The sequence below is a fragment of the Zychaea mexicana genome (genome assembly GCF_025766255.1).
Source record: "Zychaea mexicana strain RSA 1403 chromosome Unknown BDB00scaffold_25, whole genome shotgun sequence".
In the NCBI taxonomy this organism is placed as follows: Eukaryota; Fungi; Mucoromycota; class Mucoromycetes; order Mucorales; family Lichtheimiaceae; genus Zychaea; species Zychaea mexicana.
In genome coordinates, this window is record NW_026516688.1 from 3096 (window position 1) to 63234 (window position 60139).

Sequence of the window (60139 nt, forward strand, 5' to 3'; positions counted from 1 at the left end):
TTCTCCTCGTTTTGAATTGAAATAAAAAAATGTATATAGAATAATTTAAGCTTTCATGAGTGAAGAAGCAAGTCTAGCACACGCGAACGTTCTGTACATTTTATGATAACACTTAGGTTGAAATCTGGTAGACGATGTAGCTTTTTTCATACCTACATCTTATGCTTTTTCTCAGGAACTAGCTCCCTTTTTTTCATACATAGTTTTTTTTAGGCAGAAAATTCAAGTCTTGCCTATAATGTAAGAAGTATAATTAAAACATGAAAGATTGAAGAAAGTTTTAGCAGTTGCTATTCTAAAAGATAAAAATTATATTATAATATTTATAATGATTTTTTATAAACAATTTAAAATTTATAGTTATATAATTTTTATAATGAGCATGAACAGTGTCTATTCTACTATTTAAATATTAATCAATGATTAATAACTAGACTGAAAGAAAAATAATTTGTTTTCTCTCTAATTCTAAAATTCAGTAAAAAAGAGTACAATGATACTTTTTTTGATTGAAATAATATAAAAATAAAATATTTTTATTTTATCACTTTATTATTACAAAATGAACAAGATGAATTCTATCTTTTCAATGTTGTTCATAATTCTATTTTCTGTCTAGTAAATATATTGTGAGATATATTTAATTAATAAGTAAAATGTCAAAAATGTTCTTTTAGTAAACTACTTTTTAAGAAAAATATTTAAAATTTATTAATGTTTTGATTCTTTTTATATAATAATAATAATTATGTTTAATAATTATGCTATAAATAGCTCCACTATTTTAGATATAATAAATTAACCATAAATATAAATTATTCTTCTATGATTAAAGTATAGGTTACGAATTACAGTCTTTATAAAATTTTCCTCTGTATAACATAGCTTATTTAAATGTAGCTTACCTTCAATCAGTAGGCCCAATACAGCGATATTCGAATCGTCCATGCCATCTTCAACCATCTTATCCAATGAGTCCTTCATCTCATTGGCAAGTTTGATGAGGTCAGGTCTACTTCCGTTGCATACCTTGATTAGCGGTTTTATCTCGACAAGCAAGAGGCCCTGTGTTGGCATTACGCCATACTCGAAGTTCATTGACATTGACAAATCGGTGAACTATAGGCGTTTAGTACTATTAGGTAGGGCTCTCACTGCAAAAAATAAGGGGTATCAGTAAGGTATCAAATTTTAATAACTCAGATATCATAATGGATCTCAACATGGTATTAATAAGATATCAACATTTTTTGATACTCCTACTATCATTAGGGTATAATTACATGATATCTACTCAATTCTTTTCTATATAGTCAGCTTACAAGTAAGAGACAAAACACTCAGTAGTGCAAAAAAAGCAATCTCTCTAATGGTCAGAGAGGTGTACTCTCAAACCTTCAGAGCTCTTTTCAAAATCGACGAGCAACATCAACACTTTATATATGATAATCTATCTGAATCAACTACAAATCGCCACTAGTTTTTTAGTAGTAAAACGTACAGCAAAAGTATTTTTAAGCATTATTCTATCTCAAAATAATGTAAAGCGCTTTTCAAGAAAAAGTAAAAAGAAATAGTAATTTTCATCAAAAATAATGACACATGAAGAGGCTGCATCTGGCAATGTCGTCTGCTCAGATCTTCTCTTCCTGATCCATAAGAATGTATATATACTACCATCGTAAATACAGTTTTTGTATACGTTAATGGTCATGATGTTGACATTTGAGGTATCATAATGTTATTGCTGGTGCCGAATTAGTAAAACAAATAATTGGGACCTGGTTCATCACATTATTTAGATCTGAGGACGATGAGCGATCAAACACTCTTTCTTTCCGTTTTTATGTTTCTTTCTGATTCTACTTCCCGCTTGTATTTACTCTTGGTTCGCGGCCGCCATTGTTCAAAAGGAAGAGCAATTCAATGTAGTGTGTGCTTATAAGTGATATACTATCAATGCCTTTGTCCATGACCTCATTGACTCACTCTTATATGCACGTTTTTCTAAACAGTGTCAAACTAACTTGAATTTTTACGTTCGATACTTGTGGGCACCTCTCTCAGTTCGTATCAAGTATCTATATGCTCTGGTAAGCCATTTCCTTTCATAACAGTTTGCTGTTTTAAAAGCTGATTTTGTTGCTAAAAACTACTTGAAGCGCCCATCATGTTGCTAACTCCCATGCTCGGCTTCTTCCTTCCGTAGAGTTGTATAACATAGATAGAGATTACGCGTCTTTCGGTGCAAGGTATCCCTTGCTTACTACTTCCATACCACCACTGCTTGACTGTCTGCCGGTAATCCCAATTCAATTGGTAAGCGTGATTGTCTCGTCTTGCTCTATCGTACTATAATATGCTAATTTCTGACTGTCACTTAATTACTGAATGCTTCGATAGTTATTAAGATCTGTTACCACTAACGACCACAAACCGTAAGATGGCCTTTCATTTATGCTCTTCTTTTTCCACTATATATAACTGATTGTCATTATTTTGTAGTATCGCTTTTCACAATTGCCCGTCATCTGTCTAGCTCCATTTGAATCTTGCTGTCTAGTATTCTAACCATTATATTTTTATCTCCAGTTGTAATATTAATATGGCGGTAAGTAAAACATGAGAAGTGGTGTATTCTAGATCGCATGGAATCATATGTTCCCAAAAGATAGCGACACAAATTTCTATGCTCGTTTTCTTTCGATGACAGACCTTATTGTTTCTATTGAGTCTCTGTTTCTATGAATGCGTCGTGTGTGGCGTATGTCATTGCTGAATATTGCAATAGCAATAGTAGCGGTGATATTATGAGATAGCTATAATATTCTATTTCTGGGCCGTGAGCGATTGGATCGCATCAAGAGTTAATGGAAAAAGTATATATAGTCGAATTTCAGAACAATCTTGGTATAATCTGTTCATATGTCAATTTTGAGCTGGAGAGAGAGGTTTGTATATGACTGTGGCGAGATCAGAAAGAAAAAAAAGGACGCTTCCATCTCATCTTAGCTGCTATTTATCGCCATCACTAACAGTACCCGCCAAACCGATCAGCTTTGTGATGACCAAAGGGGATCTTATTGCGTGAGTGGCCGATATTTCCCTACTAACCAAACATGTGATCTGTTTATGAAGCATCGGTTTATCGAGCGGGTACGGTATTATCGTGCAAGTAATCTTAAAGTGTCATATCCTTAAAAGACAGAATACCAACAAGTCGATATAAGTCCAAAGACATACTACAGAAATTCATGATTGAAACTGCGTTAGCATATGCCCCCTATAATCCTGCGTGATTCTCTCCTTGCTACGCTACTGTATAAAATGTACACGTTCAATAAAACGACATTTCTACCACAAAACTTTTCTATGTTCGAAATAGTACTATGTATCGGCATTCTGATAATTGCATAAAGTATGCTTTTTTCTGATGACGAAATACTTTGTGCTTATGCAGGAATGGGAGGAGGGACTCATAACTCTGTTTGTCATCACCAGCAACCCCGAACGCACTGATGCTTTTTGCTTTGCGGCTATCACAAAATACATACTAGCCAACCATATCCATTATGTCATAGCTAGAATACTCTTCCTGTAGTCATCTAAGTAAACATGATAAGATATATATATATGCAGTCCACGTTTCTAATTTGTGATATGATAACATCCGGCAGCTATTATATGTAAAATAGAAAATATCGTGCCCCTGATACCTCCACCAAATTTTAATCTCGGTAACAGCTGTGAACTCATAGACGATCACTAGCTGAAACCAGAAGAACAGATTTGCTCACGTCACTTTGATGAATATATACTAGAAACGCTGGATCTGAATATTCTTTAAGAAAAAAAAAGGGATGCGTACCTACTAGAAAGGAAGTAATTTTTGTGAATGGCGACTATATCTACGACTTCCGATACATCGACATCTAGTATCTAACAAGAAAGAAAGAAAGAAAAAGGGATCAGCATCTCGTCATACATATATTACTGCTACTTAGAATGCTCGGTGTTACTTTTGTGCGAATGTATGACAATAGGTTTATTAGAAAATTGCGTAACAGACCACAAACATGAAGCATATTCTTCGCAATGTTTAGCAATGTTTTGGTTTCCGTTTTAGTTGCCAACGAGCAATATACTTGTCCCCATTTTCTCACAATACTGTATCTTATATAGGACCCCAACTGTCCCCTTCAAATACACACACAGAGAATTTCTGTACAAAGTACTCGTCAGAGCAACACATCCCCCGGTCACTCTTCATTACACACAGACAACTTGAAATCCACGTATTGCATGTATGTACGTATAAGAGTACATACCAACTTTACTATGTACGTTTCTTCGTCTCATTACGTGTCATAATATATAAAAAGTTAGCGCCTGAATATATTGCCAATAACGTGTACCTCTATTAGATGAATCATCCTCCGCCAATTCCTTGTCGTTAAGAAATATCAAAATAGTGATGGTAAAATAAAATCGGAAAAGACAGAGAAAGTTTAGGCAAATAGTTGGACCATTACAAGAAATTGGTGACCGGAAGAAATACACTCCGGCTTGGCTTCTGTGTTTCGCGTATGTTTTGTAGAACGCGCGTCCCCGCCTAATCATTTGCTTTACTGTAGCAAACCACGGATGAAGGTGTTCTCTCTCTCTCTCTTTAATAAATCACTGACTGATAGTCTAAATGTTCGTTGTTGAAGCACATGAGTACGAGTTCTTTTTTTTTTCTTTTTTACAGAAGCTACATGAGTAGGCAGCATAATCGTCGTGTCTGCCGCTGTTATGTACACAAAAAAAATAATGTGATGAACGGCAAACAAGAGATGGGACGTACGCATGACCATTCCCTTGGGTCTTTATCCAACAAGCCAGCGTACCAGTAGTAAGGTGCTATATAGCTCATATCATTCGGCGGCCCGTCACCAAGCCCTGGATGGTACCGTGATATATACTAACATATACTGCTGCTACGTGTATGTACCAATATGCGTGTAACTTTGGTAGTTTGCATGAATTGAACATTCCAAACAACCGTATATAGTTGTCATGAGTAAAAACAAAAGGAAGCACAACAACTCTATCACACGCTCTCTCTATGATACAACGTATACCATTCATGCTTACAACCACCAGCAGCAGCAGCAGCATATTATTTTGCTTATCACGTTTTGTCTCCCCCTCCCGAGAAATGATCGTCGTTTGAGGGAACACCGTGACTACCTCCCCCTCCCCACCACCACCATTACACCCTTTGGCCAACCGTCCGTCGTTTTGCCCATGTGACCTTTTCGTAAAGTGAGTGTATAGTAGATAAGCTGGTAGACACAAAGTAGTAAGCCGGAGGAGAGGTGCTCATCTTGTACCTTGATAACCAGCAGATTCCTTCTGTTGCTGTATCCTGTTACCGCTAACTTTTTATATCTTCTTTTTGTGTATGTGTGCGTGTAACAGCAGTCCGCCTCTTGGCCTTTTGAATGCAGTAGTCATGGCAATAGAAATGTGCAATTTGTTGATGCTGTTGCGTCATGTTATTTGTCCAAAGATGATACATGTTTTTCTTCCTGGCGTTCAACGTGCGTGAACATATTTCTGGCATTAGGTGCAAAAGTCAGTCGACTACTTCTTTTGCTAACACGTCACTACACTTGCTCTTGCTGCTGCTATCAATTAAACTAGACTACGTACACTCTTTCAACTTGAAAAGGTTCACGGGCGCAACATGATCGAATAAGACGGTTTAGTGACTTTAACATAGCCAAATCCAAAAGTGGTAAACAGAAACGCCACACAAACAATTGGCCAATCATACACACATTACTGCGTATGACACATCATCATCATCTACATACCATCGCTTGTAAAAAAAGAGAGAGAGCGAATGTGTGTGTGTGCTATGTGCTATGTGAGCACGGTCCAGTCCGGCCGAAGGGATAATCAACTATCATCATTCGTGATTCTATATCCATACACAATTTAAGATTTTGTGCCTGAGTAAAGGTCGTTGTGCTATCATATGCAACGTTAATCTTTTATACTCTCTGCTCGTTTCTTTCTGGGGGGATGGGCGCACACCACTGCTAATACCACATAGCACACTGCTTGTCCCAAAAGAGTAGTTGTGATGGATGGAACGGCGCCAATTCTATTGCTGGAAATAAGACCGTGGACACGTTTCGATTAATAGGAACTGTAACACGAATGTATAAAAAAAAAAAAAGAGGACTGGTCTTCCTATTCCCCCACATTACACAAGTTCTCTCTTTCTCTCTCTCTCTTTTTTTTTCTAGTAGCATCTTTGTCATTTTGTACTGTCCCCCAATCAAAAGATTGCTACTGTGAGCATCGTTTTTTTTTATTTGCAACTATTCTGAAAGTGCTTCATATTAGCAGAAGAAGATTGACAATGTCGAGCAGTATAGAGCCCCCCGGGGTACTTCAACGAGTGCATGCAACAGAAGTGGGACAAGATCTTCTTCTTCTTTCAATGATTCCAAAAGCAGGAGATGTTGTAGCAAGCGCCAAAAAAAAGAAAGAAAAGAAAATGCGGGGAATAGTTTGGGGGGGGGGTGGGTGGGTGGATACCAATACTGGCGTTGACACTTTTTGCCCTTCTGATTACCAAGTGAGAAGGGGACCGTTGTTAGAGCGGGCACAGAGATGCGTCATGACGCAAGTCTGAGGTTACACAAACGATGGCTCGGTACGGTTCAAAACTCAAAAATGCTAAAATGTGGGGTAAAAAAAAGAAAGGTCACACTTTGTTTCCGCTTGGGTGGCGGCGGCGGCGATGGTGTCGTGTGTCGGTAATTAGTTCGCCGTGTGTGTGTGTGTGTACCACGTGTATTCTAAAATAAGCAGGCCCTCTCTCTCTCTCTCTCCCCTCTCCCCCAGTCACATCACATTATAGGATACATGGAGTATTATGTGCACTAAAGAGAGAGGGGGGGGTATCTATATCGTTTTATTCAATTATCTAAGCAAGAATCCCTTTTTTTTTTTGGGGGGGGGGGTTTCGCCCTACTACTTTGTTGGCTTATTCCATGCGTGAAAGGTCAGCAATAACCGATGTGCCTCGAAGCGATCTGACCATGCTTGCCATAAAGTCCAGCGTAGTGGGCTCACGCTGTGGTACCTGTCGTTCGAGATAGATCACCACGAGCACCACATGCTCGTCCACTTGGGCAAGATAGTACGTGCTTCCGATTTTGCTGTCGTAAAAGTACACCGGGTCGGATTTCGGATCGCTTAGTTTGTTGCGACTGCCTTGGATGATGGAGATAATGTTGGGCATGTGCTCCTTGGGTGCTTGCTACAGTTGTTGTTGGTGTGTCAGATATTACATTCTCATCTCATGCAAGAGAAAAGGTCGCCTGACCGCCCCCCCCCACCCCTTCGCCTCCTTACATTCGGTTGACAGTAGATAAAAGGAAAGGAATGAATGCCCTGAGGCGCTTCGTACGGAGTGTCTGCAAGGACATAGCCTTGTGGATGGAATGGCACCGCAGAGGTCACCTCGTAAATGAGACCCACACAATGCGCGCCAAAACGCTTCCGAAATGTGCATATCCTAGCATATTGTCCATGAGTGAGTGTGTGTCGTACATATGCCAAAAGGAAGGTTCTCCCGCCTAAAACAGAAAGAGGATGCATTACTGGTCGTGGTAGTCAATCTTGATGCCCTTCCACAATGACTTTGCCGGATCGTCATCCGTCAACAACTGTTCCTTGTCCAGCAAGATGTTGTTGAAATAGAGCGTCATCTTTGCATACAGATTGTCCAGGTATTTACCAAACCAACGGATGGTATTCGGCCATGATGCGTCACCGTGCTACATATATATATATATAATTCCTTGTTGATTAAGGGCTCTTTTGGATTGTTTTCTACCCTAGTAGGCAATTTACATCAGATGTACTGCTGCTGCTGCTGCTGCTGCTGTTGCTGCTGTTACCGCTGGTGATGCTGCTCATGCCACCAAACAGCATCGTTTTCCAGGTCGGTTCACGGATCTCTTGCCGAGCTGTTGTTGTTGTTGTTGTTGTTGTTGCTGCCGGCGCAGTATTGGATTTCTTACAGAATTACAAACATAAATTTAGTCAATGCATCACGATGTTGATATGCAGGAGAGATCTGAAAATAACTTCTCTCTCACTTGAGCATAATAGTGTTCTTGACATGCCACTTTCCACGCTTGCCAATCTTGCTTGCAAGCAAACAGCGCAATGCATGCATCTTGAAAGGCATAATCAATGATGGCTTGTCGTGCCCTTAGCAACGCTTGCAGAATGCGCATTTCCTTGGCAACACCCACACCCAACAGTCCGAGTCGGTTGTTGCTGCAAAATGTTTGAACTTGGGTCTCCAGTCTTTCTAGCTCTTGGAAAACCAATTGGAAAGGATCATTGTGGTTGCTATTGCTGCTGCTGCTGCTGCTGCTGCTGCTGTGACTTTTACTTAGCAGCGCTTGGTATCTAAAACATTTGACAACCGGAATTTCTGTATAAGCAACGTGGCATGTGTGGGTTATTTTTGGGATTTTCCGGCTTACAAGTGAATAAACGTTTGACGCACGCGACACAGATCCACCAGCGCATGCAGGATTTCCAAGAGTGGAGTCGTGTCGGCAAGGCCAACGACGGTCGTCGGATGGCTTTCCAAAACGGCAATTTCTTTGGTTGTCTCTTCCGCCAAGTAATGGTACAGCAAGTTTAACTACTTGTGACAAACTGTTTTCATTAGCCAGGGCTTTTGGATTGACGAAGCTCTTTTTTCTTTTCGAGGGGGTGTTGTTTACTTGCAGGATCTTTTCGCATATAATACCATTTCGGCTTCAAGAACGAGAGTTGTGTATAGAGATTCTCGCAATTGCAAAGTTTGACAAGCAGGTTACTAAAGGGCTGATATACCTATATCCGGCCAAAGCACCGAGTAAAAAAAAAAAATAAAGTCAGCTTTATTGTTGCTATCATATTGTGGAGCGAAAGAAGAAAAAGTTTGAAATGGTGGGCAGGGATTTACTCGTAAGAAGCGTGTAGCCAACTTGCTAGCAGCAGCATAATCAAATGCGCCTAATGCATTCCATGTGGATGTGTACAATTCTTGTTGATCCATCGCGCGTCTTTTTTGTGTGAATTGCTGCTGCGGGTTATGCAAGGTATAATATATCGTTTTTAGGAGGTGGGTGCGTTGGTATCGAGCTAATTCGCAGCGTATATGCTAGAGAGTGAGTGGGGGGGGGGATATGCCCCAGTAAGAATCGGGGTATTACAATGGTTACGTTCAAGCCATCCTTTTTGACCGTATTTGGAACAATATGTGGCTGCTGTCCTCTTTTTTTTTGTGGAGGCGCTTGTAAAACTTTGGGGGGGGGTGTATTAAGCTGGGTCATGGAGATACGTAGAGAAAGATGTAGATCTTCAACAACTGCTGTTGGCTTCCGATGATGCTCTAGCAGTCAACCAGAAGTCAAGGACATGTAGCACATCTATCAATACACACTTTTTTTTTATTAACCTGACAAAATGTGTCAACATTGGGTTCTATTACGTCGGAGATTTGGCCATCCAATCGTCATTGACAAAAGGGTTGGAAATCTAAAAGCCGAAGAGCTATATTTCTTGAATTCTATTTTGCTTTTTATATTGGGTTTCATTGGATACTATCGCATTGGCATTGGGCTTGAGAAGAAGAGGACTTACTGAGGTAGAAGGAGGTGGGGGGACTTGTTATTTGACAAACAGACGACAAGGAGGAGGAGGAGGAGGAGGAGGGGTGGTGTTTCCCATTTCAGGAACCACTTGCTTCTCTACGTATACAGGACCCATCGATGCAGGAACTTGTAAGAGCGAGACAGTAACAAACAAGATGAGACAGTAAACCGTCAAGTTGCGACATCTGATCATAACAAAGCAGTGGACTGTTGCTGTTGCTGTTGCTGTTGCTGTTGCTGTTGCTGTTGCTGCTGCTTGTATTGTGGCGGATAAACAGGTTATTAAATACAACAGGTTGGGTGTGGGGGTACAGTAGCAGAAGCAAGGAAGGCGGGAAGGCAGCACAAAAGGAATGGGTCTCGTCGATCGAAGAAAATAATCGAGTTTATAGCAAAGGAGGTGTTGCCCTTGTTGTTGTTGTTGTTGTACATTCGTTCTGTTTCACCATCGTACATACACACAGTTGTGCTTATGGTGTTACCCACTATCACTATCACCACCACCACTACCAAGGCATCCCGCAGGAAGTGTTTATGAGCAGCAGCAGCACATTATCTTTTGGAGCGAAGAGACCGTCCGTTTCGGCCTAAGCTTTTTGTTGTTGCGCACATCAGCTGGCATACACAACCCCCCCCCCCAACAACCTTGTCATGTGGACTCTCTCCTCTCTCGGTCTCTCTCTGTCTCTCTGTCTCTCTCTCGGTCTCCTGTCTCTTTGAACCCCACTCCAACGCTTGGTTCATCGGCACAACACATCCTTAAAAAAGCTTTGCCCGCGCTTTTTTTCCTCACTTTTTGCTGCTGCTGCTGCTGCTGCTGCTGCTGGCCCCCCCTCTTTATTCAGCGCCCGCGTGCCATGTGCGTGCGTTCATACGTTGGCTTGTAGCGTTACGTATAGCTAAATTCACCAAGATAGGGGTGCATTCAAAGCTTTCCTCTCTGCTCTCTCTATTCCTGCCTTGCTGCCATTGAAATGTGGGGGAGGGAGGGAGGGAGGGAGCAGCAACAAAAAAGAGGCCCAAAAGATCCAAGAGGAGTCACAAAAGGAAGAAAGGTTACCCATTTCCACTGTTTCAGGCAAAAAAGGGTCAGCTAGAACCAATCTCATTGGTTTGTGAAATGTGGGGTTCGCCCTCTCTCTCTTCTTCTGATAACCAGTACTAAACTCTCTTGCGTCGGCCTTTGAAAGGACCGCAAGAGACGAGTAGCGCCCATTTTGGTGTAACCCTTTCAGAACCCGTTTATAAAGGGCCACTGTCTTGTTACCCCGCTTTTTTTTTTTCTGACTCTTTCCCACTTCTTTTATTTCTCCTTTTCTCCACACACTAAAAAAACCCTTCTTCCAACCTTCAAACAACAACAACAACAAACACACACACTCTTGAATTGACTTTCTGATATACATCGCTGGCGATACTTACTTACTACTACTACTACTACTACTACTACCTTATAACTATTTTACCACTGGAAAAAAGAAATAAGAGACATGCTTGACACATTATCCACCGAAGCTCCTACCACCACCAGCAGTAATAACAATACTAATTCGGCAAAGCCGCTCTCGCGCAAACGGAAGCAAGACTTTGGAGGAACAGCAGACAATAAGAATGTGTGGTCAGATTATGTCTACTCGTCCCCGAGCTCGCCCTCAACCACCCTTCCATCATCCACCGCCGATGCCTTGATGCTGGATCATGCCTATGACCTGAACCTGGACTCGATATTCTCGCACAACACGAGCACAGGCATCAACCCTACCGCGGCCAGCAATCCCTTTGATTTTGACGGCGGCCTTCATCATCTCCAACATCACAACACCCTCGACAACAACGGCTCCTCCTCAAGGCGCCATTCAGTCGCCGTGGGCGAATTGGACTATCATTCGTTTGACTCGATCAAGCAGGACTTGGACATGCGACGCTTCGATGCCGACTTGCAGCAGTTGCTGGGCTTGCCTTCATCATGGTCCTCCTCCTCCAACAGCTCTTCTTCGACCGGTGGCGCCGGCGGTGTGAGCAGCCTCACGGACCACCACCACCACGTGGAACCCATACAGCATAAGCGGACCATGTCGTTGCGACTGGAAACGTCATTGCCAATGCAGCAGCAGCAGCAATCACAACAATCAGCCTCGCCTACCACCCCAGCTTTCTTTTCCCCAAGCTTTTTGGATGCTTTGAATGCCGAAGAAGACAGAGATGCACCACTTATGTTTCCTACGGGTCCTACCTCCTTCCATACTGCATTGCCTCTGACCGATCCTACTTCTGACTTTGGCGACCAGCAGTTGCTTCATCATCATCAACAACAACAACAACAACAACAGCAAGGTTCCGAACCCACCACCACCACCACCACCACCACCGCTGCCACTACACAGACCGTTGCGCCGAATGACATGTGGTTTAATGGCATCGATCACCTTCAGCAACAGCAACAACAGCAACAACAACCAAAGGCAACAACCAAGCGACGAGCGAGCAAGTCGTCTCATCGCATGTCACCGCCCACATCGCCATCCAACACCATCACCTCATCCATGTCTTCGTCATCACCTTCTCCCCCTATCACGCCCATGCAACCCACAACGAGCTATGACCAGCTTTCCTACAAGCATCATCCTGCCATTCCCGAAGAAGACGAGGAAATGACGACCCCGTTCCATGAGAGCGGCAACAACAACAACAACAACAACACTGCACACCATCAACAAGCTCAAGCGGCGTTGGCGGCAGCAGCAGTAGCGGCAGCAAATAACCGGCTGCGGACTTCCAAGAGCAGCTTGGTGACGGCCCGGATGCTTCAGGGAGCCAACACAGCAACTGCACTCAAGCCGCATGTTCAACAATACCTGATGAGCAACGATCCTGCTGGCTCGGGCGAACGTACGGTCATGATCTTGACGAGCAAAGTGGCACAAAAGAGTTATGGCACCGAAAAGAGGTATAAATAATTACCCTATCAGTAGTGATTCTCCCTATTATAGATGAGCCCGTACTAACTTCTCTCTCTCTCTCTCTGATATCTACACAAGATTCTTGTGCCCGCCTCCTACCACTGTCCTCTCCGGATCTTGCTGGTGGACTAATGACAGCACAGGAGCAACACCAAGCGGCGGTCAAGATGCGGCGTCACACAACAAGAGTAGCAACAACAACAACAACAACTTTGGTGCGGGTAGTGTTGGATTTGCAAATGGCCTTGTCTCCACCACAACAACAACAACAAATGGTAGTAATGGCAACAACAACAACAACAACAGCAGCAGTACTACTACTGCTACTAGTTCCGGTGTATTGACCCCACCCAAGTTGACGATCCATATCTCGGGCGAAGCAACAAGCCAGACGGGTGTTTTGGAATGGTATGCACCCAATGGCACCGTCTTGGATGGTTCTTCGAGCGCTGCAGCAGCAAGCAACGCAGCTGCGTCAGGTGATTCCACCATGTCTGCAAAGTGCGTGTCCAAGCATCTGCACATCAATGATGCGGACGAAAAGCGCAAGCGCGTGGAGGTGCTGGTCAAGATGCAGCTCGGCAATGGCTTACAGCTGGGCACATTGGCCAGTAAAGGCATCAAAGTCATTTCCAAACCAAGCAAAAAGCGACAGAGTGTCAAGAACATGGAATGTAAGTTTGGTTTTTTACACAACTGCGCGCGCAGTGGTTAGTGTGTGTGTGTGTGTGTGGGGGGGGAGGTGAACTACTGGGTTTGATCGGTGTTTCAAACTAACATTAAACCAAAAACTCCTTTTTAGTGTGCATTCATCATGGCACAACCATCTCCTTGTTCAATCGTATCCGGTCTCAGACCGTGTCAACAAAGTATCTCGGTGTGTCGAGCAACGGACACAAGGGCAATGGCAACGGCACTTGCTTTGTTGCGCGCACAGGGTCTTGGGATCCGTTTGTGATTTGGATTGTGGATACTTCACGGGCGCCTGACATTACTGCGATGCCCCGCAAGCACCACCCGACAAACCCCAATTACCCGCCTCCTCCCGCCATCGCTCTTCAAACCGACGCCAACCAGCAGCCACTGGCCATCCACTACAACCAAGCCGTCGTCTTGCAATGTGTCTCCACCGGCTTGGTCAGTCCCGTCATGGTCATCCGCAAGGTCGACAAGGGCAGCATGGTGCTCGGTGGCAATCGCATGGAAGATCTTTCCGGCACGACGGGCGGCGAGTGCGGTGACGAGTCACTGGGCGATCCCGTCTCCCAGCTGCACAAGATTGCTTTCCAGATCGTCCAGGATCCTTCCATTGCTCACAACAACAAGGCCAATTTCCGCGGCGGCTCGCATCCATCGCCCTATGACCACCACCACCACCAACAACAACAACAACAACAACCGTGTTCACCGCAATCACAGCAACAACAGCTCCAAGAATGGACTTTGCCACAATCATGTCAGCCCATCACTTATCTGGCTTGTTTGAATGATGTGGTCGGCATGCACAAGACGACCACAGCGCGTACATTTATCGCTACACGTCCTTCATTGCCCAATGCTGCAGCAGCAGCAGCAGCAGCAGCAGCCAAAGCAGCCCAGCAACCAGAATCGCCGACAACGTGGTTGGAGGCACAGCAAATGCTGAGCAACATCAACAACAATGACTTTGTGGTATCTCAAGAAAGCAGCGGCAAGGTCGTGCGCAAGCGCCGCGTGTCATGCGATGTTGTCAAGCCCATGTCTTTACCTGCCAAACTGCAGCAACAGTCGAGCGCCATGGCAGCCCGACGCCGTGTCAATTCTTTGAACGACGTGCCTGCTATCACTGGCGGCGGTGGCGGCGGTCGACGCGGCAGCACCTCATCCATGCTGGGAGGAGATCGACGTGGCAGTACGGACAGCAGCAGTGCAGGAGGTCAACAAGCCGACGGTGCATGCTGGACTGAAGACGTATCAGACGCTGCGGTATGGACCATTGTGGGCACGGATTGCGCCACGTACACCTTCTGGACCCCTCCACCCCTTGTTGCAGGCAACACGTCGTGTGAGACCGGATTTAACTCGCCATTCACAATGAACCCATTGTATGCCGAGCCTGCCAGTGCTCCCATCACTCCGTTTCCAACGATGGCTCAAGTCACTGAATCAGGTGGTGGTGGTGGTGGTGGTAGCAACAATAACAACAGTAACAATAACAACAGTAGCGACCAGTTGACGATCCAAGGTGAAAACCTGACGCGCGACTTGGCAGTCTGGTTTGGCGATATCAAGAGCCCGCGAACGGATTATCGGTCTCGCGAATCGTTGACGTGTGCAGTACCGGATCTGAACGAACTCTTGTCATCACCTGCAATTGTGGTTGATGAAGAAGATGGCCAGCGCAAGCTGCCTTTGCTGCTGGTCAGAGGCGACGGTGTTGTCTATCGAACCGGCAAATTCTATTCCTTCTGATATGGCCGACAGCAATGATCCTGTGCACTCGTTTTTACTTTTCATTTCCTTCCTACACAAAGCAACCTACTTCTTTAACCACTTTTGCGCACATTTACCTTTCGAACACTTTGTCTCGAACACACACACACACACACGACTATATGCTCCTTTATTATTATAATCTTTTTTTACTACTTTGCTCGTTGTCTGTTTCATTTTTCTCTTTCATGCTTTCTTTCTTTTCTGTACTCCTCCCATAGCTGCACCCGTTTCCTCCCCGCGAAAAGAAAAGCACGCACTTGCACCGTGTTTTGTTGTACAAGGAACTCTCTACTATATGTTTTTGCTTATGCTTGCTTTCTTTATACATACAACCCCATCATTCATATACATATATATATATATATTTATCCATATATATGTGTGTGTATCCTATATATAAGCTCTTCCCCCACCTTCCCCCCTTTTGTTATCGCGAACTTTGCTTCTTCCTTTCCAAATAATGTATCATAATATATATAAAAAGAACTTTTACAAAGCTTGTATAATAGCACAAAACAAAAAAGAAAGTCATTCTCAATTGGGTCAATTTGTATTACTGTCGCACCATCTCTGGGGAGGAGTGGGGGGGGAGGGATCCAGCTGATTCTATGAGAACCTTCTCAAGAGCCCACAGCGCCCAGTACATAAACAGCCATGGCGAACTTAAAAAAGTAACAGTAAGTAGACCAAGTCAACACGCATATAGGATGCTATGAGTCGAGAGAGAGAGAGAGAGACAAGCCGCCGGTCATTAGGCCCGTGCACCTTCCTCTTTTTTGTGGAAAAGCCATCCGAATACACGGGCCCCTTTTACTGCTTAATCCCATCCTACATATACAGAGAATGTGTAGCACTAACAGTGGTGAGTGTATTACCATTATGCTTGGATGCACAAAAAGCCCGGTTCAGGCTACAAGTCCTCCTATGATTGGAAACACTCATGCGGATATATGTACAGAGCACCTTGCTCTTCCTTTATCAAAAGGCAGCCAAATGTTTTAACTAGAATCATGAACCTCGGACCGAACAACTGAATCCCTACCCCCGCCCCACCTGGAATTACTCAATTAAGAAGGTCTTCTCTTTTTGTTTCAGACAGAACACAACCTTGAGCTTAATCGGCTGCTCTCTCTCTTTCTTATTGCCCCACCTCGATCCGATCTACTCTCGTATGTCGTCAACAGAAATTCTTGTTACATGATTATTTTGGGAAAAGCTAAGCTATACCTAAGCATTGAACGTGGCACTGTTGCTTCGGTAGATATTTATAGTGTGTACCGCAGTTTTGCTTGAAAATAAACAGTGTACCTTGTAAAGCGTCCATAACTTTGGGTCCCTTTTTTTTATATATTCAAAAGAGCGGGGTAATGCTGGATGGAGCCCGCGATATTAGAGTTTTTTTACTTGCAACGCCACAAAGATGAAAGATCTTTTGTGTCTCATGATAAACCCTTCCGCGTTATCTTACTCGAAATCCATTGGACCTCTCAACATCCTCTTTACATACAATTTGAGTGGAAATCTCGCTATGAGTCAGTTGCTATTCGGACGCATTGTTTTTTCAAGCCAAATCCTTTTCTTATGAAAACCAATCCCAGTACAAAGTAGCGTGTTTAATCTAGCCCAAACTAAAGTTCGCTTTTGCTGCCGTCAAAGCCAACAACAAAAAGAAAAATAGACAAGAAAGTATGGCTCAAAGGAAATAAACAAAGTTGATAAAAGATTCGGAGACCATCATCTTGAAAGTAGGCTGAATGCAAAGCAAAAGAATAATGAATAATCTTACTTGGACATTAGCACCAAATACAGCTTCAGAGTTTGATTTCAAAAATATTTGTTCTACATGCGATAAATAACTTTTCTAAATATTTCCACTTATTAGGCGCTCTCAACCTTGGTAGATTTTAAAAAAAAGAGAATTAGTACGCGGGCTGAAAAATCGAGACCAATCGGACTGAAAATTTCCGGCATTTTATTAGTATTCAGCCCGCTTTGTTGATGTGAAGGGCTCGAGCACTACGCGGGCTGAAGGATCTTATATATAATGTATTGTCTTCAAGCTACACGATATATAACTCAATTAAAATAAACTTATAGCTTACAGTCATGCAAAGGACAAATTCATGTGGCCGAAGCGATTCCGGTCTGGGCCACCGTAATAGCAATGAAAGCAAGCTTATTAAAAAAAAAGTAGTGACATCGCGATGGCCAACAGTAATTCTACTTGGCCAATGTAATTTAGTAATGAGAGCATTCTTTTAAGAAGCATCGCGATGACCAGCTGAATGTGACATTTGGCAGTGAATACATCCAGTATATACTTAGCCACTGCACCTCTAACTGGAGCAATCTAATCGTATCAACAGTGATCAAGTTCATCAGAGAAAAGAAAAATGCCAATATGTAATGAGTGTTTGGCGGTCAATCAAGACTTAATTGAAAAAAGACATGCGAAAGAAGAGTAATGAAGGAGACGTTAGGTGCTGGTGTATGATTACATTCGTTGATTTGAACCTACTGTGGTGTTATCCGATGCCAGTAGTAAATAAGCGTGAACAGGTGCTACATATTCTACTATTAAATATGGAATATGTCACAGAAATGGATATGAGTAGAGTACAAAACCATTCAGCCCGCGTAGTGCTCGAGCCTTCACATCAACAAAGCGGGAATTTATTCAGTATGATTTATGCCTAAGTTAAGCTTATTGGGTGTATTGTAGGTGTTTGCCTATTTTGTAACGTTTTATTGGTCGGTCTGCTGGGTAGGTGTTTGCCATTTTTGTAACATGTATTCGTACACCCTATGGTTGCGTCACTCATACAAATTCTTAAGTCTGAAAGCATTAACTATTGGTAGATGATGTGCGTGGTGTGCTGGATGGTGATAGTCTTCCCAAACAGGTGATGGCCCAAAAAATATCATTCGAATGTTCTTCTTTAGCAGTGAAACAATATCCAATACTTTGACAGTTTCACATGATACAGTGACAACAGTAGTGTCTAAGGGCAATGTGTAGAGTGGTTTTGAATTGTTGAAAGGCAGGGTCACAAAGAACCTTTTATTTATACCCCAAAGGACGGATTTCTTTTTTCTTGCAAATTCTTCATATCTATAACTATGATTCTAAGAAATCGCAACAAGAGTGGTTTCATTAAAGACTTGGGCATTAACACCATTTTACCTGTGAAAAAGTTCGTGTGCCTAAAATACCGCTTTTAAAGGCTTGTACATTCCGTATACAAGAGCACTATTATGGCACTATTTACTCTTTGAATATAACAATGCGACATAACACTGTGTATTAGTATATGTCAATACAAAGGAGAAGCAGTAGAAATATACAAAGATACCGTCAAAACCGTGAGCATACACATTATCCTTCATATCTTCTTTTTTTACTTATGGCCAGAAGGAAACGTACGTATCTTCATTACGGACAACGAAAGAGCTTTAATCAACGCCATCGAGTCAACTTTCAAAGATGCAGAGCATATACTTTGCGGGTGGCATATGGAGCAGCATTTACGTAGCATTTTCAGTACTTGCTTTCCACCGAACAGCGAAGAGATAGGCGAAGCCAAAGCTATCATTAAGCAAATGGTTTATGTTGGTAAAAAAGACGAAGCGACTTTCCAGGCTGCCATTGACGCTTATAAGTGTCTGATTGAAAAAGGTGCTCTTGCGTATGCCAACGAAAACCATAAGCGATCCAACAAAAAGCACAAGAAAACAAAGTCCAAAGCGAAGCATCATGACGACAGCAGCAATAGCGAGAACGACAGAGATACTGAAGATGATGCAACGTCTGCAATACGTTTGCTGGCAAACATAAAGAAAGAGAAAATGATGGACTATCTCAACGGGTATGTTAACTACCTTTATCCAATATTTGACTGAGGCTTTTGCCGAGTTGTGCTCACCAGCTGTATTATATTATATTATATAGCTGTCTTGAATATAAGGAGAAATGGGGTGCTTGTTATGCTGGAAGACTTTTAAACATGGGAATGAGGGCATCATCGCGTGTTGAAGGAACACACTGGCGCATCAAAGATACAATGCAAACCACCGGAAGCTTGTTTAAAACGGTCAAAGCAATTAATCGTGTCATGCGTAAATCGGTATGTACTACACCCTTTGTTTTCGGATTGAAAAGTTAATGTGTTAACAGATATGCTAATCAGAATTTTGTACTAGTTATCTGATGAAGAGACTCAGTTTTTGCAAGAAAGACATAAGATGCCACTGTATGGTAAGCGTGAATCGGTTGCGATGCAAGAGCTCTTTGGCACTATCTCGTTTTATGCTTTGAATCGACTCCGAAGGGAGTTCAAACGAGCTTGGGATAACTGCGATAAATATCAACTTGACTCAAGCGACTGCTGGTGTGGTACCACGCTAAACTATGGACTGTCGTGTCAACATAATATCGCACGAAAAGGGTTCAGTATAAGCTTGTCGGATATCCCTGATCGATGGCGTTTGGAATATGACAGAGGTATAATTTTCTGCTATAGTAATACTGTGATTATACTATGCGCCTGTAATATACTTCATATCCTAATATGAGAGTTATATATCCACAGATAGCTTCCAAAAGGTGTATACTCCTGAAGCAATTGTATAAGAGCAACAGAACATGGTACTACAGAAGCTGCATGATGTACTCTACAATATGCGGTCGGATCAGCAAAAATCCGATTTACTTAGTAGTATCGATGGGACTATCGACGAATATACAATGAGTATCGACATTAGCGACATCGAATTACCAAGCAATGTGAAGACCAAAGGACGCCCTGCTAACACAAGAAATGCACGATTACCGTCAAAGTTCGAACTCGATGAAAGGATAGCCAGCAACGCTTTCAAAGTAGAAATGCCAACGAGTCAGAGGAACTCTCCGAAGGCAGCAACACTGAGGATGATAACATCTACATTTTTCCTCAACAAGGGAAAAGAAAGGATCCGGAGATGAACTTCCTTGAAAGCACGAACAAAAGATACGTGCTCTTCTGATGGAATTCTAGCTAACAAATACTTGCAGCTATCACGATTTCTTGTAACCAAACTAAGTTGATAAACTATTTACACTATTGTAGATCCAAAAAAGATTTTGTACCCAAGCTGAAGTTCTTCGTTCATCCAACCATCCCTCGCAAGTTCATTGAAACAACTGTCGACATTATGTCTGATGGCTTCTGTGGCTTCCGCACAATCGCACATCATGTACACGGCAATCAAGAGGCTTTTATGTTGGTCAAGCTATAAATGCTGGAGTGCTTCAAGATAAACAAGGATATATATCAGCAGCACTATGTATTTATGCGTGAAAATTTACAGCGCATTGAAACATCACTATCTTACGCACTTGATGCTCCACGACCCCCAGAATCGTGTCCATCCGATTATTGGTTCCTTGCGCCTGACTTTGCACAGATCGCTGCAGACACTTATCAACGACCTGTTGCAATTTATCCAGACAATGATAAGAAAAAGCCAGACTCTGACGAATACGCTTATGAAGCATCTCTTATTTTGCCAATGCAAGGTCCATCGTCCGACAACAAGAATCCTCACCCCGTCATTATGCAGCGTCTTAATAATAATCATTGGGCTACCATCGATACAAAAGGACGCATTATCAAGATGGACTGGCCTATTATCAACTCGATGTGTATAAAGGCATACCGATCAACGGGTAATATTGATAACCTGCGTAAAACAAAGTGGCGTTATCTGCAGATAAAAAAGCGTGACGACGAAAAGACAGTGCGTGCTGGACCCTTTACACTAGATTAATCAATCTACTACTTCCTGTACAATAATTCCCTCTCTTCTCGAACACCACTCTCTACATTTCATTGTTATTTGATATATTTTGGCATGTGTTAAATAGCGATGCTGATAAGATTTACTCCATACCTTAATGGAACATTATAATTTACATCATTTTGATTTATGGCTCTCCCGTTATATGGTATAGGAATAAAAGAACAAACCACTTTGGTATACTCATAACCTTGCGGACACCCCCACAAGTATATACTTATAGGATGTGTGTAACCTGATGAGGATTAATAATAGAAGGGGGTGTCCGTAAGGGTCAGAGGGGGGTGTCCGTATCAAAAGCCTTGGTGATTATCGCAATCAAAAATCCTTTTTTTTCTTCTTTAACATGCACTACAATACTAATATATTACTCGAGTATCGAGCAAACAGGTGAAATGGGTCGCTTATCATAGTTGTATAGTTACGCAGCTGTATGGCACGATGTAGAGAAGCTAATAATAAGAAACTTATTAGTTCATGGATGAAATTATAGCAGCCAAACAATTGTGATATACCTGATCTTGCTGTTTGTATACTCTTTTACATTGTTGATATAGTATTAGGATACAAGACTATCTATGTATAGTACAGGTAGTATAAGTATGATATAGTTGTCACAGTAAAGGTTGTCACAGTAGTCAGCAGCTTCCATGATTTTGCATTAAGCGGAACAAAAACAGTATCCGCTGAGCCACCCAAATTTTCGAAAATTCAAGCATATCGCTCTTACCTTTCAACTTTTTTTTTCTTACTTGCCGTTGTTGCGAGTGTAGCCTCATTTATTCTTTATTTCGCTACCTCTCTTTACATCAAAATAATTCAGCATGGTGCTGCCAGTCACGAGTGCCAACAATGTCAAAGTATATACTGTTTCAGGTGGTTTAGGATCTCGAACTATTCCTGATTGGATCGTACGCAAGAACCGAAAACAATTAAGAAAAGATCACGGTATGTGGTGGGAGTGAGGGGGAGGAAAACCATAGATACATGCAACTCTAGATATCACCAATTTCTGGTTTTTTTGTGTAGTACATTAGAGAAAAGAACACTCACCTTTTTTTTGCTACTATCTTTTTATATATAGAGTTTCAAAGTCGTATCGAACTTATTCAGGATTTCGAATTTCCTGAAGCGTCCAATCGTATCAAAGTCACTCGGGACGGTAACTATGCCATTGCTACAGGCACCTATAAACCACAAATGCGAGTATATGATTTTGCCGAAGTGTCCATGAAGTTCGAACGTCATTGTGACCATGAAAACGTTAATTTTGAGGTAACAAGAATAAGTGTTTTATGCATAATGAATAACGAGAGGATGGAATATAAAGGAGAATAAAAAAACCAACGACTTCTTTTTTTTTAATTGTTTTGTAGATCTTGTCAGACGATTGGACAAAAACGGTGCATTTGCAAAACGATCGTTGGGTCGAGTTTCACACACAGAGCGGCATTCACTATAAAACTCGTATTCCAAAGTACGGTCGTGATTTGGCATACCACTACCCTTCGTGCGACTTGCTTGTGGGCGCCTCAAGCCCTGAAGTCTATCGACTGAATTTGGACCAGGGCCGATTTTCCACCTCGATCCAAACCGACGCCACCGAAGGTGTCAATTGTGCCGAGATCAATCCAGCACACCAGTTATTTGGTTTTGGTACCGGCAACGGTACGATTGAATTATGGGATCCACGATCGCGCGCACGTGTTGGCTTATTGTCAGATATGCCCGTTCCAGCAACGTTTGGACAAGAAGCACCTACACAAGTATCAGCGCTCAAGTTCCGAAGCGATGGTTTGACTATGGCAGCTGGTACCTCTACCGGCCATACGTTGTTGTTTGATTTGCGTGCCAGTGTGCCATACTTGGTCAAGGATCATCAGTACGGCTTACCTATCAAGTCAATCAATTTCCACGAAGGCACCGAAGCGAGCCGCATGGTTGTTTCGGACAACAAGATTATCAAGATCTGGGATCGTCAATCGGGCAAACATTTCACATCCATCGAACCTGAAACTGACATTAACGATGTATGCGTGGTCGAGAACAGCGGTTTGTTGTTCACGGCTCAAGAGGGTATCCAAATGGGCGCTTACTATATTCCACAACTGGGCCCTGCACCACGCTTTGCTTCGTTCTTGGATAACATTACTGAAGAGATGGAGGAACGCCCAACGCAGGATGTCTACGATCAGTACAAGTTTATCACACGCAAGGAGTTGACAGCATTGAATTTGGAACACTTGATGGGCACCAATGTACTCAAGGCGTACATGCACGGTTTCTTTATCGATCTGCGATTGTATGAAAAGGCCCGTCTGATTGCCAATCCATTTGCTTACGACGACTACAAGGAACGTACCGTGCGCGAAAAAATGGAAAAGGACCGCGAGTCGCGTATTCGTGTCAACAACAAGCTGCCTGCTGTCAACAAGAATTTGGCCAAGAAGTTTTTGGATGAAAAGAACAACAAGAATAATAAGAAGAAGGGCGGATCAGAAGTGCTTGCAGATGACCGTTTCAAGGATCTGTTTAGCAACCCTGACTTCCAAGTCGATGAGGCGTCCAAGGAGTATCAATTATTACATCCAGCACAAATTGTAAGTTTCTTTCATCTATTTTTTTTGCAATTTCACCCGCCAGTTTATGCTTAACATTTTCTGTTTTTAGAAAAAGCGACGCGTGGAACGATCGGATGATGAAGAGTCTGAAGGAGAGGACGAGGATACACAAGAGGGAGGAGAGGAAGGCGACGAAGACTCTGATCGCAACTCACTTATTGACAGTGAAAGTGGAGGCGACAGTGACAGCGACGATGATCTTGTTTCCAAGATTCGCAAGGAACGCGGGTTGCATATTCGTGAAAAGAAAAAGGCACGCATGTCGATACGATCGGACGTGGCTGCGGCGTCATCGAGAGGCTTTCGAGGAGCAGACTATAAACGTAAACCCGAAATGCGCATGGGATCTGAAGGCGGTCGCATGTCCAACAGGAACGATTCTAGAAAGTCGTTTGGTGCACGTGTCAACGCAGAGGATACTCGACGACGGACACAAGGAAACCAGCGTGTATCACGGACAGCCATGGGTGGTATGGAAATGTCATTCCAACCACAAGCGCGTCGTGGACGTGGTGGTGGTGGCGGCGCTCGCGGTGGTAGAGGGCGTGGCCGTGGCCGTGGCCGTGGACGCGGGCGTCCTTAAGAAAAAAAACCGTTCTTTTATGTTTTCCGCCTTTCTTTCTTTTTCAATGTAGCATTAAATTCATTGTAATTTCTATTTTTTTCCTCTTTTTTTTGCATTGTCTATACCACACTCACACACACACACACACACGCACGCACATTACACGCTTTTTTTTAATAATTTTTCTTTTAAACCGACTCAAAAATAAGCAAACTTCTTTCTCTTCCGCTTACAATTATTTTTTTTTTCATATGGATTTTCAAGCTCAAGTATGTAAAAAAATGACAAACAAAACTGGCATTGCATATTTAACGCCACCGCCAAATTAGCTCGACAATATAGAGGCAAAGACAGATCCAAAGAACTGGCCACTTATTCGTCAAGTTTATCTCGATCTTGTACTTGGTAACTGAATTCTTTATATTTTGTGTGGTATACAAAATGATTCAAGAAAGGTGTATAAACTTGTTTATTAGCAAAAATGTGGAAGATAGTCGAGCCAATACCCATCGCTGCTCTTGAGAATACTGTGGTGTTTGCTGCGCATGAGCCCGATACACCGGTAAAGTCAATTCTAAAGAGTATGCTACCATCTTGCTACTTGTCCTAACTTGTAAATACTAAATGAATGATAGTCGAATGAACGCCTTGTAATCCTACCCATCTACCAAGAAACATCTTTATCCAGTGCACGGTACAGAACTGCTTTGTTATACGTCTTTGCTTCTTTTGATGATATTCATACCGCCACTTGTATTTAAATAGCATTTCAGAATTATTCAACACGCTTGCTGCAGCTGATTTGACCAACGATGGCGATCAACTCAGGTAGAGCAATATCTCTTTTTTTTTAGCTGTTTTCGTATACGAAAACTAACTCGAAAATAAGAAAAATCACATTAGCAATCCACTCTCCCGATTCCACTCTTGTCTATTACCACATATACAAAGGCTTTAATAGTAAAAATAAATAAACAAGTAAATGCTAACAATAGTTACAGAAGAGCAAGTTGAAAGTAGTAGGAATCGGATCATCACCACTACAATAGACGACCTGTGCGTCGTACAGTTTTGACCAATGCAATACTACTCACGACAAACACCAAACTATCCAAAGACCCCACTTCTTGTAACGCACGCAAAGAATATTTCGAGTTCGTCCAGTAGGCCCGACCATGAGCCCATGTTTGACCGAGCGACGCCAGCGTCAGAATCAATAAAGCAGATCGTTCAGCTCGAATATGCCGTTCTTTGAGCGCCAAAGCCGCCAACAAGCCGAGTGCGGCATGCATCGCACCCACTGCTCTCAATGCATCGGTCGCCAAGTTGGCTGCCGCCAAAACAGGTCGATGTGCTTGTTGGCTTTGTTGTTGTTGGATAATGGGCACTTTGATATATCGATTCACTAAAAGCCATGGTTCGGCTATAAGCGAGCGCGCAGCAGCGGCATGGTATATAATGTTGAGAATTAAAGGTAGATTGTTGTCTTTGAATACAATGTGCGTGATCTTGGCCAGGAAGGATTTGAAAGTGTTCCACAAGTACGTCGAGCGAGAAGATGGCACAGGTGGTTGTGCTGGAGGAATTGGCAAAGGATCTTTAACGTCGCTGCTGCTGCTGCTGGTGTTTTTTGGGTCGATACTACTTTCGGCAAGGTCGTTGACGCCGTTTGTGGGTGGTAACGAATGGAACGATTGTGTAGTTGACGGAGGTACAGATAACGGAGTCGCAGCTTGTGGAATGCTGGTAGTTGAAGATGATGGTTCAACCACCAGGGACCGTGGTGATGGAGGTGATGGAAGCGAAGGAATGCTGCTGCCGGGTTCACTGTTGGTGGTCGTATGTTGGCTGTCCGTAACGCTGCGCGAAATAATCGACGCAGATGACATGTCAAGCGAATCGCCCATTTTGTTAATTGAAGTGTTTGTGCTTTTTTTTTGTTTGTTAAAGAAGAGAGACTGTGTGCGTGTGTGCGTGTGTGCGTGTGTGTAATATACAATAGAGAAAATAGGTAGGATACAACAATTTTCACATGCTTTGTAATCGAATCCTGAAACCGGCTGTTTTGTCGTTTGTCATACTCTCACCTTAATGCATTATTGTTATACAATTTTTGTCAATGTCGATCGTTCTTACGAGCAAAGATGTCTATAACTACCAAACGTAGTAAGGTACGCTTCATTTGTTCGCGTATATGCAAAAACCAGTTTATTGTATCTCGCCTGTATAAAGCACCTTAAGAAGACAACGCAGCATTGACTACAGTAGGACGAAGAAAAAGCTGTTTAAGTCTAGGTAATAACTTGATGGTAGCAATTATTGAAAGCGATTTATATGATGTGGGTCTGAGAAAATGTTATGTATATACAGGTGTAAAGACCTTTGCAGGAAGGAATGGGTGCCATGATATCCTCGTCATGTTGCTACTTGAGGGTGTCAACAATGAACCATTGCTTTATCTGTCAATACCAAGTTGCCGCACCCGCTCCATTCTCTTTCACTACCGTGCAAATGTTCAAGGGGAACATCCAATAAAATGCCAAGTAAGGCTTACTCCCGGTGAATTCTGTTACTTCATGCATATTCAATCCGAATTTAAGGTCGCGTGACCCGATGATGATCATTTGATCTGACGGATACCTGCATAAACTGTATGAGACATGTGTTATGCACGCGTCAATGGAGGGGAGGGATGGCCAACCACGGCTATATTGGATAGGCTGTGGTATATTTTTAATAGTAACTGAAACGAAAGGAAAGTTGTGCAATTATTTGTCGTGCAATTGGGGAATAATAGTCTTCATAAACAAAGAAATGCAAAAAGAATAAAGGAAAAAATTGAGCGTTGTGTGTATATGTAAGGTATATGATGAATGTGCTGTGCGTGGCAAGTGGTGTTGTTGTTGTGCCGTGTAGGCTGAATGGGGCATAACAATATGATGAAATATAGTAATAACAAAAGGTATAAGAAGATGGGAATAATATATAGTGGATATGTATGTTATATACAACAACACGAAAAGAGAATAAGGGTACTATACATAGCATATAAATAAAGTGCGCTGACAACTAACGTTGCGGTGAAAAGCCTGTTGTTCATAAAAAGAAGGTATTAGCCAATGCTGATCCTCGGTTTACTATGTTCTTACAACCCATTGCGTGTACGTACCATGTTGGGCAGCCAGTTTGAATAGGTCTTGAGCCTTTCCTGGATCGACGGGGACAACGTTATCCCATCCATGCTGATAGAACTCGGCCAATCGATACAAGGCCTCGCCCACATACGTTTCAGCTTCGTCGTCGTCTTCGTCTTGGTCGTAATGGGACACGACTCGGCCATACCACTCGAACGCCTTGACAGCGTCGCGGGGCAAACCGAGTCCTTGTGCATAACAATGGGCAACATGAAGGAAAGTCTTGGGTTCATTACTGTGCTGAGCCAAATGAAGCAATACAGCAGCTGCCTCGGCCGGCCGGGCAGGTACATTGGCCCATCCATACAGTTCATAGAGGGCACACATCAGTGTGGCAGAAGTTTCATGTGGAGCATGCGCATGGGCAGCCTTGAATAAGTGATAGGCTTCGTGTTGGGTATCTGAAGTGGTATGTAATAAGCGAGCCAATGCCAATTCGGCAAGCCACCATCCTTTGTGCGTGTCAACTGCAGTTTGGAACCATTCGCGGGCTAGATCCAGATTGGGTGGGACGTGGATGCCGTGTTCGTAATAGGTGCCAATAAACAACGTCGCTGTCTTATCCTTTTGTGCTGCGGCTCGACAGAAATAGTCATACGCTCGTTCAAAGTCTTGATTTACGTGTGCAGGTTTTCCTGAATGATACAGTTTGCCTAATTCGCATTGCGCTTCAGCTGATCCTAGTTGCGCTGCGCGCTCCAGCCATTCGAGGCCTTCGATCGTAGTACTAGCAGTGGTAGCAGTAATGTTGTTGATTAGCTGCTCATTGTTGTCGTTGTGATCGTCGTCTGTAAACAATAACAATTGTGCTATTTGGACCATGGCGTCTCGGTCGTCTTGTTCCGCCGCCTTTCGAAAATGGTTGATGGCCGTGGGCATATCAGGCTGTAAGAGGAATGTCTTGTTGTCAGCATCATCAGCGGAACGGATACCGTGGACGTGGTAGAGGCCAATGTAGTAGTGTGCGCGGGGATGGTTGCGTGAATCGCAGGCGAATCGGTACCACTGTAAAGCCTCTAGATCTTTGTTTTGATCGTCTTGTTGTGAAGGGACGCGGCCCTGTGCATGCATCTGGCCGATACGGAACATGGCCTCAGCGTCTTGCGTTTTTTCAGCCGAACGTAGGTACCACTCTAACGCACAACGGTCGTCTTGTGCAGTTCCAAGTCCAAGCTCATGACATTGGCCCAAGGAGTTGTATGCATCTACACAGTTGTCATCTTGTGCGCATGACAATAGTTCCTGATTTGAAAATAATAATATTTGTCAATTTTGGCACTGAAAAAAAAAGCTTTGCTAAAACAAGTTTTACCTGGTATCCAGCTTCAGGATCAGCTGTGATGCCTCCAAGACCAGCGATCCTATAGCGAGCACGCATGACACGCGACAAGGCATGATTTTGTAGGGCTGCACGTTCGTACATATCCAAAGCCGCGGCAAATTGTTGCTGGGAATGCCAGGACTGTGCTGCCAAGAACATGGCTTCAACGTGTCCCATATTGGCCGCTTGTTCAAAACAACGAATGGCTAATTCTTGCTGTGCTTGGCGTTTCTGTAATAAGATTTCGGCATTCTGGACAAGAGTGTCGTCATCACAACAGTCTTGGCCGTTGCTGTTACTGCTTTGTAGATGGACATCTTGTAATGCGCATTTCTGGTGATATTTGCCGAGAATGACGAGCGAATCGGGATCGCCCGAGCGCACTGCGCCTTCTAGCAAAGAAATTGCCCTGTCGACAGTGTTAAAATTGCCTGCTTCGTTGTTGTTGTTGCTGCTGCTGCTGCTAAGAACCATCTCATCGTTCAATGCTGCTGCTGCATCGTCTTCTGTAGGCAAACAGTCCATAGATGTTGGCGAGGATGGTAAGGAGGATGTTGAGGATGATGTCCGTAGCAAGAGTTTGGCAAGGGATCGCATCGATGGAACATGGCCTTGTTTGATCGACTTTTGCCACCATGCTATAGCAACATCCTGGTCTCCGTTTTCAAGCGCCATCTGGCCTAGCGCCCAACTACTTGCAGGATACTTTGTCGCAGATCGAGTAAACCAAACAACCGCTTCACCAAGGTTGATAGGGACATTGTAGAGCCCGCGCCAATACGCCATGCCCATATTGTATTCCCCTTCAGGATGGTGTTCATCTGCACTGGCTTGATAGTACTTGAATGCCGCCATGGGGTCAGGTTCGGTGCCTTGGCCGTGTTCGTACATGTAGGCTACGCGTACCATGGCATCCACCATATCGGTCTTGTGGGCCGCAGCCAAGTAGTATTCAAACGCCTTTTCCATGTCCACACTGGAGCCGTTGCCTTGGTAATAGCAGTTGGCAAGCCAAAAGAAGCATGGTGGGAATTCATCCTGGGTAGCTAGGAGATACAGAAGCTGGAATGCGGTTTCCTTGGTGACGCCATCTAGGTTGTTAATGGCGATGGGGGAATTGGAAGGGTCGTAGTAATAGCCGAGCGTGTAGCGGGCGAGCATAAGCTTGGAGTATTTTCCGGCAGACATTTCAGCCAAGCCGCTGTCCTCTGCTGCAAACTTGTACTGAGCAAATGCTTCTTCATACCGTGCTAGTTCTTGGTATACACGAGCTGCGGCATAATGTGCACTGAATGACAATATCAATGGTGTTAGGTAATGTTATGCAATCGAACTTGTGCACTATCTTCTTCTAGAGGACACAACAAAGATATAGAAACTCACGTGGAAGCGCCGAGTTTGACTGCCTGGTGGTATAATTCGAGCGCCTTTTCAACATTGCGTTCAATACCCCCAAGACCATTCTGGTAATAGCTGCCAAGGAGCAGTGTAGCACGCGGATCATGCTGCGCTGCTGCTTTCTGCAAGAGGACAAAGGCTTGCTCATAGCACTGTGTGACGCCGAGACCCGAGTCGTACAACATGCCCAATTCGCGCTGTGCAGCAGCATCACCGAGTGCGGCCGCTTTCTTGTACCAGTAGACCATTAATTCACGCTGTTCTTGCTGAGCATTCATTTGCTGTCGGATTGAGCGGACGTCGTTGTTGTTATTCGTTGTAGATATAGGCGCAGCATGTGGACCAGCAGCCATACGGCATAGAATAGCGAGTGATGTCATGGCAGGCACATAGCCTTTACGTGCAGCCTTTTCAAAGCAGGTTCGCGCACGTCGAAGATCGACGGGAATGCCGCCGAGTCCTTTGGCAAAGTAGAGTCCCAAGCTGTACAAGGCGATCTTGTGCCCCTTGCGCCCCGCTTTTTCGTACCAAGGGAATGCAGCTGCGCGATCACGTTCGACGCCTTGTCCGTTGGATAGCATCAAGGCGATCTAATGTAATTGATAAACCACGGGTCGTTTTGGTCAGACTCGATTTAAATATAAAAAAGGGTGCAGGTTTTCTTATTACCTGGAATTCACCGTCGGTGTCACCAGCTTCGGCTGCGCGTTTGTAATAGACAAACGCTTTTGCAGTGTCGGGCAAACAAATATTCGGGATACCTTCTTCATGGCAAGCAGCCAGCCAATAGAGCGCACCGCCTTCATTCGGATTCTGCTCAATGAGCGTGTGCAGCATCTGAAACGCTGTGGCTGGGTCCTTTGTCACACCAGCCCAACCATGTAGATGATAGCGAGCCACCATCAGCATCGCCTTGCGCCCCGCCACGGCTGCAGGCGTGTCACCGACCAGATCATTGGTGATGTGGCTTGCTGCGCGCATAAACCATTCATAGGCATCGCGCTGTCGATCCATTCTCAACAGTAACTGCGCCAAGACCAGCTGTGCGGCAGACTGGAACGGTCCGGGGATGCGGACAGCTTTACGGTAATGGTCCATGGCTAGATCCAGATTGGCTTGAACGCCGCCGGTGCCGGTTTCGTGGCATGAGCCGACCAAGCAAAGTGCGCGCACATCGCCCTGGCAGGCTGCGCGTCGGAACCAGATCAGTGCGGACTTTTCGTCTTTGCGGCCCGTCAGGCCTTGTGCAAGCATCAGGCCTATGATGCGTTGGGCAGGCGCAAACCCAGCGCGCGCAGAGCGTGCGAGGTAGCGGCCGGCTTCTTTAAAATCTTGTGGTAAGCCCATGGTGCCCAGACGGTAATTGAGTCCAACCAGGTACTGAGCTCGGGCATCGTCGGCAGTGATGGCGGCAGTTTTGTAGTAGTTCATAGCTTGTTCAGGGCTGCATGGAACGCCTTGACCGTTCTCGTACATGATTCCGAGCTTGAGTAGTCCGCGTGCATTGTCCTGTTTTTTACGTGTGTCTGCTGTTAGCAAGGCTGCTGCTATTGCTGTTGTTTGGATGGGTTCGCGATAAGCAAGATAATTCTTACCAGTTGTGCGGCACGCTCAAGCCATGCTTTGCCTTCGTCGTACAATTGCTGTTGGTCGACCAATAAAATTCCCAAGGCAGCTTGTGCATCTGAAAAATCTTGGTTAGCGCTTGCCAAAAAGTACGTTTTGGCTGTTTCCACGTTTTTCTCGACGCCAATGCCTTGCTCATAATAGACGCCCGAGATGTATTGGCCGTACCTGTTGAAAATAAGGCGGGGGGTGAGTTGCATGAAATTATATTTTTAAGTTTCCGATGACCGCAGTTCCCACGTTACGCACACAGAAACACAAAGCGCATAAAACAAGAAATTCGTTGCTTACTTGTTTCCATTCTTGGCACTGGACTCAAACCATGCCAGCGCCGAGGCGTCGTCTTCCATCACGCCTTGACCTTTGGCATACATCTCACCCAGTCGGTACTGTGCAAATCCGATAACGGGCTCGTTGGGCATGTCCAGCGCGGCGGCGGCCTTGTACCACCGGATGGCTTCCTTCTCGAGTCTGCGGGTCTTGTCTTCTTCGCGATAATAGTCGGCCAGAGGGTAGTACGCTTCCCAACAGCCGAACTCTGCCAGTTGCTTCAGCTGGTTCAATCCAAGCGTAGGGTTTGGAGGGATGCCCCAACCATCAAGCATGCACCGGGCGACCCAGACCATGGCGGCCGGATCATTGGTCTTTGCGCTCCAGGTCTGTGCGGCCTTGTAGAACTCGGCACGATCGTCGGATGTACGAGTGGCTGCCGCAGCTTCGTCCAGAAAATGTCGGTCGTGTTGCTGCTGTTGCTGCTGCTGCTCAAGACGGTCAAGAATTTCGTCGGCCTTGTGTGCAGCTTGCTGGACCGGCTGTTTTCGAGGCTGGAGCTGTAGCGGCGGGACGAGCATGATGGTCTTGTCATGGCTCAGGAAGAGAGAACGGCGAGAGATGGTGGAAGAAAAGTCGGTGGCAGTGGTGATGGAGGAGGAACTTGCAGGGTCAATTTGTGAAAAGAGCCCGCCGGATGACCAGCACACGCTCACGTTGCTTTCATCGGTTGAGGATGCAAACGAGTGCGGTCGCCTGTGCTTCCACGGTGACGGGGACCGTCGACGCACCATTGCGGCTGTTGCTGCGTACTCGCTGCTTCGTCGCCTTGGGTACAGGTGCTGTCCGAGTGACGCCGGATCCTCTTGCTTTTCGACAAGCGTAGTGACGACGGTGTCCGGCCGTTGTGGTGATAACGACGATGATGATGGTGGTGGTGGTGGCTGCTCTTGCTGTGGCGATAAGACGGGCGATGATGATGTGAGAATGCTATTGCTGCTGGAACTATTGCTGCTGCTGTGGATGGTATGCTCGCATTCGTTGCTGACGGTGACGAGGTCTTGTGAATCATGATGGTGACTGAGGGTGTTGAGACGGCGGGATAGCCGCTTGAGTGTTCTTCTACTGCTTAACGATCCGGTGGATGATCGAATGCTGTGTCGTGTGCTGCTGGGTCTGCTGTGTTGGCTCCCCATTGCTTGCTGTTTGTCTTGTTTTCTTTTTGTGAATTGCGAGGAGAGAAAGAAAACCCACTACCTAAGAGCCCCCTTTTGTCTGTTATAAATCTCTATCCGTATTTCGTTTGATATGTAATAAAAATACAGCAGTAATGAGAAAAAGAAGACGATGAAGAAGAGAAAGAAGAGGGGAACAAGTTCAGCACGAGCGTGGCGTTAAAAAAGAGAAGCGAAAACGCCATGGTTGTTTTCGCGCGCGCGAAAAACACACACACAAAAATTGACAATGCCCATTTTTGGATATTGAAAAACATGGTCAAATGCGGTAAAGCTTGTGTGTCCTTACCCTCCCCCCTCCTCCCCCACCTCTCCTCCCACCCTTTCTACTACTAGATACTCACCCCTCACCATTATGCTTTGCACTCCAGATGCTTTGACATGGACCGGGACTGAAATAAAAAAAAAAAGTGGCACCTTGATCAGAAATGTAACACGCACTACGGCTCATGGTCGTGGTCTAGTAGTATGTCTACACGTTTAAAGAGCCATCGTAGCTGTGTTATTATAGGGACGATAGCAATTACGATGCTGGAATGCAGGTTTGCCTTTTTTTTGCCAAATGAGGAGCAGCTTTTCCTTAACACAGTGGCGTGTTGGGCGTTTGCTTTTCCTTCCTTCCATGCCACAATAACGAAACATTTCACAAGGCGCATAAGCGCATTCCCAAAACACGATGCAGTACCACACACTTATTACTGCAAAAAGCAATGTGTAACCCAAAGGACAAATAATAACGTACGTCCATGCACGTATTCTTGTCAAGAAGAAGTAGTAGAAGAAGAAAGAGGGGCGTCATCACACCGGCAGTATGATAGTATACACAGTAGATCGATCGTATTAACCAGTGCAAGGAAGAACAGCCATTGTTGTCACAAACACCCAAGACAAGCCTTCCCACCTCCGTGGCCTCGTTTCAAACTGCGAGATGCGTGGTATTTAAGATTGAGTAGAGTGTTTGCTCTCTCTCTCTCTCTCTCTCTCTCTCTCTGCATGATAAAGTGACTGCAGTAGTAAATGATCACTATGATACAGCCAAGAGCAGCAGTAGCCAATTTTCAGGGACAAGTTCCTTCTTTGCCCAGCAGGCATGATGCTGCACTTGTAGTGTCGGACTCAAAAAAGCTCAAAAGAAGATGGCCCTGGTGCACAGAGAAGACTTCATTTTGTGGATACATACTCCATGCGGCACTTTTGTGTGTACTACAGTACAGCCCGCGGACTATGAAGAAGCGTTTCCTGTTATTGCTCTTGTTGTTATGAGAGCACTATATCTGCTGCTAACGAAGTATTACGTACAACTATCAAAAGATCAGCCCTCGGAGACATCTCGATTGCTCTTCCGGCCGTTTTCTGAACTCGGTAGTAACTTCCCGAGAACGCAGAAAGAGAGTATACTGCGTTACTGTATGATACGTGCAAAAGAAGAAAAAAAGTCGCAATCGCAAGATGTGTCGAACACTGGCAAGCAGGCGTGGTCGCGGTGGAAACAGATGCAGATGTATAAGGAAGGCGGTTGGGGATATGTAATATTCTCTCACACAAACACAGTGTTCGTGCGAGCGTGTGTATATAATCGTACGTTTGTTGCTATCGCTCACAACAAACAAAAAGAATAAAGCTTAATACAAGTATTATTAGAAATAGAAAGACAGATGGGTGATGGGTGGCACCAGCAAACAACAACAACAACAACGACGACGACGACGATGTTGCTGGTACGTGATACACAATCCAGATCTTTTCTTTTTGGTAGGTCGACAAAACAACACCATCCCCGCAGCACCATTACTCCCGCCATTAGTTCGTCATTACCGTGTCAAATCATTCCACACAAGTAAGTGCCCTCGCTAATCGGCCGTCCCCAAGGTGTTTTGCTTTGTGTGTTCAAATAAGGAAATTGCAACCAGTAAAACTGCATCTACACGTAATCACATGCTTTTGATAGCTTGCGTTTTGTAGGCCCATTGCAGCAAGCCTGGTTTCTTTGAACTCTTTGCTGAACTTATTCAACTTGAACTTTGTGGATCATGCTGACGGGATAAACTAATCGAATATGTTAAATGCCTCGCATGATCCTGCAAATTGATGTACAGAGTTAGCAGTAACATATGAACTAAGGATATTGTTTGTTCTGAAATCGCTTTTTTCTTAAACTAAAAAGTCAACCGACAAAGTAGAAATAGTACAGAAGTCATGATCAAAAGAGATGGATTATACTTGTTCGAAAGAGGTGTGAGGGAGACGCACATCAACTATCAAAAACTATACTTGTTGAGGGAGCAGGCTATTCAAACATCTAGCTTTGCGACAGCTGCTTCTACATCCTCTAACCGACTACGGAGACTCTCTTTGGCCAAGGAAGCCTGCCAATCCGTCCATTTGGTTCCATCCTTGAACGTGTCCAACAGTTCGTTCTTGGTTTCGCTGATATTGCCGCGTGGCGATATAGTGTGTACCTTTAATTTGGATCCCTTCGTTGTATTACTATCCGGTGATGTTTCTATGTCTTCTTGCACGGTAGCGTCTCGTACGAAATCTGCTAGTCGTTTGATGGCGCAGGTGGATGATCGTGTAGGTAGAATAATCTGAAACACGTGGGGCTGGTCCACATAGATCTCGAGTGTAACGTCTGTGCGATCGTCGTCACCCTTGTCATCTTTCTTGTCGTTGCAGGAGAAAAGCGGATCGCTGGCCAAAAGTGCAGCATAAACGGCTTCATCGTGTAAACGTTCGGCTGTGCCTGTCTGTATCAACAGCTTCGGCAAACCGCGCAAACTCTTCTTGTCAAAGACCGGACTGACAAGCGGATGTTTTAGGACCCTGTTGTCGGCATAGAACTGAACACGATCTAAATCTGATTCAGCAAATGGGCCGATGCTGCATGTCCTTTTCAGAGGTGGTAGGAGAGTATAGTCTTGTGCTTTCGAGGGTGCGTGTTTGAAGCCTGTCGGGGGCAAATAGTCGGTGGAGATGTTGTTGATGATGGACGGTAAACTGTGAGTCAGGTCCACCCTTTTCCGTAGAGAGAGAGGGATCAGTCATCATAATCCCCCAAGTACCCCTTAACTTTAAGGTGCATAAATGTTTTTTTTTCGCAATTTCCCTACCATGGTGATAAAGTCATGGCACCACCCGGCAACGGTAACCCAGCATCGCGAAGCGCTAGCAAGAGTGACAGAGACAATCCGCCTCCAGCGCTGTCTCCTGCGACAACGATCGAGTTAGGATCAACGGGGTCAATCCCTTCAGGTGGGTCGAGCATGTACAGATACGCCGCCAATGCATCCTCAACAGCCGCTGGAAAGGGGTGTTGGGGTGCCAATCGGTAGTTGATGGCAAATACTCGAGCATCTGACAACTATCATAGTACAGACAGAAATTGATCAATCAGCCTTCGCACCATCAACCATTATCATGTGTTTGTAGTCAACATTGAGACTGAGACAGACAAATAAAGAGAGCGTGTGTATGTGAAAAATCACTAGCGTAGAAACTAACCTTTGCAAGCCTGGCCAGCAGGTTGCGATACAGCCCATATGAGCCTAAATAGTACGCACCACCGTGAAGATACAGGATCGTCCTTTTCAATGGGCTGCTCACCTTTTTGGGCTGCATCCATTCGCCCTTGAGCTCCTTGACCCGCTTCTTGTCGCTCTTCCAGTCCCAGCCAATGGCCTGCTCGTCTTGGGCAGTGAATAAGCAGCCCAAGTGATTCCCAGCCCGAACCCGATAGTCTTGAGGAAGGAGTACTTTGTGTCGTTTCATGTCCGACGGTACGGGCGCGCCTTTGGTGGTGGATAGCCTTTGCAGATCTTCGACCGTTTTGCTGCTGGAGCGTCTCAGTAGGTCTGACACGATTGCAATAGCCAGGTCGAATGTCAGTGACCAGGATTTGGCGGGTGGACCTGTTAACATTGTTGTTGTTGTTGTTGTTGGCATAGAGTGTTGCATTATGCATTAATACACTCGTCTTGTGTGAGAGCTTCTTGAGCGGATATGCCGGGCTACGGAAGAGTCACAGTCGTACCTTTAGCGTAATGACGATAGATGGTTGAAGTGACGACAGGCATGGGTGGTATGAGGTGGCCCCATAATCGGGGTGGTATTCCTGTCGTTGGCTCTTTTGTCTTTGCATGAGCAGCAGCCTGGCTCTTTCTAAGCGATATCTTGGTGCGTTCGGTGCGGAGCAATCGATGCTGTAGCTTTTTCACCGTCGTCATGTTGCACTGGATAATGATAGAGAAAGAATGGGGGAAAAGAGAAGAGGAGGCGAAAGAAAGGGTTGATTAACAAACAAGCAAAAACGAATGGAAATAAAAATGTTGCACACAAATATGAACCCTCCCAAAGCGCGGGCCTTTTTCCTTCTTACATAAACTCAGCAATAACTAGCGCACGTTTCTTTGCACTACGAGTGGTTACCACAAACGTTCTATTTTTTGCTTTTGCTTTGTTTAGTTGCGAGAGATAATGACAGATCCCAATCCGACCGATGCCGGCATTATTACCGTGGGTGAGGAACGATGGATCCCTGGATCAAGACGGGCCGACGGATCCTACCGGCCCGCTCGCAAAGTACGGGCCGGTTTCACACCATTAGAAGATGTTCAACGCTATGCATCACCACAAGCCCGACAGCAGGCAGAGCAGGAACAGCAACGACATTTGCTACAGAGTAGAGAAGAAGAGCAGAAACGACAAAAGCCTATCAAAGAGGCAAGGCCACACACACAGCCTGCTGCCACCAACACCACCTCGGTTGAAGAACGGAAAATCCGTAACGTGCAGAAAAAGATTAGACAGGTCGAAGAGTTGGAGCAAAAGTTGATCAAGGGCGAAACATTAAATGACGACCAGCGCGAAAAGGTGAAAAAGGGCAAGGCACTACGCGACGAATTGGCTAAACTGACAGCTTCTGCGTCATAGCCTACCCTTTCCCCCCCCCCCACACACACACAAAGACACATCTTTACCGCCACCAAACATCCTTTGTTTGCTATTTTGCTTCTATTTCGCTGCTATAAATTCCTTGGTCCTAATCCCAAGAACATAAACATTTGCAAACAAGTGTGGTCAGGATCGTGATCCGTGGTATAAAAAAAGCACAACTGTCAAAGTAGAACCTGTTGCTTGATTTCTTCTTTTTCGAGCCGTTTAGATTTCTAGAAAAAGGCTTATTCTTTCGGATTGGATCAAGAACATGCGTCCTCCCCATCCACCCCCTTTTGCTGACGCTGATAGTGGGCCATGGCACGATCTTATGATGCCGGATGACGAAGTCTGGGGCAATGCGGTACGTTCACCTTTGTTACCCTGGCGACAGTGCATATGCTGATATGATCAAGATGAATGTTTGTGTTAGATGGAAGAGCCGCCTCATGGTTGGGAAAGAATAGAAGATGATCCGTTTGTGGATAGGATGGATCAGATCGGACCAGGATCTGGAGGACCGCCGTCAAAGCATCAACATCCTCCTTCGAGAGATCGTGATCCATCAGGACCTCCTCCCGACGGGCATCTCGAGGCGGCAAAACATGATAAACACCATCATCACCACACAACAACAAGAAAGGAAACGCATCATCACCACCATCACACCACGACTTCCGAGCACAAAGAAAGCACAAGTAGCTCGCATCACACTACCTCCTCCACAACATCTTCGTCAGTAGCTACGACTCATACACCTACTGACGGTGCTCCACCATCACCACCACCATCATCTCCTCCTCTGCCTTCAACTGCACAACAACACAATGCGGTACCATCGCCTGATCCAGCAATCACACCGTCATCTCTTTTTGAATCGCCTGTTCTGGTTAGCAGCTCTCCAACCCCTCCATCCAGTCCATTGCCTCCGTCAGCTCACGACGACGACGATGAGCAGCAAGAAAAGGCCATTCAAGATATTGACAGGAATAACCAAGCACAACAACAAACATCCTATGTCGTCTCCACCGTCTATGCAGTCAACACAATCATGCCAGGCTCATATCCTCGCATCGATTACAATGAAATCGACTATGGTCAGCTTGGTCAAATCGGCGTATTCACGGACGGTGCACCATCCTCCCACGAGCTTCATGCCATGCCGTTTTACATGTCTTTTGCTGTTGCCCTGACATTGCTCTTCATGTTACGTAACATTTGATTATGATTGTTTTGTTGTCTGTTTTTTTTTTAATTCTTCACACAAAAAAAGTTAGAGAAAAAAAAATAAAAAGTGTTTTGTAATGTTCCTTTCTTTCTTCCTCCTTTTCCCTCCACGAGAAATTACAGCCGATCAATGATGCATTGCAACTGTTCTTCGCTGTAGATTTTAAAGCTTTCGGTAGGTGTCACCGACGCGACTTGTACATTGGCCTTGTTGAGCTTTTCTTCCATGACGGATTTGAGTACGGTCAAAGCCAACGTCTCGGCTTCTTCCAGGGTCATTGACTGCAAAATGGTTGAATGTGAGTTATACCGTCATTTTATCTCTCTCTCTCTCCTTTCTTTTGAATCCAAGCGTGTTGTGCACATACTTTGTGGTATTCTTTCTCGAGCTCAGTTTGTGCACCTTCGGAGCCAGATCCAATGGCCTTTGCGTTGTATTTCATGAACGTTCCTGATGGATCAGTATGGTAGCTATGCAACGTAATAGAGAAACAGTTCAAGTAAGTATAACATCCTCTTGTCGTTTTTTCAAGTAAATAATGGAACCAACGCCTTACAGTTGAGGTCCCTTTTCATCTACACCAGCAATAAGCAATGCTACACCGAAAGGTCGACTCTATAAAATTACATCTTTGATCAGTCGCCGTCGTTACTCCAGCATCCCCAACTTTTATTTTGCTTGTGTTCCCAAAGAATCATTACCATGACAGCCTCTTCACCGTCGGCACTTTCACCGAATCGCAGAGCCAAATCACAAGTGGACTGGGTCAAACTTTCGACTTTGAGGGCTTCGTCATATGTAAATCGATGGTTCTGCATATATTGGAAAAAAGAAAACAGATATATAAAAACAAAAACACGATTTAAAAGAAAAGCTCACTTGGATTTCATTTCTGTTGCGGTTATGCCTCGAGTAATACTAAATGACGCTACCTGTGCTGCAACGCGACCGTAATCAACGAGTGTTCGAGCATCAGCGACCATACCACTCAATGCTACTGCTAAATGGGAATCGACCTCCATAATCTTTTCAATCGAGCTTGCTTCGAGCAATGGTGAAGAAACACGTTTTTCTACAGCAAGTACAACGCCTTTTGACGTTTGAATGCCAATGGCCGTCGTGCCCAACTATCAATGTATATACATACATTGGAGACGTGTCATTATTTTTGGTGGCGAACGGGATTCACCGCAAACACGGAATGCTGTTTGCGTGTTATATATAAAATAAATATACTATAACTGACCTTGATTGCTTCGATGGCATATTCAACTTGGAACAAACGACCTTCGGGTGAGAAAGTATTGACACCTCTATCGTACTCGCTTCTTGTGAGGAACATTAGAGGTTAAAAATGAAAAGAGTTGGGTATTGCAGAAACAGGGCCGCGTCAGCCGTCAAGTCTCTCTCTCTCTCTCTAAGCGGACAAACAACGATAGCCTATTGGCTAACACGCAGTATTTGTATTTCCGACAAGCATAGTGTACCTCTCCGGCGCCCCAAGGTTCATGCCACCTCCCACCCCCACCAAAAAAGGTCAGCCTTTCGACCCCATATCCACCATACTCAATGATGTAGCCAGAGTGTCAGCAAAGGCATCGGAATGAAATGTGATGTTTTAGTTTTTAGACACGTTGTCTCCGCAACCTAGTTTCCTTTTCCTTCTGTAATAAACTATGCTGCTTAACATTGAAACAGCAAGAAAGTTTATTAGTTCATATCTTTCTTTTGATGCAGGACCTTCTGATAGGTATAAGAACACTGACACTTAAAGGCATGTTTGCAAAGTAAAAGTGGCTTCGCCCATACTCCTTTGACAAAGAAGACGTCAGCTTAAGAAAGATAGATTGATGGAGACAAACTGACGATGAAATGTTCCAAGCTCAAATCTAAGCATGTTATTAATCATGGCTCCAATATATTGAAAAGACCATGTGCGAAATATATAGTATGTAAGGCATTATAGATATATAACAATCCTAAATTATATAGAGCGAGAGTTTATGCCCCACCCCGAACGTCTACGGCTGGAAGTAGCGTATAGAAATTGTTTTGATCAGAAGGAGGAGGGTGGTCCAGTTCGTGTCAACTATCTGTATGCGCTCCACTACGATTTAATAGACGGCGCAGGCAAACAACAGAACAGAACGATGAGTAAGATACGACAAGCTTTTAACTGAGACGCTGAATGATGTGGTAGAAACGCCCACACCAAACTTTACTTTGAGAAAATGATGCAGACGAGCGGCGTACAGCTTTCTGCCAATATATTTAATTGGACTTAACGCGCATTAAAGTTCGGCGCAATGAATCTACGGTACTTGCCAAAATTAAGAGGATACAATGACCGCGCGCAAATGGTACTGTATGTGTTATGAAAGCAAGAGTTATTATCGCCGTCACTGCTAATAAATTACATATTAAAGAGCACCAGCAAGGGAACAAGGGGTGGAATCTTTCGATGGCGCAATCGGCCTGGACCCTGAAGAAACCCTTACTGCGAGTGCCAAGTTAGCACTATGTACGAACATCAACTCAGTATATAGGATAATGTTAATAAAAAACAAATTGTACATATCGTTCGATAGACATACAGTGGCAGATGGCAACGAGACATCAAGTTCACGCCATAGAATAGCATTCACGAAACACGCTCAGTACCGAAAGCAACAAAGATATATATTTGCTGTATGTGCATGCTTGCCAAGCTTGCAATGCAGGTATTGCTCGTTAACAACTCTATTTATCACGACCTGCCAGCCACGAGGCATGGGATACTGGTATATCAATTTATTGGCCACTACACAAGATTATCAATTGGCTTTCAAGAACATGGTTAAGGGACCAGCATGGTTTTTCGAGTGATCAGCATGCGAGTACCGTGTATCATATCAGAAAAACTGATGTCAGAAACGCAGGCGACTAGAACAAGCAGCACTATTGACATTGAAAGAAACACATCTTGCTGGGTTGAACCTTACCCTAGAAGCTCTTACCACAGGAAACCACAGAAGCAGTTCACGCTTCGCCATGGGCGACAGCTAGCCACACGGCTATCAAACCTAGCATACATAAAGCAAAAAAGAGTACCGCCGTTTCGTCCCTGTTCACATAGACGAATATGGACCATCCGAGTCTGCTCACGAGGCTTTAGATATAAACGAACGTGTAACTGCACTGCAATATCTTCATCGGCGACAGCAGCCCCGGAGCAAAGCTTGCCTATATCGCCCAGTCACCTCACGGCGACGAAGAACAAGTGACTGAATCGGCCTTGTCCATGTAAGCCCTAAATCTCCCCAGAACAACGTACAGCAACATATTTTTTTTGCGGGACATCCACTCCTTCCGTTTCCTTACTTCACCCTTGTTTCGAATAGGAGAGAGAGTGAGAGTCCTCTTTAAAATTTGAGTTCAAACTATGGCACCGAAACATACACGCACGAAATTACAGTGCCGAAGATGCATCGCTCTTATTCTCATGTGTGGAATTAAAGCTACAGAACCTGTCTCCGGAGGTTCCAGACGAAGCCAAGATATCTATGGACAACCACTCGTTCATCCAAGTCTCGATAAATGGATTTGTTTGGGAAACCGGTACGTAAACATGACACCAAATGTATCCATGATGTTCTCTCTCCCTCATGCTCCACAAATGATACCACCGGCTTCTTTTCTCTACCCGTTCTATATGCTATTCAGGGCGTTTCATGCTCCTACTTACAGTCGTCGCTATCTAAATAGCACGTTGCCAAGGATGAACACTCGACGATACAGCAAATAATTTCACCTTACGAAATTCTATGATGATCATTTGGTCGGTTTGGCTCGAATTTCACGACAAAGCGGCACAGGTGTAGTTCATCCTGCTTCAAGAAAAAAGGGGACGGCAAGACAAGCTTCTGACTTGTTCTGTTGATGTTTAAGCAACATAAGTTATGAACCCTGTTATCTTATCTAAAAAGTTGTACATATATATATGATACATATATATTGGTGCACAGAATATGCGTGAATGCTTGCTACATCAAACAGGAGCCGTTCAGCTGCTTCCATTTTGTTGTGTCAAACATCCGTTGCTAGTGGTGATGGTTTTACTACTAGTACGTACCATTATTCATGTAGTGCATAGACGCTATGTGCAAAACAGCCGGACAATCATATATAACTTGATATAAAGCAAAATTTTGTATTATGTAAAGGTGAAGTATTACAAAAAGTATATAGTTATCAAAGAATTAGTATTAGCATCGCTTAACTTTTCGTTTCCTGCTGCTGTTGATCTGGTACTTGTTGACTGGCTGTTGCTGCATTTTTGCTGTCGCGCAGCGCTTGCTCCATCATCTGAGACACATCTCGAACAAAGAAAGGAACGACAGTGGGTATAATCTTGAGTACAGGAGGCGCAAGTATTTCTGAAGATGACTGCAGGCTACTATTGCTGCCACGTCGTTCATTATCGTATTCGTCATCGTCGCTGTCATCGCTGCTGCTAGTAGTACTCGAGGTATCGTCCGTTAATGCGGTGCTACCGGTATCTTCAGAGTCTATATCTTGAATATCGTTGATTACGCCCATGATATCCATATTGCTTGGTAAAAACTGGATCAAATCTTGATAATCTTGGCGTGCACTCTTGACCATAAGATCGTCTATCTCCTTTGAGTTATTGCTGGTAGTGGTATTCTTGTGCACTTCTACTTTACGACGAGTACGTTCCAGATGAAGTAGTTTTTGCTGCCGTCGATGCTCACACAGTGCATCAATTTCATCACGTAGAGCTTGGTATTCATTGGGAGGGATGCCGGCCGATGTCACAACTTTGTGCAAATCCAATGGCTGTTTAGGATAAATTCCCCGTGTCAACGAGCCCAGAATATGGTCTACATAGCCAACCAGTTCGTCGAACAGATGCGAAGTGTCCTGAGCGTGCACACGATGTACAAATTGATAGAATTTATCCTCGTGCCGTTGGACAAGCCGCACAAATGGCTCCACAGTGTTGGTCTCTACAGTTGCAGTTTCTAAGCTGTCCAAAAGTTGGATAAGATCGCTCATGAATGCTGACAGGTGCTGGATCGATTCACCAATGTTGGCTGCCTTATACACTTGTGCCAATGGTTGATAAAAGATTGCGAAAAGTTCCTTCAAGATTTCACCCGTCACGCCTTGGAACACCAGCGACATCAATAGTTCTTGTTCCCGTTTACGAGCACGCAAAATCCATAAATCGTATAATTGCTTGATTAATCGCTTGGTCGTTTTGTTTGGTCCATTATCAAGGTGCGCAAGCTTGACGATTTGATCCGGTGCCAGCTGTGGTTCGATATCGTCTCGTTGTAATAGTATGAGAGTTTCAAGCACCGGGTTTGTAACAGCTATGTTTTTTTTGACATCAACTGAGTTCTTCAACATCATGCGCACCAATAAAAGGTTTTACTACACTTACCACGGTCATGGTTTCCCGTAGCGTTTGTGGGCAAGGTCGTATTGACAGCGTTTGCTACCTTGGCACACAACAGTTTGTCCCCTATCTTTTCTTCAAGGGTTTGGATATCCTTGTCAATTACTCTAGTATCCTCTTCCATATTGGCCACGATAACTCTGATATTACAAGTCTTATCATTAATCAAAAGAAAAATAATGAACCTTTTCCGTTTAACCATTATGCTATTATTACCTCTGAAATAAGCTACGGCCTCCAAGTGGTTGAGCGAGGAACAAGTCTAGTACCATCTTGACAATGGCGATCGGATTCGACAACCTGAGAATGGTCGCCATGGTACGATACGGCATGAAGTTATGAGTACGCTTCAGCGTTGCTGTGTTTTCTGCAGCAGTATCATCTGTTACGAAATGCGTGTGCAGCGTGAACGCAAAACTGCAAAGGCCATGTTTTGTTTCAATCAGTTCTAATTGTGATGTCCTGTTCGATACCCCCTTTTTATACATCCCGTTTTTCCACCACATCTGTCACGTTTAAAACAAGACAAAACCGCTTACTTGATCCGGCCCCATTCAAATGCTTTTCGTAACGTGTCTGGCAAATCTTCTAGTCTTTCGGTCTGCTTGATTGTTTCAATCACCTGCACTAACCCGCCTGGCTGCATGACCTGCTTCTTGAGCATATCCAGTAGGTCGTTAAGTGCAACGACTTTTTCATCCACTTCCTGACGGAACTTGTGCTCTTGCTCTGCCCGCTTCACATCCATCTCTTTTCGTCGCTCAATGTCCTCTAATTCTTCCGCCGTCAAGGTCATCGGATTATCCAGAAGAAAGGCACGGACAGCAGCAGCTTTGGAGAGTTTTGGATGATCAATGACACGCCGTAAAAAGGAGCGCAACAGCAGCCGATCCTTGTCCCGATAGAAATCGCCTGCATCGCGTGATGCCTTATTCGGCACCATGGGAACTCTCACGCGGGGGAATTTACTCTGAAGGTGATCATGCAGCTGTCGAAACTGCCCATGACGTCGTGCGACATAGATCCGTTGCTGTTGCTGTTCAACAGCATCGTTATCGCTAGGATTATCCACCAACACTGAGCTTATAATGAACTCGGCATGCGTCACTGTGCCACGAAACGTCCTGCTTTCACGAATCTCACGCTGATTTGAAGAATATAAACCAATTTCATATGAAGATCAGCTTCATCATCATTCGCCTCCGTCCAATCCAAAATACACTCACTGATCTTCAAAATTTGACTTACCACCGTCGCAACATTGACATCAGTGAACACCGACTGCTTTTCCTTTTTTGTTTCCTGTTGTACTTGTTCTCCTTCTCCGTCAGGAGCCGACAACGACGACGACGACGATGATGATGTTGCTGCTGGGCCAGTGGCCAACGAATTTTTGTTGTTGTTATCGCTGTTGCTGTTGTTGCGTTTTTTTACAGCGGCTACTACCTCTGGTTTTTGTTGTAGTGCAGCAGAAGCGAGGTCACTAGGCGTCACTTTAACACTTTCTTCTTGTCCTTGAACCGTTTTGATGCCGACATTGAGTGCCAAAATGAGAGTCTTTTCTAATTTACGCGTCATGACTTGTCGTTGCGTGGCGTCGGCTTGACTTGGTGCATATGTATTGAGTTGCACCTTGCCAAACTCACTCAAAAATTCATGCGCCTTATCCCAAAACTCCTTGTTATTGCCCGTGCCAGCGGTATCGTCTTGTCCGTTGCTGCTGCTGCTGCCGCTGCCGTTACCACCTCCTTGTTTCAGCAATGGAAACTCGACCACAATGTGCTGGAAAATATAGCGCAAAAACGGAAGATCGTCGGTTTCTGAATGTGCTGGATGCACCAATCGAGCAAGCAGATCAGGTTTCCGTCGAACTGTTTCGAGTTCTTGGCGAAGCTGAATGGCCAGCAGCTCACGCTTAAAATAGTGTATCTGCTTCGGTGATAGGTCCATTTGACAGCCCCTCTTGTTGCTATGTCTATGTGTTGTGTACGAGTTTTTGTGTGTGGAAGTAAGTGTGGGCGTCTCTTCTGTTGCTTGGTAAACAATAAGGGTAGAAAGGGAGAATAAAGAGAAGTCGAAAGAAGGAATTGAAGACTGCAGGAAGAGGGGGGGAGATTGTTGCAAATCACTACGACAGGTGACAGGTAGCCCGGCATTTGCTTTATGGCTAAACGACTTACCATTTTTGGACTTCTGAAACCCTTCAGAAGATCTTCGGTCAACTCAACTCGTTAAGTAATGTGGCGCGCACAAGTCGGCGTATTGGGTTTATGGTTCAGTCTGTAGATATATATCTGGCAGGATACGCTCATCGACGGTTTACTGTTCTGGTGTGTTGGTAGCAAGCACAAAATTCGATGTCTAAAGAGCCATGCAAAAGGTTCGTAATGCTACAATGTGTCTATATAGATACATATTCCCTATTGTAATCCCTTTGTGGCCGTAAGGAAGAAAGTAATAAAGGGTACGTATACTAGTTAGGAGAAACAGCATGGCATACCACAAATGGCCCTCAAAGCTGATGTTGTGACGTCAGGCAGATGACGCCCTTCTATTTAACCTCTGTTATACTAGCACAACAATACTCAACCCTCACTAGTTTCCCTCAATTCCTTTTACATGTAATATTGACCAACTTTTATCCTTATTATTACGTTAGTCTTCCTTACGCGCTCATCGCTTCCAAATGATAGTAACATCACCAACTGATAACAGTCGCTTAAATTTATATACTGGTAGGGAACAGCTGTCAGATAAACTACAGTACTGTAACTGCAGCAATGATGAACTCGCGCCTACGAACATAAGCCTAATCTAAGCTATGGTCCTTGGGTCCGCGAAACACATTTTTCGCGGGGGTAGGTCGTAAATGTTTAATATAACAAGGGTCTTTCTAACGATCTGAATCTCAATAATTATTTAGAAGAAGACGAGACAGAATATTTGATTTCCATGTATTTATACCAATAAAAGCATCACTCAGAGTTATCCCAGCAGGAGTTGAGATAAGGCGGAATCATGACTTATTCATAGTGATTTTACGTCAAAGTACTAGCTCAAGAGCGTATGTACCGATGAGCCTGTTATTCCTTTTAACTTTGATAACATTAACAAGTAAAAATGTAATTGATGTGTGTGCTGCCGACTGAAAAGGGATCTTGTTTGCTATCCAGATTTATCGCAACCTACACACTTCTTTGTCTTGTTGCCGTCTTCTTTCGGGTAGCATAGGGTGCATTTCATAATGATGACCTATGGCCAAGGGAATTGCTGCGTTAGACTGTCACCACCGCCATTCCAATAACAGTAAAATTAGCACGGGTAGTGATTTGCAGCACATATGCATGCATTCAGCAGTAAATATGGTCACGGGTTCATTGACCACTCTTCTGTGGTGTATACCAGGAACTCTTTATATATATAAGACCTTTAAGTATGTAAAGTAAAAGTTCATTGTTGGTGATCAGAATGATACCACTAGTGGTGGCTCAGCAACCAAGCTCTTCTCTTGATATTGGCCATATGTGTGATCTAACTCATTACTATTGCTTTCCGTATTAAGTGTGGCTGGGGAGAGCATAAAAGGCTTATGCGGGTTAGAAGCGAAGCCAGCTGAGCCCAAACTGATATGTTACATGGAGATCCTAAATGGAGTTTTTGGAAGGATAGAAGCCGGATGACGATTCAAACTGAGCGATAAGATACAGTACAGTTAGCGCAACACCAAAGGGCGGTTTTTTAAACAAAAAGGCGGGTTTTAAAATTCTCAATAGGCGGATTGTTTTTTCTCAATAGGCGGATTGTTTTTTTCCAAAGGGCGGTTTTTGTTTTCTCAAAGGGCGGTTACAATTTTCTCAAAGGGCGGTCTCTTCGATCCTCAGTAGATATTTTTTACAGTTGTTTGTGACATTTTATTAGATAGGATTGCCTTTTAAGCAATCTTCAAATATGTTTACCGAATGTTGTACAAATGCTCGAAGATGTTCTGGAGGAACATTATTGCAAGCCTCAGTTATTCTTGTTGATAAATCCTCTTTAGTTTGAAATTGACTACGTTTGACCTTATTTTTAACTATGGACCAAAATTGCTCAATAGGATTAAGTTCAGGCGAGTAAGGAGGGAGATAAATGCACTTATATCCTCTCTCTGTCACCATAGTATCAATCTCGTTAGATGTATGTATTGGTGCATTATCCATAACTATATAATATCCTTTCATTTCCGGAATGCAATCCATTTCATCCATTGTTTTCTGAATAAAATTCATATAATGGCCAGTGACAGTTCCTTTGGAGGCAGGCTTCTTTGGTTTTGATGGTGCTTTTCTTTTGCGATTACCAGAATCGATTTTTAGCCTTTTGAATGTGTGTTCCTGAGGATTTCGAAGCTCCATTGACACGACATACTTCGCCGAGATTGCACCCAAAACTGTGTGTGATACTGCTCTGGTGGTAGGAGTGATTACAATAGCTGGTGTGCCCTTAATAGACCATCCTCCTGGAGGTCTCATATTGATATCGAAAGCTGATTCATCAACAAAAACACAATTTTCAAGGTAATCCATATCTGTTTTGCTCCACTTCTCAACCCACGCTATGCGGTTTGCAATTTTTGTTGGATCGTTTCTGGGAGCTGGATGACGAGTGATTTTTTTGAATGAAAGGTTGCATTCTGTTTTGAGGAAATTTCTCACACTTGATTCTTTCAGTGTGAATGATTCGAATTTTTCAGTAAGTGAACAAACTGCATCCACAACCCTGGCTTGAGGATTACTGTCATAAAAATTTAAAAGGTGAATCTTATGCTTCTCATCAAGCTGGCCTGCTGATTTATTGATTTTATTGGTTTGTTTTTCAAAGATATTCCAATCTTTATCCTCTTTCAGTCTCCTAGCCCATTTCTGTGCAGTTCTTTCAGCAACACCGCCTGCTAATCTACCAGATTTGGCAGCATTGAACAACTTAATCCTATTGTAGTAGACAAAAAGCAATTTCTGATCATTGGTGTAGTTGTTATAACTCCTACCACTATTGATCTTTAAGTTGGTGGCAATCTCCTCCATCTCAGCATCTAAGGCTTCCATCTCAGCAGTGTCCTTCTGCTCTGTATTTTGCTTCTCGCAGTAAAGTCGAAGACGAGTTAATGTTTTTAGATGGAAGGGGTTAATCTCTTCTTCGCATTCCATCGCATCGCGCCCATTTTCATCACAAATGTTTCCCTGGCCATCTTCATAAAAAAAGTATGTACTCATTTAACAAAAGTAAAAAAAAAAGAATATACCGCCCTACAATTTGAAAAATCCGCCTTTTGAGAAAAATGGGACTCTTACAGTCACGTAATACACCCTTTCTTTCAATTCAATCGGCACAAATTCAGTATGGCAAAATCGTCTCACTAAAAAATTTACCCGTCCCAGCAGAAAAAAAGTACGTCCAAATTTTTATTCAAAACCCAGTACATAAAGAAAGTGAATTAATTTGAGATGAATAAAAGCTTGGCTGGGACAAGTTAAGAAAATGTTGGAACAGGCACAAGACAGATTAGTAAAGTTTCAAGACTATTTTAGAACCATTTGAGATCCACAACTATCTAAGACTATTTTTCTTTCATTCACAATTTAACTAAATAGTTTCGATTTAACAAGCAACGTCATTTATTTCATATCAACCAAACCAGCAAGTATACAATATGTAGATGAATATACTACTTCTGATGAAAAAATGACAGAGAGAAGAAATGCAAGGCATATAATTTAAGTCATGCTAAGTCGGGTTTTTTTTTTATTTAGTCACTTTGTCCAAATACTTTTAGTCGTAAAAATATATTTGATAGCATGAATTTTATTTATATTGGATGCTACAGTCACGATACTTCGAGGTGGTATTGTTAATCATCTGGAATAATTGTGTGGTATGGGGACTTGCAGAGGGAGAAAATGTTGAGGTATCGATTGGATATGCAACTTTGGGGGATGTGGGGGATGGCGTGCTGACAGGTGCAACGACAGATGGTGATGAATCTGCTTGGTAACAGCAATGCCAAAATAAAAGGGTGACGCGCAATAACGTACGGATATTTTTCAGTGTGATGAATGAGTGAAGGCAGGATAACGCTTCAGGCAGGGTGATGCGGCCAATTTCTGTCATGGTAAAGAAACTGCTATGTATCATTTGTGTCATATAAAAAACTAATTGAAATCCTACAAAGCATTGTGAAATGGTTATGATCCATAAACACTGTAGCAACATTTTCCTTCTTACCATTAACTTGAAAAGTGAGAATAGGATGGTCATACTTCAAGACGCTGTTGCGCGACAAGACGGCGAGCTTGAGCGTGTCCAAGCAAAGGGAATGATTGGTGGTGTTGTCACCGCCAAGCTTGACTTCTCCAAAACCAAGGGATTGCCCAAATGCACGTTGGACCAAGGTGGATACAATGGCGTCCGGACGAATGCCAGTGGTCATTGTGTCCTCCTTGCTCGGCCATCGTAATACAACCTTCCTCATAGTATTTGCCATCGATGTAGTGCCTCAGGCAAATTGAACAATCACATTCCAGCCAGGTAAAGCAACCATCAAAATAAAACGTTAGTAATATGAAATATCAATATGAATAGAGGCTCTTCTACGAAAAAGAACCCAGTGTCCGAGGAGTAAGTCAAAAGCTAATGATCCAAAAAAATTAATCGACTCCAAAGGGCTGGTATCGAGAGAGGTTCATCCACAAGGACTACTGACTCAAAGCATCTCTTCCGCACAAAATGAAGAAAACCCAATGTCCGAGGAGCATGACAAAAGCGAAATGATCCAAAAGAATTAAATCGACTCCAAAGGGCTGGTATCGAGAGAGGTTCATCCACAAGGACTACTGACTCAAAGCATTTCTCCACGAAGAGCATCCAAAAAATCATAGCATGCAGACTAAATACTTACGAGATTGCAATGATGCGGTAGCAAAAAGGAAATTTGTTTAGTGATTGAGAAATATTTTTAAGTAAAACTAAAATAAAACGTGATGTCACTACAATTTGACGTATCACCCCACTATGAAAAACAGGAAATCAATTGATGAACAAAAGCAGTCCATTTCGTTGATGAAGAAGTAATAAGCCTTCCTTTTTATCTTTGTTCATTTTTAATCATTTATTGAAATGACAGGTAAACGTGGTCAGACTCCTACTGTCAGCAAACGTCAGTTACGCTCCAAAAATAATAAAGTGAACACGAAAACAGCTAAAAAAGACCAACAATCACCAGAGGAACCGGATACGGCACAGAATCGCAAAAGAAAAACGGCCATCATTCCAAAATCAAACGAGAAGCGACCACGGGTGTTAGCAGCTGATGCTCAATGGTGCGTTTGTAACGTCAGTACGCTTACCTTAAAGGCGTTTGCCCTGGAGCATGATTACTATGAACGCAGGCGCTGCCACGCTCGATATAAGACTATCATTACTAACATGTCCGAAGCAGAGCAATCTCGCCTCCTTCAGGAATTTGAAAACTGGTGCCTCACCCTTGATTGCACAGCGTTTTGGAAGGAACGCAAACGAAAATATGCTTTGGAAACTGCTGCATCCAACTGCTCTGAAGTGATCGATTAGATGTTAGTATCTGATTCCTAGGGCCTTTTGGAGCCTCAAAATCAAACCTCAACCGTAGAATTACCAACTCCACGTCCAACACAGGAAACAACTGCATCACAGCCTATAGCAACAACAACTACAGCTGATTTGGATCAAGAGCATGCTAATACTCGACAAGAGAGTGACAACGAAGAGAAGCATTGGATTATTGATGTGAACGATATTACTTCTCTTTTCCTAAATTACTGGTATCAAGCAGACATCATTCCCAAACCTGTTCCTTTGAAAATCAAACATTCAGGAGATATTAGCCTTGTCGTCGGGTGCATCCTTCCTAGCGAATGAACAGCATAGCGAATTGTTGTACTGACTTGCAGAGTGACTGTACTTTCTGTAGTCGATCATACATACAGGATTTTTCATCTCCTAGTAGACGTTTGAACTTTTATTTAGGTGAAGGGATTTAATTTTAGGCAGAGTAGACATGAATGTTAATCTGAGTGGACACGAATGAAAATCGAGCTGGACATGAATGAAAATCAAGCTGGACATGAATGAAAATCGAGCTGGACATGTATGAAAATCGAGCTGGACATGAATGAAAATCGATCTAGACATGAATAAAAATCGAGCTGGACATAAATGAAAATCGAGCTGGACATGAATAAAGATTGATCTGGACATGAATAAAGATTGATCTGGACATGAATAAGGATTGATCTGGACATGAATAAGGATCGACCTAGACATGAATTAAAATCAATCTGGACATGAGTAAAATCAATCTGGACAAGATAATAAACAATCTGTACGTGAATGAAAATCAATCTGGACAAGAATAATAATCAATCTAAACATGAATAATAGACAACCTGGACATAATAACAGTCAACCTGGACATACTTTTAGTCAACTAAGACATAATAAAAGTTGAAGTAGATAATATATTAAGTGTAGCAGAGCAGAATATTTGAGTACTTAAGATTTTCAATTCAAGTCAAGACATAATAGAAGTTAAGCAGTACAAAGCCAATGTCAAGATGTAGTAGTATGGCTGTTTCACTCGTGACAAGAAGCTTGTAGGCTAATGTACAGGAAATGGCAAGGGTGCGTCAGAGACTCACTGTGCGCATAAGCCTATTTTGCTGTTGTGGGAACAGGGCCTGAGCGTTTCCCCTCATTTCATTTTACCTGGGTTGAGTTTGAAACAAATTGGAGTTTGTTAGCAGCAGCAGGGAGGAAAAAATCAACAACCAAAGATCCTTTTTCTTTCTCATTACCATTCGCCACGGCAAATCAACAGCTTCGACGCGCACTTGTAAATGGCTCCTACTCTCTTCACGATGAATAAAAGACAAAGAAAACAAAATGGCACAATCCACAGATTTATTTGAAAAACGAAATGAAGGTAACTGTTTTCTTAAAAAAAGCATGTGCTCAAGATTTATAAGGAGTAGACCGCCGTTACTGCTGCTTAAAAAAACGCTGGGTAAGTGAACAAGGGAAGGAAAAGGTTATTGGGTGCGCTTGAGGCATAGCTTTAGTGGAGATATGCCCATTCAGAATTACTGCTTCTTTCTCTTTTTCTATGTATATACTTGATGCACCATCTTGCACCATTCCAACTTCAAACTTATGTGCGTAATACAACATCGTCTCCGACTTGCATAATCGATTCGTACTCACAACAACAACGACGCAACAATCTTTTTCTCCATTACTCAAACACAATTATATACAACATGACGCTGATCCGCCATTAGCTTGTAAAACATACAACCTGATGCGATTACTTTGCTCCTTTTGCATATACCAACAGTAACATCGCCGGTCTTGATAGATAAATGAGCTGTAGATAGCTGGAAGGATAACTGACGGGTTTCTTTCCTTTTGTGTTGATGTGGATTGGATGAAAATAAAGTATGATGACCGTTATATAAGAAAGATAACAAAGAAGGTTTTACAAGAGTTATACAAGTGCGAAGGATGTTGTTTCGTGGATACGGATGGTTTTTGTAATTTTTGACATTGCGTGGCAGAGAGTCTGGTGCCATTCACAGTCTCGCGTTTGTGAGCCCATTTGTATCCACACAATTCCGAGATGTGATCCTTGAAGATCTGCCATTGAGCAGCAGGAACGCACACGATTTCATTAGGAATGAAAGCAAGAACGCCAGGTACAGTCGAGTGAGAGAGAGCGTTGCGAATGTTGTCAAGGGTAGTAACTTGTTGGTTGTTCATAGTTGTTGTTATTAATAACAAATGAAGTTGCTGTTGTAATAGCAAGAAAACTTCCTCCTTCATAACAACAAACGCCTTTTCTTTTTTGTCCCTGCCATATTATCATCACCGCCCAGAGCTATATCTATAGTTTTTATAGAAGCACTTGTAATAATATGCAATCCCATCCCACACCCGTTTATGCAGACAACTGAAACATAATGACTACATAATGTATGATCTTTTACTTTTATTTTTTTATCCCAACCATAACATCTACAGTAACAATAATAAAACCCTACATTCCACCCATCAGCATATATAACTACCTTATCCATCAAGACCGGCAATTTTCGTGTTGGCATATGCAAAAAGAAAAAGGTAATCGTCGTTGCCATCGTGTGTGTGCGAGTACAGCGAATTGCAGAGGAGGATTATAGCTGTGGTAGTGTGTATGCATCATAGGAATATAATTATCATCACATTGATGTGTATACAAACAGCAAAGAAAGAGATGGCCGTCATTACGATGATGATGTGCTTGAGCGTATAAGTATCAAAACAAAAGACCGGCGTCATAGTCGTCATCGTGTAATATGGGCGTACATGATAGTGAAAGGTGAATACGTCAGGCTGTATATTTTGCAAGCCAATGGCGGATCAGCGTCAAGTTGTATATGATTGTGTTTGAGTAATGGAGAAGAAGATTGTTGCGTCGTTCTTGTTGTGAGTACGAATCGTTTGTGCAGGTAGAGGACGATGTTGTATTACGCACGTAAGTTTGACGTTGGAATGGTGTAAGATGGTGCATAAGTATATACATAGAAAAAGAGAAAGAAGCAGTAATTCTGAATGGGCATATCTCCACTAAAGCTATACCTCAAGCACAACCGATTACCTTTCCCTTCCTTTGTTTACTTACCCAGAGTTTTTTTAAGCAGCAGTAACGGCGGCCTACTCCTTATAAATCTTGAGCACATACTTCTTTTAAGAAAACAGTTACCTTCATTTCGTTTTTCAATGAATCTGTGGATTGTGCCGTTATATTTTCTTTTTTCTTCTATTCATCGCGAAGAGAGTAGGAGCCATTTACAAGTGTGCGTCGCAGCTGTTGATTTGCAAGGCGAATGGTAATGAGAAAAAAAAAACAGATCTTTGGTTGTTGTTGTTTTTTCCTCCCTGCTTCCACTAACAAATCCCACACTTTCCACCTACCTCAGCCACCACCCTCCAATTTAACGTTCAGACCCTGTTCCCACAGCAAAATAGTAGGCTTGTGCACACAGTGAGTCTCTAACGCACTCTTGCCATTTCCTGTATGTTAGCCTGAAAGCTTCCTATCACGAGTGAAACAGCCATACTATATCTTACTTGACTTTGGCTTTGTACTGCTTAACTTTTATTATGTCTTGACTTGAATTGAAAATCTTAAGTACTTACAAATTCTGCTGATCTGCTCTGCTACACTTAATATATTATCTACTTCTTCAACTTTTTTGAAGTCTTAGTTGACTAAAACTATGTCCAGGCTGACTGTTATTATATCCAGGTTGTCTATTATTTGTGTTTGGATTGATTATTATTCTTGTCCAGATTGATTTTCATTCACGTACAGATTGTTTATTATCTTGTCCAGATTGATTTTAATTCATGTCCAGGTCGATCCTTATTCATGTCCAGATCAATCTTTATTCATGTCCAGATCAATCTTTATTCATGTCCAGCTCGATTTTCATTTATGTCTAGCTCGATTTTTATTCATGTCTAGATCGATTTTCATTCATGTCCAGCTCGATTTTCATTTATGTCCAGCTCGATTTTCATTCATGTCCAGCTTGATTTTCATTCATGTCCAGCTCGATTTTCATTCGTGTCCACTCAGATTAACATTCATGTCTACTCTGCCTAAAATTAAATCCCTTCACCTAAATAAAAGTTCAAACATCCACTAGGAGATGAAAAATCCTGTACATCTGAGTGTGGTACAATGCCTGAGGCATACTTTAAAATCAAAGTGCATATGTTTAATAAAAATAACTCTCTTTCCCCTTCCTCACGGTCTTGACATGGTTTAGCAAGAAAAGGAAATTAATATATTTTGTAAATGTTTATTATTTCACTAATTAATTTAATTACTTTATTGATAGCTATTGTTAATCCATAAAAAAAGTAAAAAAATATAAAAATTTTAATAAATATTTTTGAAAACACGTGATCGATTATTTTTATCAATTTAAAATAATTCATTAAATAAAAAAGGTTAATTGTATTTTCAAATGTCATTTTCGCTATCTATTACAAAAATATTAAAAAAAATCATCAATTTTATCGTTTGAAAATATTATAAAAGGTGATGAAAAGAATAATTAATTTTCAACCCGAAATAATTAATAAAAAATTGAATTTATTGATATAAAATAAATAATGTTAACTATAGATGAGTTATTGGAAAATGAGAAAGATATAGCTATAAGATTTTTAAAAAAAAATGTTTGATAATAAAAATAATTTACAATTATTGGAAATTAAAAAAGGTCTTGATTTAGATTTTATCAAAAAACATATAAATAATATAAGACTAAATGATATATTTGAAAATAATTTACAAGAAGATATGAATAAATTAAATATTAATAATAAATGTGATATAAAAAAAGAATCTAAAAGAAAAAATGAAGATTATATCACAATAAAATGCAAAGTGACTGTTTTTGGGGAACAAGTGCTCAAGAATTTGTTAAAGTGTCAAATTCAAACGCTACTCAGCAAAGTGCCACACGATACCCCGAATTTTACCAATGATGACTTTATGGAAATGGTGAATGTTGTATCTGCTGTTGACGAGGAGGGTATATCTCCAAAAAGTGCCAAGCTCCGCCTCTTGACTCTGGCCACTAGCATGGATCAATTCAAGTCTAATGTTGTCGAAGGCATTGCTGATTTGTAAATATTGTAGTGTGGTAGAGAAAAGTGCGTCTAAGTACTAATATCCTTCCTCATCTATTTTCATTGTAGGTTGGTGAAACTACCGTTTGACCCCATCGCAGACAAGAACCAATTTGGAGAAGTAGACGTACAAACCAGGTATTATGATCCATTGCTGTCGTCCATTGTGGCAGATACTACGAGGAAGGTTGTATTACGATGGCCGAACAAGGAGGACACAATGACCACTGGCATTCGTCCGGACGCCATTGTATCCACCTTGGTCCAACGTGCATTTGGGCAATCCCTTGGTTTTGGAGAAGTCAAGCTTGGCGGTGACAACACCACCAATCATTCCCTTTGCTTGGACACGCTCAAGCTCGCCGTCTTGTCGCGCAACAGCGTCTTGAAGTATGACCATCCTATTCTCACTTTTCAAGTTAATGGTAAGAAGGAAAATGTTGCTACAGTGTTTATAGATCATAACCATTTCACAATGCTTTGTAGGATTTCAATTAGTTTTTTATATGACACAAATGATACATAGCAGTTTCTTTACCATAACAGAAATTGGCCGCATCACCCTGCCTGAAGCGTTATCCTGCCTTCACTCATTCATCACACTGAAAAATATCCGTACGTTATTGCGCGTCACCCTTTTATTTTGGCATTGCTGTTACCAAGCAGATTCATCACCATCTGTCGTTGCACCTGTCAGCACGCCATCCCCCACATCCCCCAAAGTTGCATATCCAGTCGATACCTCAACATTTTCTCCCTCTGCAAGTCCCCATACCACACAATTATTCCAGATGATTAACAATACCACCTCGAAGTATCGTGACTGTAGCATCCAATATAAATAAAATTCATGCTATCAAATATATTTTTACGACTAAAAGTATTTGGACAAAGTGACTAAATAAAAAAAAACCCCGACTTAGCATGACTTAAATTATATGCCTTGCATTTCTTCTCTCTGTCATTTTTTCATCAGAAGTAGTATATTCATCTACATATTGTATACTTGCTGGTTTGGTTGATATGAAATAAATGACGTTGCTTGTTAAATCGAAACTATTTAGTTAAATTGTGAATGAAAGAAAAATAGTCTTAGATAGTTGTGGATCTCAAATGGTTCTAAAATAGTCTTGAAACTTTACTAATCTGTCTTGTGCCTGTTCCAACATTTTCTTAACTTGTCCCAGCCAAGCTTTTATTCATCTCAAATTAATTCACTTTCTTTATGTACTGGGTTTTGAATAAAAATTTGGACGTACTTTTTTTCTGCTGGGACGGGTAAATTTTTTAGTGAGACGATTTTGCCATACTGAATTTGTGCCGATTGAATTGAAAGAAAGGGTGTATTACGTGACTGTAAGAGTCCCATTTTTCTCAAAAGGCGGATTTTTCAAATTGTAGGGCGGTATTTTTTTTTTTTTTACTTTTGTTTAATGAGTACATACTTTTTTTATGAAGATGGCCAGGGAAACATTTGTGATGAAAATGGGCGCGATGCGATGGAATGCGAAGAAGAGATTAACCCCTTCCATCTAAAAACATTAACTCGTCTTCGACTTTACTGCGAGAAGCAAAATACAGAGCAGAAGGACACTGAGATGGAAGCCTTAGATGCTGAGATGGAGGAGATTGCCACCAACTTAAAGATCAATAGTGGTAGGAGTTATAACAACTACACCAATGATCAGAAACTGCTTTTTGTCTACTACAATAGGATTAAGTTGTTCAATGCTGCCAAATCTGGTAGATTAGCAGGCGGTGTTGCTGAAAGAACTGCACAGAAATGGGCTAGGAGACTGAAAGAGGATAAAGATTGGAATATCTTTGAAAAACAAACCAATAAAATCAATAAATCAGCAGGCCAGCTTGATGAGAAGCATAAGATTCACCTTTTGAATTTTTATGACAGTAATCCTCAAGCCAGGGTTGTGGATGCAGTTTATTCACTTACTGAAAAATTCGAATCATTCACACTGAAAGAATCAAGTGTGAGAAATTTCCTCAAAACAGAATGCAACCTTTCATTCAAAAAAATCACTCGTCATCCAGCTCCCAGAAACGATCCAACCAAAATTGCAAACCGCATAGCGTGGGTTGAGAAGTGGAGCAAAACAGATATGGATTACCTTGAAAATTGTGTTTTTGTTGATGAATCAGCTTTCGATATCAATATGAGACCTCCAGGAGGATGGTCTATTAAGGGCACACCAGCTATTGTAATCACTCCTACCACCAGAGCAGTATCACACACAGTTTTGGGTGCAATCTCGGCGAAGTATGTCGTGTCAATGGAGCTTCGAAATCCTCAGGAACACACATTCAAAAGGCTAAAAATCGATTCTGGTAATCGCAAAAGAAAAGCACCATCAAAACCAAAGAAGCCTGCCTCCAAAGGAACTGTCACTGGCCATTATATGAATTTTATTCAGAAAACAATGGATGAAATGGATTGCATTCCGGAAATGAAAGGATATTATATAGTTATGGATAATGCACCAATACATACATCTAACGAGATTGATACTATGGTGACAGAGAGA

At 42.9% G+C, this 60139-nt stretch overlaps 18 protein-coding genes across 18 annotated transcripts; 9 read left to right on the forward strand and 9 right to left on the reverse strand.

Annotated features, from left to right (window-relative positions):
- Positions 1 to 6818: 6818 nt before the first annotated feature.
- Positions 6819 to 9233, reverse strand: BDB00DRAFT_816768 (uncharacterized protein). The gene is made up of 8 exons (XM_053123014.1): positions 9032 to 9233; positions 8812 to 8919; positions 8562 to 8725; positions 8452 to 8484; positions 7918 to 7945; positions 7666 to 7841; positions 7417 to 7579; positions 6819 to 7321 (listed from the first exon to the last, which is right to left on the reverse strand). Exons 1-8 carry the CDS (start codon positions 9122 to 9124, stop codon positions 7046 to 7048), a joined length of 1041 nt encoding a protein of 346 aa, XP_052980982.1. The 5' UTR covers positions 9125 to 9233; the 3' UTR covers positions 6819 to 7045.
- Positions 9234 to 9929: 696 nt separating this feature from the next.
- Positions 9930 to 10468, reverse strand: BDB00DRAFT_816784 (uncharacterized protein). Its single transcript, XM_053123015.1, has one exon. The coding sequence runs from the start codon at positions 10176 to 10178 to the stop codon at positions 10005 to 10007; it is 174 nt and encodes a 57-aa protein (XP_052980983.1). The 5' UTR covers positions 10179 to 10468; the 3' UTR covers positions 9930 to 10004.
- Positions 10469 to 11212: 744 nt separating this feature from the next.
- Positions 11213 to 15133, forward strand: BDB00DRAFT_871005 (uncharacterized protein; the record flags this gene model as incomplete). Its single annotated transcript, XM_053126776.1, has 3 exons — positions 11213 to 12669; positions 12761 to 13356; positions 13485 to 15133. The coding sequence occupies 3 exons, from the start codon at positions 11213 to 11215 to the stop codon at positions 15131 to 15133; spliced, it is 3702 nt and encodes a 1233-aa protein (XP_052980984.1).
- A 6375-nt stretch (positions 15134 to 21508) lies between these two features.
- On the forward strand, positions 21509 to 24290 carry BDB00DRAFT_816804 (WD40-repeat-containing domain protein). Its single transcript, XM_053123016.1, has 5 exons — positions 21509 to 21568; positions 21723 to 21940; positions 22077 to 22267; positions 22369 to 23592; positions 23663 to 24290. The coding sequence occupies exons 2-5, from the start codon at positions 21817 to 21819 to the stop codon at positions 24194 to 24196; spliced, it is 2073 nt and encodes a 690-aa protein (XP_052980985.1). The 5' UTR covers positions 21509 to 21568; positions 21723 to 21816; the 3' UTR covers positions 24197 to 24290.
- Positions 24291 to 24313: 23 nt separating this feature from the next.
- On the forward strand, positions 24314 to 25185 carry BDB00DRAFT_286462 (tRNA intron endonuclease). Its single transcript, XM_053116791.1, has 6 exons — positions 24314 to 24447; positions 24508 to 24583; positions 24655 to 24740; positions 24814 to 24872; positions 24944 to 25006; positions 25068 to 25185. The coding sequence occupies exons 1-6, from the start codon at positions 24430 to 24432 to the stop codon at positions 25150 to 25152; spliced, it is 387 nt and encodes a 128-aa protein (XP_052980986.1). The 5' UTR covers positions 24314 to 24429; the 3' UTR covers positions 25153 to 25185.
- Positions 25186 to 25218: 33 nt separating this feature from the next.
- BDB00DRAFT_735378 (uncharacterized protein) lies at positions 25219 to 25680 on the reverse strand (the record flags this gene model as incomplete). The annotated part of the gene is made up of 1 exon (XM_053118380.1): positions 25219 to 25680. A coding segment is annotated over one exon (462 nt), but the record flags the coding sequence as incomplete, so codon positions are not given.
- Positions 25681 to 26837: 1157 nt separating this feature from the next.
- Positions 26838 to 33405, reverse strand: BDB00DRAFT_938052 (uncharacterized protein). Its single transcript, XM_053129268.1, has 7 exons — positions 32009 to 33405; positions 31687 to 31885; positions 30761 to 31600; positions 30077 to 30681; positions 28685 to 29981; positions 27348 to 28614; positions 26838 to 27267 (listed from the first exon to the last, which is right to left on the reverse strand). Exons 1-7 carry the CDS (start codon positions 33181 to 33183, stop codon positions 27248 to 27250), a joined length of 5403 nt encoding a protein of 1800 aa, XP_052980988.1. The 5' UTR covers positions 33184 to 33405; the 3' UTR covers positions 26838 to 27247.
- Positions 33406 to 35356: 1951 nt separating this feature from the next.
- BDB00DRAFT_816814 (Alpha/Beta hydrolase protein) lies at positions 35357 to 37449 on the reverse strand. The gene is made up of 3 exons (XM_053123017.1): positions 36724 to 37449; positions 36333 to 36583; positions 35357 to 36237 (listed from the first exon to the last, which is right to left on the reverse strand). Exons 1-3 carry the CDS (start codon positions 37174 to 37176, stop codon positions 35514 to 35516), a joined length of 1428 nt encoding a protein of 475 aa, XP_052980989.1. The 5' UTR covers positions 37177 to 37449; the 3' UTR covers positions 35357 to 35513.
- Positions 37450 to 37695: 246 nt separating this feature from the next.
- On the forward strand, positions 37696 to 38151 carry BDB00DRAFT_786848 (uncharacterized protein; the record flags this gene model as incomplete). Its single annotated transcript, XM_053120644.1, has 1 exon — positions 37696 to 38151. The coding sequence occupies one exon, from the start codon at positions 37696 to 37698 to the stop codon at positions 38149 to 38151; it is 456 nt and encodes a 151-aa protein (XP_052980990.1).
- A 274-nt stretch (positions 38152 to 38425) lies between these two features.
- On the forward strand, positions 38426 to 39376 carry BDB00DRAFT_871013 (uncharacterized protein; the record flags this gene model as incomplete). Its single annotated transcript, XM_053126777.1, has 2 exons — positions 38426 to 38518; positions 38588 to 39376. 2 exons carry the CDS (start codon positions 38426 to 38428, stop codon positions 39374 to 39376), a joined length of 882 nt encoding a protein of 293 aa, XP_052980991.1.
- Positions 39377 to 39383: 7 nt separating this feature from the next.
- BDB00DRAFT_816819 (nucleophile aminohydrolase) lies at positions 39384 to 40772 on the reverse strand. The gene is made up of 6 exons (XM_053123018.1): positions 40629 to 40772; positions 40315 to 40509; positions 40084 to 40194; positions 39939 to 39997; positions 39750 to 39852; positions 39384 to 39663 (listed from the first exon to the last, which is right to left on the reverse strand). The coding sequence occupies exons 1-6, from the start codon at positions 40722 to 40724 to the stop codon at positions 39499 to 39501; spliced, it is 729 nt and encodes a 242-aa protein (XP_052980992.1). The 5' UTR covers positions 40725 to 40772; the 3' UTR covers positions 39384 to 39498.
- Positions 40773 to 42748: 1976 nt separating this feature from the next.
- Positions 42749 to 43356, forward strand: BDB00DRAFT_286642 (uncharacterized protein). Its single transcript, XM_053116792.1, has one exon. The coding sequence runs from the start codon at positions 42804 to 42806 to the stop codon at positions 43164 to 43166; it is 363 nt and encodes a 120-aa protein (XP_052980993.1). The 5' UTR covers positions 42749 to 42803; the 3' UTR covers positions 43167 to 43356.
- BDB00DRAFT_286644 (uncharacterized protein) lies at positions 43355 to 46967 on the reverse strand. Its single transcript, XM_053116793.1, has 6 exons — positions 46095 to 46967; positions 45386 to 45990; positions 45063 to 45263; positions 44832 to 44986; positions 43494 to 44760; positions 43355 to 43400 (listed from the first exon to the last, which is right to left on the reverse strand). Exons 1-5 carry the CDS (start codon positions 46794 to 46796, stop codon positions 43637 to 43639), a joined length of 2787 nt encoding a protein of 928 aa, XP_052980994.1. The 5' UTR covers positions 46797 to 46967; the 3' UTR covers positions 43355 to 43400; positions 43494 to 43636.
- Positions 46968 to 49597: 2630 nt separating this feature from the next.
- On the reverse strand, positions 49598 to 50190 carry BDB00DRAFT_973778 (uncharacterized protein). Its single transcript, XM_053129890.1, has 2 exons — positions 49873 to 50190; positions 49598 to 49781 (listed from the first exon to the last, which is right to left on the reverse strand). Exons 1-2 carry the CDS (start codon positions 50096 to 50098, stop codon positions 49777 to 49779), a joined length of 231 nt encoding a protein of 76 aa, XP_052980995.1. The 5' UTR covers positions 50099 to 50190; the 3' UTR covers positions 49598 to 49776.
- A 494-nt stretch (positions 50191 to 50684) lies between these two features.
- Positions 50685 to 51689, reverse strand: BDB00DRAFT_816829 (uncharacterized protein; the record flags this gene model as incomplete). The annotated part of the gene is made up of 2 exons (XM_053123019.1): positions 51108 to 51689; positions 50685 to 51046 (listed from the first exon to the last, which is right to left on the reverse strand). Coding segments are annotated over exons 1-2 (614 nt in total), but the record flags the coding sequence as incomplete, so codon positions are not given.
- Positions 51690 to 52130: 441 nt separating this feature from the next.
- BDB00DRAFT_731390 (uncharacterized protein) lies at positions 52131 to 52340 on the forward strand (the record flags this gene model as incomplete). Its single annotated transcript, XM_053118321.1, has 1 exon — positions 52131 to 52340. A coding segment is annotated over one exon (210 nt), but the record flags the coding sequence as incomplete, so codon positions are not given.
- A 5128-nt stretch (positions 52341 to 57468) lies between these two features.
- On the forward strand, positions 57469 to 58444 carry BDB00DRAFT_882650 (uncharacterized protein; the record flags this gene model as incomplete). The annotated part of the gene is made up of 3 exons (XM_053128168.1): positions 57469 to 57596; positions 57669 to 58024; positions 58146 to 58444. 3 exons carry the CDS (start codon positions 57469 to 57471, stop codon positions 58442 to 58444), a joined length of 783 nt encoding a protein of 260 aa, XP_052980998.1.
- Positions 58445 to 58941: 497 nt separating this feature from the next.
- BDB00DRAFT_816858 (uncharacterized protein) lies at positions 58942 to 59530 on the forward strand. The gene is made up of 2 exons (XM_053123020.1): positions 58942 to 59255; positions 59347 to 59530. Exons 1-2 carry the CDS (start codon positions 59033 to 59035, stop codon positions 59349 to 59351), a joined length of 228 nt encoding a protein of 75 aa, XP_052980999.1. The 5' UTR covers positions 58942 to 59032; the 3' UTR covers positions 59352 to 59530.
- The last annotated feature ends 609 nt before the right edge of the window (positions 59531 to 60139 follow it).

Excerpts from the sequence above, each read along its gene's own strand:
- BDB00DRAFT_816804 (XM_053123016.1), top strand. The coding sequence starts at position 21,817 with ATGGTGCTGCCAGTCACGAGTGCCAACAATGTCAAAGTATATACTGTT. Across the intron at positions 22,268-22,368 it reads ATGAAAACGTTAATTTTGAG|ATCTTGTCAGACGATTGGAC; the intron begins GTAACAAGAATA and ends ATTGTTTTGTAG. Across the intron at positions 23,593-23,662 it reads TATTACATCCAGCACAAATT|AAAAAGCGACGCGTGGAACG; the intron begins GTAAGTTTCTTT and ends TTCTGTTTTTAG.
- BDB00DRAFT_286642 (XM_053116792.1), top strand. The coding sequence starts at position 42,804 with ATGGCACCGAAACATACACGCACGAAATTACAGTGCCGAAGATGCATC.
- BDB00DRAFT_816819 (XM_053123018.1), bottom strand. The coding sequence starts at position 40,724 with ATGTTCCTCACAAGAAGCGAGTACGATAGAGGTGTCAATACTTTCTCA. Across the intron at positions 40,510-40,628 it reads ATGCCATCGAAGCAATCAAG|TTGGGCACGACGGCCATTGG; the intron begins GTCAGTTATAGT and ends ATACATTGATAG. Across the intron at positions 39,853-39,938 it reads GATGAAAAGGGACCTCAACT|CTACCATACTGATCCATCAG; the intron begins GTAAGGCGTTGG and ends TACGTTGCATAG.
- BDB00DRAFT_973778 (XM_053129890.1), bottom strand. The coding sequence starts at position 50,098 with ATGAGTACATACTTTTTTTATGAAGATGGCCAGGGAAACATTTGTGAT.
- BDB00DRAFT_816784 (XM_053123015.1), bottom strand. The coding sequence starts at position 10,178 with ATGTACGATGGTGAAACAGAACGAATGTACAACAACAACAACAACAAG.
- BDB00DRAFT_286462 (XM_053116791.1), top strand. Across the intron at positions 24,584-24,654 it reads TTATCTCGATCTTGTACTTG|CAAAAATGTGGAAGATAGTC; the intron begins GTAACTGAATTC and ends CTTGTTTATTAG. Across the intron at positions 24,873-24,943 it reads ACATCTTTATCCAGTGCACG|CATTTCAGAATTATTCAACA; the intron begins GTACAGAACTGC and ends GTATTTAAATAG.
- BDB00DRAFT_816858 (XM_053123020.1), top strand. The coding sequence starts at position 59,033 with ATGAGTACATACTTTTTTTATGAAGATGGCCAGGGAAACATTTGTGAT.
- BDB00DRAFT_938052 (XM_053129268.1), bottom strand. The coding sequence starts at position 33,183 with ATGGGGAGCCAACACAGCAGACCCAGCAGCACACGACACAGCATTCGA. Across the intron at positions 29,982-30,076 it reads GTCAAACTCGGCGCTTCCAC|TGCACATTATGCCGCAGCTC; the intron begins GTGAGTTTCTAT and ends ATTGTCATTCAG. Across the intron at positions 27,268-27,347 it reads CAAACTGGCTGCCCAACATG|GCTTTTCACCGCAACGTTAG; the intron begins GTACGTACACGC and ends TATGAACAACAG.
- BDB00DRAFT_816768 (XM_053123014.1), bottom strand. The coding sequence starts at position 9,124 with ATGGATCAACAAGAATTGTACACATCCACATGGAATGCATTAGGCGCA. Across the intron at positions 8,485-8,561 it reads CGTCAAACGTTTATTCACTT|ATACCAAGCGCTGCTAAGTA; the intron begins GTAAGCCGGAAA and ends CAAATGTTTTAG. Across the intron at positions 7,322-7,416 it reads TTATCTACTGTCAACCGAAT|CAAGCACCCAAGGAGCACAT; the intron begins GTAAGGAGGCGA and ends CAACAACTGTAG.
- BDB00DRAFT_286644 (XM_053116793.1), bottom strand. The coding sequence starts at position 46,796 with ATGGACCTATCACCGAAGCAGATACACTATTTTAAGCGTGAGCTGCTG. Across the intron at positions 45,991-46,094 it reads ATGTCAATGTTGCGACGGTG|CGTGAGATTCGTGAAAGCAG; the intron begins GTAAGTCAAATT and ends TCTTCAAATCAG. Across the intron at positions 44,761-44,831 it reads TACGGGAAACCATGACCGTG|CTGTTACAAACCCGGTGCTT; the intron begins GTAAGTGTAGTA and ends AAAAAAACATAG.
- BDB00DRAFT_816814 (XM_053123017.1), bottom strand. The coding sequence starts at position 37,176 with ATGCAACACTCTATGCCAACAACAACAACAACAACAATGTTAACAGGT. Across the intron at positions 36,584-36,723 it reads TGCTGGCCAGGCTTGCAAAG|TTGTCAGATGCTCGAGTATT; the intron begins GTTAGTTTCTAC and ends GTACTATGATAG. Across the intron at positions 36,238-36,332 it reads GCCATGACTTTATCACCATG|GGTGGACCTGACTCACAGTT; the intron begins GTAGGGAAATTG and ends TCTACGGAAAAG.